Source organism: Spermophilus citellus, assembly GCF_964194105.1.
Source record: "Spermophilus citellus genome assembly, chromosome: 9".
NCBI lineage: Eukaryota > Metazoa > Chordata > Mammalia > Rodentia > Sciuridae > Spermophilus > Spermophilus citellus.
This window is the reverse complement of record NC_138191.1, coordinates 122,964,857-123,029,204: the sequence shown is the minus strand read 5'-3', so window position 1 is coordinate 123,029,204 and position 64,348 is coordinate 122,964,857. Positions and strand designations below refer to the sequence as shown.

Genomic DNA, 64,348 nt, shown 5'->3' with positions numbered 1-64,348 from the left:
AGCTAGGCATCACAGCTTGTGTGGGGGAACAGGGAGATAGGCAAAGAGGAATGGAGGCTGATGCTTGTATGCCAATATTCTCTTAAACTCCTATGAGCAGCCTTTGCTCCCCTAACTACTGAAACTGCTCTGCTAAGGCCATGAATGACCTCCCCATTGCTGACTCATGGTCAAGGCTCTTGCTTTGCCTTCCAGCAGCTTCTCCACACTATACTTCCATCACCTGGCCTCCAGGACATCATATGGTCTTGATCTGCTTGCTGATCTCTTTTGTTGGTTTTCCTGTGTCTTTCTGATTTCTTAATACTTAAGTCCTTGGCCATCTCTGCTCCACTCTCTTTTCCCCCCATTTCTTTTAGGGTGTTGGCATTTGAACCCTGGGACTTAAGTTTGCTAGGTAAGCTCTGTATCACTGAGCTACTTCACAGATTTCCACTCCACTCTCTAAACTCATACCCTTGATAAACTTATTCAGCCCCATGACTTTATTTTTTTTTCATTGAGGCATTTTATCATATGTATGTTTTACATTCCTAGAAAAAGAACCCCAGGACTTTTCCTCCTGTGTCTTTTCGTCTCGCTTTCATGGTCCACGATGCCATCTGAGGTTGTCAATACAATGAAACCAAACTGATGGGGATGGCAGCAGATTATTCTGCCACTTTTCTAGGTCTTTGATGTACATCAAATCTCGGGCTGATCACTCCACACTTGTTTAACCTTTCTGTGAGGTTGACAACAATTTTTCTAACTCCGCGATCAGCAAGTTTTTCAAATTCACAGTAAGAAACTGGACGATGACTTTGGAGTACAGACTAATAAAGACCTGGCATTTGCCTCTCTTTTTGACATCATTGATGCTCTTTTTTATATATTTATTCTTAAGCTTTAGGTGGATTCAATATCTTTATTTTACATTTATGTGGTGCTGAGGATCGAACCTAGTGCCTTGTGCATGCTAGGCGAGCGCTCCATCACTGAGCCACAACCCCAACCCCGTTGATGCTCTTGAGAGCACCAGCCAGGACATTCATGCGCACCATTATGGAGGCATGAAAAGATGACCGAAAGAGCAGTCCTGTGACTTTAAATACCACTGAAATCCTGATGATCCCCAAACTTATAGCTCTAGCCTAAACCCTCTCCTTGAACTCCAGACTCCTATATCCAACTGCCTCCTTGACATTTTCCAATAGGCATCTGAAACTTAATGTATCCAAGTATGAACTCCTGATTTCTCTCCCTGAACCACGTAAACCACACCTGCATACCCATATGCACACACCCATGTCTTTCTCATCTCTAACCACTTTCCAGTGTTCAGGACAGCATTCTTGATCTTTTTCTTTCCCCACATCAGGAAATCTGCTGGCTGTACTTGCAGAGTCTATCTCAAATACATCACACTCCTCATCATTCCACTGCTACCATCCTGATCCAAGCCACTATCATCTCCTGCCTGGATTACTACAGTAGGTCTTAGCTTATAAGTGTTATTGTTCTCACATCTGGTATGTAGTAGGCATATAAAAACATCTACTGGGTCAAATAGGTGTTAGTAATTCTGTTTACTGACACCTAAGATTATGTGACCACTGTGTGACAAGGACTGATTAGAATCCAGGTTTATCATCCATGCACACAGCACAGACCCATAATACCAGCTAATTGGAAACTGAGGCAGGAGGATGGAGAGTTTGAGCCCAATCTGGGCAATTCAGTGAAACTCTGTCTCACACACACACAAAAAAATTTAAACAGGGCCAGGTGTAGCATGTGGAAGACCCTGGGTTTAATCTCCAATACTGTAAAAAAAAAAATAATAATCTAGGTTTTCATGATATCAAAGTCCCTGCTTCTACCATCTGTAATCTACTTTCTGGAGGTGGGTCTTAGGCTCACCTCCAGAGAGGTGGAGAATTTCCGTTCCTAGTGCAAATGAGGATTCATTGCCAAGGGGAAATGAAGGCAGACAGGACCCTTACCCCAAGGATCAAGTCTCTGCTTTTCTGCAGGGCACAAACTCCTTCCCGATCTAGCCCATCTTGCCCTCCGACCCAATGACAAATGTCCTATCTTATTATTTATTGTGGTTCTGGGGAATGAACCCAGGGGGAGCTCTACCACTGAGCTACCCCAGCCTCTGCGCAGCTCCTGAGGGCACAAGACTTCCACCTGTCTGCTCTGTCGCCTGTCTACTCCGGCACAGGCTGTTCCTTCTGTCTGTATTCTTCCTCCATCTTCTTTGCTGTCTTCTATTCAGCGTCATGATTCAGACGCCATTGATGTCATTGATGGTTAGTGCTCTTCCCAGAGGTCCCTATGCTTCCATGAACCCTTAGAAGATTGAAATTTTTTTCCCATTTTTAATTGGTGCTTTATAATTATGTATGGGTTCATTGTTACACATCCATACATTCATATATAACAACATGGGTCGGTATCATTCCCCAGGGTCTCCCTTATTTCTTCCCTCTTCCCTCCCCTTGTCCCTTACCTCTGCTCTACTGATCTCCCTTCTGTTTTTTTTTTTTTTTTTAATATTTATTTTTTCTTAGTTCTCGGCGGACACAACATCTTTGTTGGTATGTGGTGCTGAGGATCGAACCCGGGCTGCACGCATGCCAGGAGAGCACGCTACTGCTTGAGCCACATCCTCAGCCCCTCCCTTCTGTTTTTATGAGACACACACCACCAACAACCAGACCTCACCCTCCTCACCTCTCCTCTCCTCTTTTGTTTCTGTCTCTCTTTTATCTCTAGCTTCCATATATAAGAAAACAGACAACACTTAGACTTTCTGAGTTTGGTTTATTTTCTTTAATATTATGCTCTCAAGTTCCATTCATTTCCCTGCAAATTACATAATTTTATTCTTCTCTGTGGCTGAATAAAACTCCATTGTGTGTATATACACCACATTTTCTTTATCCATTCATCCGTTGATGGACACCTGGGCTGGTTCCAAATTTTGGCTATTGTGAATTGTGCTGCTAGAAACATAGGAGTGCACGTGTTGCTCTAGTATGCTGACTTCAATTCTTCAGGATAAATACCATCCAGAAGTGGTGTCACTGGGTCAAATGGTGGTTCCATTCCTAGTCTTGAGGAACTTCCATTTTGATTTCCACAGTGGTTTGTACTAATTCACAATCACACCAACAGTATAAAAGGGTTCCTTTTCTCTCATGTTCTCACCAGCATTTACTATTGTTTGTATTCTTGATAGCTGCCATTCTAACCAACGGGAGATGAAATCTCAGGGGAGTTTTGATTGGCATTTCCTTAATTGCTAAAGATGTTTAACATTTTTTCCTATATTTTTTGGCCACTAGTATTTCTTTCCAGAAGGTTTGTTTATTTCATTTGCCCATTTGTTGATTGTGTTATTTGGTTTTTTGGTGATACGTTTTTCATTTCTTCATATATTCTGAATATTAATTGACTGTGAAAGGAGTAGCTACCAAAGATTTTTTTTCCATTATCTAAGTTCTCTCTTCATGTTTTTAATTGTTTCCTTTGCCATGCAGAAGCCCTAAAAAAAAATTAAAAAAATTTTTTTTTTTTTTTTTTTAGTTGGGCCTGGGGTTGTGGCTCAGTGGTAGAGTGCTCACTTAGCATGCATAAGGCACTGGGTTCAATCCTTAGCACCACATAAATATAAAATAAAGATACTGTGTCCACCTACAACTAAAAAATAAATAAATAAATATATATATATATATAAAGTTGTAGATGGACACTACCTTTATTTTATTATTTTTACGTGGTGCTGATAATCAAACCCAGTGCCTCACACGTGCTAGGCAAGTGCTCTGTCACTGAGCTACAACTCCAGCCCCCAGAAGCTCTTTAATTTAATACATTCCTATTTATGAAATCTTGGTATTATTTCCTGAGCTTAGGAGTCCCTCTGATAAAGTTGTCCCTGTGTCTGTATTTTGGAGAGTTCACCCTACATTTTCTACTCACAGTTGCAAAGTTTCTTGCCTAATTCCTAGGTCTTTGATTCAGGTTCAGTTGACTTTTGTGCAGGGTGAGAGATAGGGATCTAGTCTCATTCTTCTGCAGACAATAACCAGTTTTCCCAGCACCATTTGTTTAAAAGTCTGACCTTTTTTACTGCCTTTGTCAAGGATCAGATGACTGCATCTATCTGGGTTTTGAGTTGATCTCTGTGTCCCCTGTTCCACTGGTCTTTGTGTCTGTTTTTATGCCAGTACCATGTAGGGTGTTTTTATTTTTATTTTTTCCATTTGTTTTGTTTTGTTGGTTCTGGGAATTGAACCTAGGGGCACTTAACCACTGAGTCACATCCCCAGACCTTTTTTATTTTTCATTTGAAACAGGATCTCACTAAGTTGTTTAGTGCCTTGCTAAGTTGCTGAGACTGGTTTAGAACTCTTCATACTCCTTCCTCAGCCTCCAGAGCCATGTAAATTACAGACATGGGCCACCATGCCTGGCTATCATTGAGTTGTGTTTTTTAAAATTTTTAAATTTATTTATTTATGTTTATGAATAGGCAAAATTAATATCATTATAATGATCATATTACCATAAGTGATATACAGATTCAATGTAATCCCCATCAAAATACCAATGAGAGGTACTGGGGTTGTGGCTCAGTGGTAGGGCACTTGCCTAGCACGTGTGAGGCACTGGGTTTGATTCTCAGCACCACGAAATAAATAAATAAACAAACAAATAAATAAATAAACAAATATCTGTAATTCCACGTGGCTCTGGGGTCTGAAGAAGGAGTATCAAGACTTCAAAATCTCAGCAACTCAGGGAGGCACTAAACAATTTAGTGAGACCTTGTCTCAAAATGAAAAATAAAAAGGGCTGGAGATGTAACTCAGTGGTTAAATGCCCCTGAGTTCAATTCCCAGAATCAAAAAAACAAAACAGTGTTCTCTTTCATATGTTTTTTTGTAGAGGTCTTTCCTCGGTTAGATTTATTCCTAGGTTTTTTGTTTGTTTGTTTGTTTTTGGAGGCTGTTGTAAATTGGATTGTTTTCCAATTTCTTTTTAGCAAATTCATTTTTGTGTAAAGGAAAACTTGATATTTTTTGCATGTTGATTTTGTAATCTGCTACTTGGCTGGATTTGTTCATCAGCTCTAGCAGTCTGGTAGAGCTTTTTGGATCTTCTAAGTATAGGTTCATATAATCTACAAACAGTGATAATTTACTACTTCCTTTCTTATTTGTGTCTCTTTTATTTCCTTCTGTTGCTTAATTGCTTTGGCTAGAATTTTAAGTGCTATGTTGAATAGCAGTGATGAGACTGGACATCCTTATCTTGTTTTGGATTTTAGAGGAAATTCTTTCAGTTTTCCCCATTTACTATGATGTTGACTTTGGGTTTGTCATATATATAGCCTTTTTATTTTTATTTTTATTTTTTTTTAAAGAGAGAGTGAGAGAGAGAGAGAGAGAGAGAGAGAGAATTTTTAATATTTATTTTTTAGTTCTCGGCGGACACAACATCTTTGTTGGTATGTGGTGCTGAGGATCGAACCCGGGCCGCACACATGCCAGGCGAGCTCGCTACCGCTTGAGCCACATCCCCAGCCCTATAGCCTTTTTAATATTGAGGTAAGTTCCTTCTGTCTCTGCTTTCTTCAGTATTTTTATCATGAATTGGTGCTAAATTTTGTCAAAGGTTTTTTCTGCATCTTTTGAGAGAACCCAACAAGACTACAACAAGTTGTCTTAACAGTGAATTGCATTTATTGATTTGTGAACGTTAAACCATCCTTGCATCCCTGGAATGAAACCAACTTGGTAATGATGTACAATATTTTAAATATGTTGTTGAATACAGTTTGCTAATATTTTATTAAGGATTTTTGCATCTATGTTTATTAGGGATATTAGTAGTTTTCTCTTCTTGATGTGTCCTTATCTGGTTTTGGTATCAGGGTGATACTGGCTTCATAGAATGAATTTGAAAATGTTCCACCCCTTACTATTTCATAATCACTTGAGGAGTATTGGAAATAGTTCTTTAAAGATCTAGTAAGAATTTAGCCGAGAATCCATCCGATCCTGGGTTTTTCTTTGCTGGAAGGCTTTTTTATTACTACTTCAGTTTCCTTGTTTGTTATTGGTCTGTTTGGGTTTTTTCAATATCTCTTGGTTCAATTTGGAGGTCAGATGTGTCTAGAAATGAATTCATTTATTCTAGATTTTGCAGTTTATTGGAGTATCAGTTTTCAAAACAATCCCTAATGAACTTCTGAATTTCTGTGATGTTATCTCCTTTTTCATTTCTAATTTGGTTACTTTGGATCTTCTCTTTTTAATTTTTTAAAAAAATTTTTGGTTAGTTTGGATAAGAGTTTATCAATCTTGTATATCTTTTCAAAGAGCCAACTCTTCATCTCATTGATTCTTTGTATTTTTAAAATTCTCTATCTCATTGATTTCATCCCTGATCTTTTTTTTAATATTGTTTTATTTGTTGATAAACCTTTATTTATTTATCTATATGTGGTGCTGAGAATCAAACCCAGTGCCTCACACATGCCAGGTAAGTGCACTACTGCTGAGTGCCAGCCCCAGCCCTCAGCCCTGATCTTTTTTTTTTTTAATAACATGTTTATTTTATTTATTTATTTTTATGTGGTACTGAAGATCAAACCCATGGTCTCACGCATGCTAGACATGCACTCTACCACTGAGCCACAACCCCAGCCCCCTCAACCCTGATCTTAATAATTTCTTTCCTTTTACTGGTTTTATAGTTGGTTTGTTCTTGTTTTTTATAAAGTCTTGAGTTGCATCATTAGGTTGTTTATTTGGAATTGTTCTGATTTTTAAAAATCTGTTCTTTTCACATTTACATGATAGTAGAGTGTATTTTGATATATCATACATATATGGAGTATAATTTCCCATTCTACATACATGATGTAGGGTTATACTGGTTGTGTATTCATATATGATCATAGGAAAGTTATGTCCAGTTCATTCTACTGTCTTTCCTATTCCCATCTCCCCTCCCTTCTCTTCATTCCCTTTTGTCTAATCCAGTGAACTCTGATTTTCTTATGTAAGCATTCATAGCTACAACCTTTCTCTTAAAACTTCCTTGTGTGTATTGTATCACTATTTTGGTTTGATTATAAGATATTTAAAAATTCTCCCCTGATTTCTTCTCCTACCCAGTCATTGTTCAAAAGAATATTTAATTCAATCTTCATGTGTTTATATGGTCTCTGTAGGTTTTCTTGATTTAATTACTTTTTTAGATTTTCTTTATTAATCATCCCAACCATATTTCTTTAGACACAGGAATTTTGAACTTAACTACTTAGGAGAAAACAAGTTAAGATTGCATTATCCTGCAACTCATTATTGCAAAGTGTTGCAACTTGCAATAGCTTGGAAAAGAGGGTGAGAGGGAAGGGGAATAAGGCAGGAAAAATAAAAGAAAAAAAATTAGGTTGATTAAGTGGAATTTTTTTTTAATTCTCTGGGATCTTGAAGTCCTTTCAAGTACAGTTCATTTCTGCAGATTATTTTTTTAAGTGCATACAAAATGGAACCCAAATGGAGAATCCCTTAAGAACCTGCAGAGATGCAACATGATTATCCAGTAGCAAGCAGTCCAGCCTTTGGTCACGGGCACTTCCTCCTCCATTCCCAAGAGTTAGCGGGATGAAAACATCTTCTCAGTGATTGTTTTCATTTATTTTTTCTCATCATCTGGGTGTGCACAGTTCAGCACCTTGAGGAAATAGGACGGTTTTGCCCAAATATGAGGAGAATGTGACTCTAGGTCTTAGAGCACTTGCTGTTGCAATGCAGGTAGTCCTGGGACTGGAGGATCAGGTTGATGGAGTTATCTCAAGCACAAAGGTGATGTAGCCAGTGTGGTCACTCACAGCAGCATCTGTAACTTTCAGTTCCAGAGGAGGTTCTCTGTGGCTAAAGAAGACCTGGGTGGCTGTGTGGCTGGCTCTGCATTCTTGTTTTAACTCCTGAATGAACACCTTTCCATTGACCACATTGTCATCATCCTCAAACACTGTGCTGAAAACTACCCATGATTGTCCTTTTTAGATACAACATACATGTTCTTGTCATCTCTCTCATGGATATCGGTCCTATTCTCTCCTTCCTTGCACTCTTCTTGGAATTGGAAGTATTTCTCAAAGACAGAGGCAAAGCAATTTTCACTTCAACATGCCAGCCTGAAGCACAAGAGAATTCTTGTATAACAAGAGACATAAATCCTGATTCTCGATTTATCAAGAAATTCCTGTAGCCAGGTATGGTGGTGCATTCCTATAATCCGAGTGGCTCGGGAGACTGAAGCAGGAGGATCATGAGTTCAACTAAGCAAGATCCTAAGCAACTCAGTGAGATGCTGTTTCAAAATAAAAGATTTAAAATAGGGCTAGGGGCTGGGGATGTTGCTCAGTGGTTAAACACTCCTGGGTTCAATCCTTAGTATCAAAAAGGAGGAGGAGGAGGAGGAGGAGGAGGAGGAGGAGGAGGAGGAGGAGGAGGAGGAGGAGGAGGAACTCCTGTACATTCTCTTTAATAACTTATCAGCACTATGTGCCTGAAGTTCCTTGTAGAATTTCAAATAAACATTAACCATCACTTTTGCTTAGTCTCCATTAGGATTTGAATATGATAAAGGACCCCATCAAAATCTACAAGTGCCACTCTGTTGCTTCTGGTTTGTTTCTGGAAGCTGTATTCTCAAACTTAAGCCTGAACACCTCTTTAATGATGCCGTTGTTCACCTGCAGCAGGATCATGGTGGAGGCTGCCTTAGGTTGAAGAAGGAGAAACAAGGGTAGGTGAGAGTGGGAAGAGAGGGAAGGATGGAGGGAGTGGCCTACTGCCCCCTGAGGAGGGAGGCTGGGGTAGGCAGTAGGTTAGGCAGAAAGGGAGAGGAACTGGGGAGAAGGGGAAGACTTGAAAGCTAGTGTATATATACACTGACTGCTTGATATTAAATTCTTATTTCATTTCATGATGATCTGATAAGATGCAAGGAATTCATCATTTTTTTTATTTGCTAAGAGTTGCTTTGTGGGCCTAAAATATAGTCTATTTTGGAGAAAGTTCTATGAGTAGCTGAGAAGAAAGTGAATTTGCCTGTTGTTGGATAACTTATTCTACCAATATCTGTAAGGTTTTATAATATTTTAAGGTATGAAGAATATTTATTGAATTTATGTCTAGATGACAATTTACTGGTAAGAGAGGTGTGTTGAAATCACCCAGGACTATTGCAATTGGGCTGAGTCTTTAATCAAATAGTGTCTGTTTTATGTAAATAGATGTACCAAAGTATTCACTATCATTTCATATTTTCATTGGATTTTTCCCTTTACCAGTATGAAGTGACCTTCTTTGTCTCTTCTGATTATTTTTTGCTTGATGTCTTTGTTGGATATGAGAGAATAGCTACTTCTGCTTGTTTTTGAGCTCCATTTACATGGAATATTGTTTCCTTCCTTTTACTTTCAAACTGTGGCCATCTTTGCCTGTAAGATGAGTCTCTTGCAAACAACATATAGTTGATCTTGTTTTTAATCTATTCTGCCAGTCTATGTTTCTAACTGGAGATTTGAGACCATTTATATTGTGTTATTATACATATAGATATAATAATTCCTGCCATTTTGATTTATTTCTAATATCTAATTTGGTCCAATTTCTTATTTGCTTAGCTAGTCTTCAAATGAGATTTGTCCATTTGTGAACTCTATTTTTTTTAAACAGGTTTTTAACATTTTTTTTTAAAGAGAGAGTGAGAGAGGAGAGAGAGAGAGAGAGAGAGAGAGAATTTTTAATATTTATTTTTTAGTTCTCAGCGGACACAACATTTTTGTTGGTATGTGGTGCTGAGGATCGAACCCGGGCCACAAGCATGCCAGGCGAGCGCACTACCACTTGAGCCACATCCCCAGCCCGTGAACTCTATTTTTTTAATACCTTTATTTTATTTCTTTATTTTTATGTGGTGCTGAGGATTGAACCCAGCGCCTCACATGTGCTAGGCAAGCTCTTTACTGCTGAGCCACCACTCAGTCCCAACTCTGTTTTTTTTTTTTAATTGATTCTATGTTTAGTATTTCCTTATCCATTTTTTAAACGTTTTTTAGTTGTTGATAGACATTTATTTTATTTCTGTATTTTTATGTGGTGCTGAGGATCAAATCCAGTGCCTCAACCTGCTAGGCAAGTGCTCTACCACTGAGCCACAACCCCAGCCCTCCTTATGTATTTTTTATAGTGCCAGCTTAATGGCCATGAATTCATTTAGTTTCTCCTTATTGAGAAAGGTTTTATTTCTTCTTTGATTTTGAAAGATAGCTTGGCTGGATAAAGCAATTTTGATTGACAGCTATTCTCCAAGATCCTCCTGGATTTTAGAGTTTGTGCTGAGAAAGCATTAGTAGTTTTTATTGGCTTGCCTATAAATGTGACCTAATGTTTTTCTCTTGAGGCTTTTAAAATTATATCCTTGTTAGGCATTTTAATTATAATGTATTTTTCTTTCTTTCTTTTTTTCTTTCTTTCTTGTCTATTTGAAGTTCTGAATGCCTCCCATATCTGGATGTCCATCTCATTCCTGAGGTTTGGCAATTTTTCTGTCATTATTTCCCTAAAGAGGTTATTCATGCCATTAGCATGCGTGTCACAACCTTCTTGGATTCCAATGATTCTTATATTTGGTCTTTTAATTTTGTCCCAGAGTTCTTATCTTTTCTGATCATGGTTACTTCTTTTCTTTTCTTTATTACTGTCTGAATGTTTTCAGCTGGCCACTCTGTCCTCTATATGGTCTACTTTGTTAAGAGATTTTCAACTGATTTTTTTTTAATGGTACAAAGGATTCAACCCAGAGGCACTTAACCACTGAGCCCTTTTTTATATTTTATTTAGATATAGGGTTCCACTGAATTACTTGGGGCATTGATATGTTGCTGAGGGTGGCTTTGAACTCATAATCCTCCTGCCTCAACCTCCTGAGTCACTGGAATTACAAGTGTGCACCACCATGCCCAGCTCAACTGAATTTTTTATTTGATTTATTGTGGCTTTCATGTCCAAAATTTTTATTGGGCTCCTTTTTAATATCTCTACCTCTTTATTAAATTTGTTATTCATTTCTTGTACTGACTTCCTTGATTCATTGTTTTTCTGTGTTCTCTTGGAATTCATCAATCATTTTTTTAAACATTTTTTTTTAAAGAGAGAGAGAGGAGAGAGAGAATTTTTAATATTTATTTTTTAGTTCTCGGCAGACACAACATCTTTGTTGGTATGTGGTGCTGAGGATCGAACCTGGGCCGCACGCATCCCAGGCGAGCGCGCTACCGCTTGAGCCACATCCCCAGCCCTCATTGATCATTTTTATAATCATTCTTTTTAGCTGTTTATCTAGTATTTCATCCACTTCAATATTTTTGGAGGCTGTTGCTGGTGAATTATGAACCTTAGGAGGTGTTATGTTACCTTGCTTATTCATATTTCTTGTGTTCCTGTGTTGGGATTTGTGCATTTGTTGGGATGGATTTCTCCTTTTTTTTCTTCCTTCTGCATCAGTTGGGGTTTTATTTTTTTAATACATGTTTTTTAGTTGTCAATGGACCTTTATTTAATTTATTTATATGTGGTGCTAGAATTGAACCCAGTGCCTCACACATGCTAGGCAAGTGCTCTACCACTGAGCCACAACCCCAGCCCCTGGATTTCTCTTTCACTTTTATATGTGGGCCTTTTTAGGGCACAGTTTATATGTGGTGAAGTGTTCTGGGAGCTGGGTGTGGTGGTCCATGCTCAGAATCCCAGCAGCTTGGGAGAATGAAGCAGGAGGACTGCAGATTCAAAGCATAAGCAACTTAGCAGTACTATGTCAAAATGAAAAATAAAAAAGAGCTGAGATGTGACTCAGTGGCTAAGCGCCCCCAGGTTCAATCCCTGATAACCCCACCCCCAAAAAGAAGTGTTCTGGGATATCAGGTTGTTGTAAATTTTTTAATATATTTCCAAGTGGGTTTTGTAACATGGTTTTTCTGCTAATTCTTTGGTGACAATTAGTGTTCTTTGATATGTATTATTTCAGAGCTTGAGGATTCCACTTTCTCTATAGGTTTCATAAGAGTGGGGTCCTTAACCAGGTGCAGTGGCCCATGCCTGTATTCCCAGCAGCTTGGGAGGCTGAGGCAGGAGGATTTCAAGTTCAAAGCCAGCCTTAGCAAAAGTGAGGCACTAAGGGGCTGGGGATGTGGCTCAAGCGGTAGCGCGCTCGCCTGGCGTGCGTGCGGCCTGGGTTCGATCCTCAGCACCACATACCAACAAAGATGTTGTGTCCGCCGAGAACTAAGGAAAAATAAATAAATATTAAAATTCTCTCTCTCTCTCTCTCTCTGTCCCCCTCTCTCTTAAAAAAAAAAAAAAAAGTGAGGCACTAAGCAACTCAGTGAGACCCTGTCTCTAAATAAATAAAATACAAAATAGGGCTGGGGATGTGGCTCAGTGTTCGAGTGTCTCTGAGTTTAATCTCCAGTACCTGCCCCCTTAAAAAAGGGTCCTTCTTGTAGATTAGGCAACTCTGGCATATACATTGGGGTATGTGGGGTCCACTGTCTATAGATTGCTCTTCTAGGCTTAACAACTCTATTTTTTCACATCAGACAGGTAATGTGCTGATGTTATAACAAGGTTTAGAGAGGGATATATCTCACACAACAGTGTAACCACCCAATCATCATGTTTATATACCAAAAAGACCACAACTCTGTACATTCTAAAGGGGTACGGAGTGATCTAGATTGCAACTCCTAGTAGGTGCAGTGTCTTTGCGTTAGGTCTCTCTGTTTTGGCTGTAGTGACTTCTAGCTCTGTTCCTACTTGGGGACTGTTAATCAGTTGGGGGTTTTCATCTCTCCTTTGTATTGTTGAGCATGGTTAGTGTGTGTGTGGAGCAAGGTGCACTGTCTCTCAGCTCAGTAGCACAGTCTCTAACCTGTCACCCTATAGTGCCCCCAGTAGATTCCGAGGACATCACAGAGAAGGGGAACAAACAAGAGCAATAGCAGCAGCAAACAATATACAGCATTAAAATGAATACCTGGTGCCGACCCTGACGTCCACAGCACGCCTTACCCCAGAATCAGGAATGGCAGGGTCAGCAATTAACACCAGCAGCAACAACAAATAGCTGTGAACTAGATCTAGCATTCAAGCAAATAGCAGGGTCACCTGTGCCACTTGCAGCCCTGATAACCTCAGCAATATGCGTGCCAGGGGCAGGAATTACACAGGCCCAACGGTTCTAAGAAATGTGGAGAGTATAGTTCATTAAGAGAAAAGAAGACATGATAGGAAGGTAAAAGAAAGCTTAGAACATTCAAAATGTGAACAGAGAGAAAGAGAAGAAAGGTAGGAAGCGATGGCTATAAAGAAGAAGGAGAAAAAACAAAAGAGAGAACAAGAGAATTTGGCTATTAGAGGGAGAAGAAGGAAGACAACTAGCAATGAGAAGAACAATTCAAAAATATCTAACCCTCAAAAGACAAAGCAAAATGACAAATGGATTTTAAAAAGACAAAAATAGATAAAAGGAAAATATGCACGAGTGTGTTTGGATCCACAAACTAATCAGCACAGCAAGAGCAGCCAAACCCAAAGGAGGGGTGGGGCTCAGCGGTGAAGCGACTGCCTAGCACGCCAGAGGCACTGGGTTCCATCCTCAGCACCACATTAAAATAAATAAAATAAAGATATTGTGTCCATCTACAACTAAAAAAATTAAAAGAAAAAGAAAAGAACTTCTTTTTTAAATTTCTTTAAGAGAGAGAGAATTTTTAATATTTATTTTTTAGTTCTCGGCGGACACAACATCTTTGTTGGTATGTGGTGCTGAGGATCGAACCCGGGCCACACGCATGCCAGGCGAGCGCGCTACCGCTTGAGCCACATCCCCAGCCCAAAAGAAGAACTTCTTAATGAAAAATGAAAGCACTGTCTCCAGGGAGGTGGTTGAGACAAGGTTGGATGCTGACCGCCTCTCTTCCCGTTTCTTCCTGGCTTATGTACACTTCAGAGAGAGCAAGGACCTTCCTCTGTCTGTGCTGCTCACTGAGCTGACAGCTGAAGTGACCTAAAACCTAGGCTAGTTGAAACAGCTCTCAGCCTCCCTTCTCACCTGGATGAGGTGGGACAGACAGACGGGGAGTACTGTCTTTGGAGTTTTGTTCCTACAGACGAGACCAAGGCTCTCCCAGAGAGGGGCTGACACAGAGTTCTAAAAGGAAAGTTTCAGCAGCTGGAGTTTCCCTCTGACCAACCCCTGGGACTCCTTCAGGTGGTACCTGCTCTGCAGAGGTTAGACCAACACACTCCCCAGGGGCAGGCAGATTCCCGAGCCTTGGATGTGTAGGAGAGGGTAGCAAACCCTCCACGGCGCTCTCACCCTCCACCACCCACAAACAGAGCCTTCTCAGGTGCAGAACCGAGTGTAATCATACCTCCTGTTCCTTCTCCTGACCCTCTTCAGCTGGCCGCAGGAGCCACCAGGCTCCAAGGGAAAGCCAGTTGCACTCCCCTCCATATCTCTGAGCTGAATCCCTCCAGTACCCTCTTCTCTGTGCCTGTTCCGGCGCACAGTAGGCATTTGCCGGGACATTTGCTATGACCTCTCAGGCTCCTGCCTCCTCAAGAGGGCTCCCGCCTCCCCTCTCTGCTTACCAGGTCACCGTGCAGCCTCTGGTTCAGCTGGGGACTGCTTCTCAGTTCTGCAGGGTTTTCTGTGCCAGATTTGTCCACGTGTCTCACGTCTCCCTTCTGTGGTGAGCTGGCCATTGCTATTGCCACTGGGTTGGCTCCAATGTACTCTTTCTTTCTTTTTAATGTTTTTATTTATTTATTATTTTTTAGTTTTCGGCAGACACAACATCTTTGTTGATATGTGGTGCTGAGGATCGAACCCGGGCTGCACGCATGCCAGGCGATCGCGCTACTGCTTGAGCCACATCCCCAGCCCAATGTACTCTTTCTTGTCTTCTGTTCAAAGCACCTGGTTTTCTGGTTCTCAATATTTAATTTCAGTGAATTTCCTCTGTCACCCCTCTCTGTGAGGTGCAGTACTCTTGCTACTTGACTCCCAAGCCACAGAGCCCCTGGAGCATGCAGCCCTCCTCTCTGCCATCTTGAATCTCAAAGGTTGAAAACTTCTGAGAGATATTTGGTGAGCACACAAAAATATCCATGTTGAGAGTGTACGTGTGAGAATGCATCTGCACGATTGGGCACCACCACAGTTCCTAACAGGGGAACTTGGAGTAAGGTGGATTTCCCAGGACATAAAATAATAACAAAAATGATAACAATTATTAACCTATTACATACAATCCTCTCAAAGTTAATTCCCATGTTTTACTTTGTTTCCTTGTTTTTTCTTTTCTTCTTGTATCTGCCAGTGTACATAAAAACACACTCTCTGCTAGACCATGAGCTCCATGATGATCTGGAATCATTTAAAAGTTGGTTTCCTACCTTAGGATCCCACAAAGAACTGAAAAGTACCCAAGAGCCAAATGCAGCTACTCTTCAGGGCCTGGTGGTCTTTATTTGCATATCCTGAGTTTAAGCCATTAGCAGACGCTAATCTTAGAATCTCAACTCTTAAATTCCCTTGAGAGAGAATTGGGTAGTCCCAGGCAGGATTGGGTGCTCGCAAGCCCCCATGTTGCTCAATTACAGGTTCGTGACTCCTAGGCTACATCTTGGAGCCTGAGTGTTGGGCACTACGCAACCTGCACAGCTGGAAGGCAGAAGCAGTAGCCCTGAGTGCCCACTAGGGTCCGCTAGGCTTCCAGGGACCTCTGGAGCTCATGCTCATGCCCAGAGCACAAGCATATCTCTAGAACTACTCTCAGGCACGCAAGGGCAATTTCCAGAGAAGAAGGTGTGGACAGACTTGATATTATAAAAGTTGATACTTATCATCAGATTCCCAAAGAGTCTGTGAACTCATAAAAGATTAGAACCTTCTAAACAGATCCATGCTAACAGCATGTATGAGAATCCATCTGCACTACTGGGCACCACCATATTTACCAAGAAGTGGGCTTGAAGTGAGGTTGGTGTCCCAGCATATGAAATAATAATGAAAATGATAATATTTGTCAAAGATTTACTTTGTACAGATACTCTTCTAAGTCCATGACATGTGATAATTGTTAGTTTTTCATTGCTATGACCACAACACCTGACAAGAACAACTTAGAGGAGGAAAAGTTTATTTTGGCTCATGGTTTCAGAGGTTCAGTCCCCAGTGGGGTGATCCATAGGTGGAGGCCCAAGATGAGGCAGAATATCATGGCAGAAGGGCTTGGAGGAGGAGTGCTGCTCCACTGTTCATGGTGGCCAGGAAGCAGAGAAAACAGAGAGGGGGCTGCAGGAAAGATGGACCCTTCTCAGACCTGCCCCAGCGGCCCACCTTCTCCAGCCATGCCCCGCCTTCCTACGTTACCACCCAATTAGTCCATTCAGAGTTGGATGAACTGATTAGGTTATAGCTCTCATAATCCGATTGTTCCACCTCTGAATATCCTGTATCAACACAGGAGCATTGGGGATTGAACCCAGGTGTGCTCTACCACTGAGCTACATACCCAGGCTTTTTTCTTTGAGACAAGGTCTCCCTAAATTTGCCAGGCTGGCCTTGAACTTGTGATCCTCCTGAGAGCCTCCAGAGTACCTGAGATTACAAGGCACGTGCCACCACACCTGGTTTATTATCTCCATTTTACTGATAAGGTAACTAAGACTGCGAGTAGTAAAGAACTTGCCCAAGGTCAACAGCAAGCAAGTAATTGTTCAGGGTCTGTGCTTTTAGCTCCCTTGGCCTAATTAAAATAAACCCAAGGCAAGGTAGAACGTGGAGAAGTCCAAGTTTGTCTTCCTCATTAGAAGGGCAAGGAGGGCCAAGGTCTTCTAACTTCTGTCTCTGCAAGAACCAGGAAAAGTCCTCCAACACCTCTGACCAAAGCCCACCCAGGAAGGCTCAAGTGGAGGCTACAGTGGGTTATCTAAAGTCTTTTGTTTTTCTTTTTTTTTTTTTTTCCAGTGCTGCTGGTGGAACCTAGGGCTTAGTGCTTGCTAGAAAAGTGCTTCTTCTATTGAGTTACATCCCCCACCCCTGAAGTCTTTTCTTGAGACTGGTAAGACAGATTTTGAATCTCTTTGTGTTTCTTACTAACTTGGGCAAGTCTCAGTTTCTCCATATAGACAAGGGAAATAACAATGCCTGTCAAGGGTTAAAGGAGAGCATGTTCGTAAAACACCAAAAAGTCAGGTGCTGTGGCCCACACTTGTGATCCTAGAAACTCAGGGAGCTGAGGCAGGAGGATTGCAAGTTCAAGGCCAGACTTGGCAATTTAGTGAGATCCTGTCTCAAAATAAAAGGAATTAAAAGGGCTAGGGATGTAGCTCAGTAGTACAGCACTGCTAAGTTCAATCCCCAATACCACTAAAACACACACACACACACACACACACACACACACCCCATAAGCACTCAGAAGATGTTGACTTTTTTTTTTTTTTAATGGTACTGGGGACTGAACACAGGAGAGGGCTTTACCACTAAGCCACATCCCCAGCCCTTTTTTTTTTTTTGTATTTTATTTAGAGATAGGGTCTCACTGGGTTGCTTAGGGCCTGCTAAATTGCTGAGGTTGGTTTTGAGCTTTCAATCCACCCAACCATCTTGACTGTGGTTTTTGTCTGTCTCCAACATGAGGAGTTGAAGAGAAGAAAATTCAATACAGTTTTCTGGAGACCTAGTTCTGTAGGTCAGAAGTTTGAGATAGGTCTTACTGGGCTAAAATCAAGGTGTGGGTAGGGCTATGCTCCTCTGGGGGCTTTGCCTTTTCCAACTTCTAGAGGCTGCCCGCATTCCTTGGCTCATGACCCCTTCCTCCCTCTTCAAGTCTGGTACTGAGATATGCATACAAATTCAGATAATCAGGATAGTTTCCCTATGTCAAGGTCAGCCAATTAGCATGCTTAAATCCAATTATGATCTTAATTTTTCTCTCACCATGGAGCATAATATATGTAGGTTCTGGGGATCGGGACACAGGCATCTTTGGGGAGGGGCATTTTGTGGTAAATAAGAAAGCTCTGTTGTTGGGCAGTGATGTGCAGGGATTTGAGTCATGAGCATCCTGTGCCCAGCAACCCACAGGGCCCCTTACTGCCTGCAGAACAAGAGTCCATCCTCTCATCCTGACAGGCAAGTCCTTTCATGAACTGGCCTCTGTCCCCGTTTTATAAACAGGTCCTTTCTGGCCTCCTTACCTCTGCTCTACCTGGCAGGTATTTTAATGATCTTTTTGATCTTTAAAGTCCTGCCAGGGTCACAGAGCTAGAGAGAGGGTGCCGGTCCTCTCAGACTGCGGGGGAGGATTCTTGCCAGCAGAGAAAATAAGAGACCAGGCTCCGCTTCAGGGCCTGGGAGTGCAGCTCTCGGTGGGAGTTTGGGAGGGATTGCTGCAGGGGACACGTTGCTAGCAAGAAGATTCCTTGTGATTTTGGACACCACCTGCAGCTCTCCTGAGAACCCATTCCTGGAGGACGTCACATGCACACACAGCATGCGCCCTGTGCTCCTCCGGAAGCCGGGTGTCATCTCACAACTTATTTTTGAGGGGACACCATCTCATTCTTACAGGCAAAGCTCTTTTTTTTTTCCCTTAAGCTTCCATCATTGTACACACACAGGAAATGTCTAAGATCAGAACGGAGCCCCCGTAATGTCAATCAGGAGGCTGGGCCACAGCGTCTGGGGTTTAAATGACCAGACTGTAGCCTGGTTCCCTGGACTAGGGGAGAGAGACGAAGAGTCCTGCTTACCTGTCTTTGCCCTAGCCCGGTTCACCAGCTCCCTGCTGTGTGACAAGTAATTTTACCTCCATGACGATAATAATACCGATTCTGTAAGGTTTGGGGAAGGATTAAAATGGAATAAAATCTAGTCCTTACTGAGGTCTCCGTGAAGAACGGCTCTTTTCCCTATTTCTGCATTTGACAGAGTAGCCAGCAGAGGGCAGTGGTGCTCACTTTGGGAAAAATAACCGCTGGAGCCCGGCCAGAGTTGGCCAGGCACACATCCCACGGTGGTGGGTGACCTCTTGGATTGAGGAACCACACATTCCAGGAAGGGTAGTGCTGCCTTGTTTGGGTCAACACAGGCACCAGCCAACACGGGGCATCTTGCTGGTCACTCTCCCCTGTGGTTGCTCGAGGACTGGCGCAAGCCTAGGAACCAGGGAATTGGATTCACTGGATGCACGAGGCTGTATATTTAACCACGAAGTCACCTAACTCTTCCCAGAATGGCTCCTGCTGCCCGCTGTGCAGCCCTCTCCTCTTTACCCTTTGGCAAAACTCTCCTTCAGGTCCTGTCCCCAATGTGACCACCCAGAGTCTGCTCTTCCATGGGGGAGTCCTCTGGACTGCTGTGCACCCCATTCCTCCCTCCTGGTGACATTTATAACCCTTCATTCAATGGCATATTTATAAGAGGTTTGACAAGAGGTCAAGAGCGAAGAGTCTTGCCTGGTGTGGTGGTACATACGTGTAATCCCAGTGACTTGGGAGGCTGAGGCAGGAGGATCACAAGTTCAAGGTCAGCTTTGGTGATTTAGTGAGACCCTGTCTTAAAATTGAAAAAGAAAAAAAAAAAAAAGGGCTGGGGAAGCAGGTTCCTGGTAGAGCATACCTGGATTCAATCCCCAGTACCACAAAAAAAAAAAAAAAAAAAGTGTAGGAAGAGTTGGGGATCCTCAACCTGGGTTCCTTTACTTACTGAGGGATCTTTTGTACATTCTGTGACCTCTCTGTTTCTTCATAGTAAACAGAGCCAAAAGCAATACCCATAAAAACCCACTTCAAAAATTTTCCTGGAGCCTGGTACGGTGGTGTACACCTGTAATCCCAGCAGCTCAGGAGGCTAAGTCAGGAGGATTGCAAGTTCAAAGCCAGCCTCAGCAACAGTGAGACGCTTAGCAACTCAGTGAGACCCTGTCTCTAAATAAAATACAAAAGAGGGCTGGGATGTGGCTCAGGGGTTGAGTGCCCCTGAGTTCAATCCCCGGTACCGCTTCCCCCAAAATTCCTAGAAACAAAATGTTTTCCTGAAAACTAGGGCATGCAAGACCTCAGTTTGCTTAATGAAAGTCTATCAAAACCTACTGGGCTGTGGGCTGGGGACATAGCTCAGTTGGGAAAGTGCTTGCCTCCCATGCATGAGGCCCTGGGTTCAATCCCAGCACCACACCCCCAAAATTTTACCAGGCCGCAAGCTCCTCAGGAGCTTACATTGTGCCCATGTTGTCTGATTCAGTGCTTCTCAAAGTGGTGTCCTCAGCGATTAATACCTTGTAGTTTATTGGGAAATGCTTATTTTCAGGTCCCACCCCTGATTTCCTGAATCAGAAGCTCTGATGAGGGGCTGAGGGTGTGTAACTCAATGGCAGAAAGCTTGTCTAGCACTTGAGAGTTCCATCCCCAGCACTGCACACAAATCAAGACAAAAGTATCTGGGGCCAGAGCTCAGAAATCTGTACTTTAACACGACTTCCAGGTGATTCTCTAGTACACAGAGGCTCAAAGCTATTTGTGTAGGTGTGCAAATCTGTCAACTTTGGAGTTTACATCAGAATAGGCTGTAAACTCACCAGAAGATGCAAAAATATAGTCAGTTCTCAAAAAATGTTTGTGGAACAAATACATGAAGACTCTCAGTTTTTCTAAGGTTCTTAGAAAAGTATCTTATATTTTCTAAATTTCAGCTTTATTCTCTCTCCCAGGATTGATGGAAGGATCAACAGGCAAACTAAATATCTGAATATACATAACAAAAAAGTAATGTCCCACTGTTGAGTCCTGTGAGAAACTCTCCTGTAGGACTCCAGAAAGGCCTGCTCTTTTATCCCTGATGTCACTCAGAATTTCAGGTCCCTCAAGGGTTCTGCTAGAGACCTGCACCGACCTGCCAGGCCTTGGCCAGCCACAGGAGCAGGAAGCAAACTCTTCCATCAGGTACACACCCTTGACAAGGGAGGAGTGGTAGTTATGACCCTACCCTGACACGGGATAGACATTCAATAAAAGTCTGATAAATAAATGACCCTTGTTCAAGAAAGCAAAGTAATTTCATAGATTTGGGGTAGACAGGCATGTTGTCTTGTGTGTGTGTGTGTGTGTGGGGAAGTCCTGGGGATTGAATCCAGAAGCCCTCTACCACTGAGTCACAACCCCTTGTCCTTTGTATTTTTATTCTGAGACAGGGTCTTGCTAAATTTCCTAGGTTGACTTCCAATTTGCAATCCTCCTGACTTCTGCCTGGGATTACAGGTGTGCCCCAACATTCCAGACTCCTTCTTATCTATTTTTGTCGGGGGAGGGGGTTGGCAGTTGAGCCCAAGGCCTCCTGTATGCTGAGCACAGGCTCCACCCCCAGGCCCCAAACATTGTCCTTCTATCTCACACTCAGCCCATGGAAAAGCTGAGAGTTTTGCAGCCAATGTGCTTGCTGGTAATGTCCTGGCCTTCCCAGGTCAATATGATTTGGCTGTGATTTTTCTTTTTTCTTCTTTTGCAAGGTTATATTTATTTATTTGTCATATTTTTTTTTAGTTGTAGATGGACACAATACCTTTATTTTATTTATTTATTTTTATGTGGTGCTGAGGGTCCAACCCAGTGCCTCACACGTGCAAGGCAAGCGCTCTACCACTGAGCCACAAACCCAGTCCCTGTAAGGTTATATTTAATTGGTTAATTGTTATTTCTGATTTGTGCCTCTATGTTTAAAAGAATTAAACTGCTATTTTCTTTTTTTGCCTTGTCCTTGACTGGCTGTATGCCTTGTGCACCTACTTAAAGTGTACAATTCAGTGGTTTTCAAAATATTCACTGAGTCGTGAAACCATCACCCCATCAATTTTAGAACAGGCTCATCATCCCCTTAAGACCTGTGCCTCTAGCAGTTGCTCTCCTTTCTTCTCCCCCCAGACTTCAGCAACCACGAATCTACTTTGTTTCTCCAGATTTGCTTACTCCGTCCATAGAACTGAGACCATGTAATTTGCATGGAGCTTCTTTTGCTTAGCACGTGTTCAACATTCATCTCTATTTTAGCATGTGTCAGAACTTCATGTCTTTTCATTGCTGAGTAATATTCCACTGGATAGACACATTTTATTTACCCATTCGCCAGTTGATAGACGTTTGAGCCATTTCAATTTTGGACTCTTGTGAATGATGCTGCTATGAATATTTAGGTATTTTAGGTAGACATAAGTTTCCAGTTTTCTCAGGTATATACGTAGGGGTGCAATTAGGGGGTCACATGGTGCTTCTGTTTAAACTTTTGAGGAATGAACAAACTTTCTTTTCCTGAGTGTCTGCAATTTTAGTCTCACTAGCATTTTTTAATATTTATTTTTTTAGTTTTAGGTGGACACAATATTTTTTTAAATATTTATTTATTTATTTTTTAGTTCTCAGCGGACACAACATCTTTGTTTGTATGTGGTGCTGAGGATCGAACCTGGGCCGCACGCATGCCAGGCGAGCGCACTACCGCTTGAGCCACATCCCCAGCCCCAATATCTTTATTTTTCATTTACGTGGTGCTGAGGATTGAACCCAGTGCCTCGTGCATGCTGGGTGAGCATTCTACCACTGAGCCACAACCCCAGCCTCTCACTAGCAGTTTTTGAGGCTTCCAATGTCTCCACATCCATGCCATGGCTTGTTATTTACTCTTTTCTCATTACTAGTGGGTGTGAGGTGGTATCTTTACTTCTGATTTATGTTTCCCTGATGGTAATGATATTAGAAATTATTTTACTCACTTATTGTCCATTTTTATATCTTCTTTGGAAAAACGTCTATTCTAATCCTTTGTTTTTTGGCACTGGGGATTGAACACAGGAGTGCTGCTCTACCACGGAGCTATATCCCCAGTCCCTTTTATTTCTGATCTGAGGCTGGCCTCAAACTTGCAGTCCTTCTGCCTCAGTTTCGGGAACCACTGGGATGATGGACGTGTGCCACTGTACCCAGCCATTGGTTCTGATTTTTTGAAAAATAGATTCCTTAGGCCGGGCACAGTGGCCCACACTTGTAACCTCAGTGACTTAGGAGGCTGAGGCGGAGGATCACAAGTTCAAACCCAGTCTCAGCAACTTAGCGAGGCCCAGAGCACTCAGCAAGTCTCTGTCTCTAATACAATATAAAAAAGGGCTGAGGATGTGACTCAGTGGTTGAGTGTCCCTGGATTCAACCCCTGGTACAAAAAAAAAAAAAAAAAAAAAAAAAAAAAAAGATTCTTAAGGATTCTATGAAAGATTTTGCTATCTGCACTTATTTCTTACTATCAACCTGGATGCCTCCTCCTATCTCCCATTTTCTTGCCTAATTGTCCTAGCTAGAATTTTCAGTACAAGTTGAATAGAAATGAAAGGAGCGGACATCCTCGTCTGGCTTCTGATCTTAGAAGGAAACACCATTGACCAGGTGTGGTGGCACATGCCTGTAATCCCAGCTGCTGGGGAGGATGGCAAGCTCAAGGTTTGTGTCTATCAAGGTGACATGACTTTGTCCTTTATTCTTTTGATATGGTGTATTAATTGAATTTTGGATATTAAACCAAACTTGCATTCCTGGGACAAATTTCATGAGGTATAATTCTTATTTATGTTGCTGCATTTGGTTTCCTAGGATTTTGTTGAGGATTTTTGCGTATCTATTCTTTCTAAAATATATGTGTATCTATATGTATGTGTGTGTGTGTGTGTGTGTGTGTGTGTGTGTGTGTGTATATATATATATATATATATATATATATATACATACATATTTGCAGTTGAACACAATGCTTTTGTTTTGTTTATTTTTATGTGGTGCTGAGGATCGAACCCAGTACCTCACACATGCTAGGTGAGTGCTCTACCACTGAGCCACAACCCCAGCCCTGCATATCTATTCTTAGGAGCTCTCATGCATATTTACAGTTTTCCCCACCCTGAACATTTCACATAAATGTCATTATATAATGTGATTTGTGTGATTGGCTCCTTTCACTTAGTCTGATATTTTGGGGGCCATATTGTAGTCTGTATCAGTTCTTCATTCCTTTTTTGACTAAATAGTGTTCCACTTTATGGACCTAATAATTTTGTCTGTTCCCAGTTGATGCATATTTTGTTCTTTCCAATTTGGGTCTATTTTGAATAATGTTGCCGTGAACACTATGTACAATCTTGTTTTTATTTCTCTTAGGTAGACCCCCTAGAATTATTAAATCCTGTGATTATTTTGTGCATCTTTTCATTTTTTTCCCTTCTTTTTGCAGTGCTAGGGTACCTCCCACATGCTAGGCAAGAACTCCACTACTAAGCCAGTTCCCAACCCCAGCCCTTGTCTGTGGGTGTGTGTGTGGGAGGGGGTGTAACCAGGGATACTTTACCACTGAGCTACATCCCCAGCCTTTGAGACAGGGTCTCAAATAAGTCGCCAGGCTGGCCTCAAACTTGCAGTTCTCCTGCCTTATTTTCCCAAGTCACTGGGATTCCAGGTGGGCACCACTGTGCCCAGCCTATCTTCTTGAGGAGCAGTCAAACTGTTTCCAAAGTGGCTGGCACTGTCTCATATCCCCACCAATGACGTATCAGGGTTACCTGGGTTCAGATTCTCTTTATCCACCAAGTGGCAATGACTTCATAGTTGTTGTGGGTGTTAAATGAGATGATGTTGTGTGAAGGACCGCGCTGAGCCCAGACATAACGCAAAGGCTTAATCTCTACACAGCCCCTGTCCTGTGAGTGCCCCAACCTCAGGCCCTGCTGCACTGGCCTGGACGGGTTCACCCTCAAGCCTTCTGTGCGAACTGACTTCTTGGTGTCAAACTCCAGGCCCTCCTCGTTAGTCGGCTAGTCTTTGTGGTCTGACAGAACCCCCAGACTTGGTCCCCTGACCCCAATGCCCTCCGGGTCTGTGTCAACCTTTTGGGGGCTTTCTGGGTCATTCTTTTTGGCTCTTAGCTGTCAGTGTCCCAGGGGCAGCAGGCAATGTCCTGTGATATCTGCCCTTGTCTGCGGAGACAGGACAGAAAGTATTGATTGCTCTGCCAGGAACTGGGGTCCCCTCTAAGATGTTGCTCAGGCCAGGTGCAGTGGCGCATGCCTGTAATCCCAGCGGCTTGGGAGACAGACGGGAGGAGGATCGCGTATTCAGAGAGTCTCAGCAATGGCGAGACGCTAAGCAACGCAGTGAGACCCTGCCTCTAAACAAAATACAAATAGGGCTGTGGATGTGGCTCAGTGGTCAAGTGCCCCTGAGTTCAATCCCCAGTACCAAAAAAAAAAAAAAAAAAGACATTGCTCAGCTGTTACTTTCTTTTAGGAGGCCTTCCCTAATGACCCCTCCCCACTGTCTCATTAGTAATCACACTTCTGTCTTGAAGCCGGCTGAGGGGGCCGGGTCTCACCTCCATCTCCCCACTGCCTAACACGTAATAGACAATAACCCACAGATAACCAATCTGTACATGAAGCACTAATGAGGACGTGTTAGTGATGAGACCCCGAAAGGCTCCTGAACCTGCCCTTGGGGATAAGCAGGCACCTGCTTGGTGGAAATGGAGCACAGGGCATCCTGGGTACAGTGAAGAGCGTGTGTACAGGCCCAGAAGAGGGGACATGGATATTGAGGGCCGTGTGGCTGTGCATGGTGGGAAGGAGCGGCCAAGGGAGCTGGAGTGGTAGGGTAGGTGGACTGTGAGGTCAAGGATGGAGCGAAGGTCTTCCTGAGGGAACAGAGGAGCATTAAGTAGAGGGGCCTGCTGAGGACACTTTGGAAAGCTCTCTGGGTAGAGGAGGGCATATGCCCTCAAACTTCTGGTCCTGCCCCTAAGTTGTCTCCAGGTGACCCCAGGTCTGCTGGTCTGGGGACTCCACTCAGAACCACTGGTGCAGAGGACAATATGGAAGAGAGCATCAAACCAAAGAGAAGATTAGGGAAATCATTGGCATAGCCCAGGGGAGGGTGACGGAGGCAGGGTGGTCACATTTCCGGTCTGGGTGCTGCTAACCTCTTGATGTCCTGATGCTGAGATTTCAGGTATGGAGATAAGCCAGGGTGGGGTGGGGGGAGGCTGCCTCTGGGTAAACACATGCTCCTGGCATGGTACCCCACCCCCACCTGCAGGGGACCAGACCCACAGTTGATAATGAGTGTAACTCAGAAAGCAGGACAAGGACAAGCATCCAGAGTTCCCAGGCTGCCATGCTTTAATGCCCAAACATCTCAACACAAGGAGGCCCCGCTGGTACTCAAAAAGGAGGACCCAAGGAGCGTGGCCCAGAGGTGAATGACCCGCATGGAGTCCCAGGCACAGGGACCAAGTTCCCTCTGGCCAGTTCACCCTCAAGACAAATGACAGTTGCAAGGCTTTTTCATGTCGCCCAGCAGCCAGTAGGCTAGCTGGGCCTGTGGCCATCCTGGTCACTGAGGGCCCTCATGGGAGAACACGGTCCCAGGATGAGGCAGGACCTCAGGATACAATGACAAGAACCGGGAAGACATTTCCAAACAACCCCAAAGGCTTTCTCTTCAAATGCGCTAAGCCACACAACACTGGGGTACCTGGTGCACCCAGATTCACTCTAACCCTAAACACTGTGTAGAACAAAGCAGAGAACACCACAGGCTGGGAAAGGGACAAAGTCAAGCCACCCCACGGCCAGCTCCCTCTTCCCTGCAGCCATAGCTGACCACCTACCGTGGAGAAGGGAATCCTGACACCTTCATTGGTGTTGGTTAGGAAAGCTCTTTGAATCTTCAAGTCTACTAACAATTTAATGCTACTCAGTCCCCTGAGTCCCCAAGCCTTTGATATCCCTGGGGACATGAGTGACTTAGGGGCTGCTGGTGGGGCTGAGAAATTTCCTGGCAGAAATCATTTACTTCAGGGCTTTTCTCTCGCCCTAGTTTTAAAGTTCACGTGGCCCTGGAAGGAAATGAACACTCAAAATGGCGTTCTCAAAGCCCTCTACAGAATTTAGGAGGTTTCAAGGGTTACTGGCAAGAAAGAGGCTTAAACCCTCGACCTTCAGGCAGGGTGTGAAGGGGACAGCCCAGGAGTGGGCAGAGGCCGCCGCTCAGGAAGGCCCTCTGTCCAGCCCCGTGGATGGGCCTGGGGGACATGAGCTTAAACTCTGGCCACACTTCAGCATTCGACTCATTCCAAATGGGTCCTGCAGGCCTCTTCTCCCTTTCCTGCAGTTTGATTCTAGAAGGCATGGAGGTCAAGCGTCTCTGTCCTCAGAGCTTGTGCCTGGTTCAGTGGCAGCCTAGCAGAGACCTTGGGACAGGAACATTCCCTCCAGCCCCACTTGCCCCAAAGCAGACCTCACCCCCCAGGAAGGGGCCAAAGCCACACCCAGCCCGGGCTTCCAGTGGGCTTCTAATGAGCCCCCTGTGAGGTTTTGGGGAGTGGAGACTGAATCCATGTACATAAAGCATACAAAATAAGAGAAGGGCGTCTGTGAGCCGCTGTCTACTCCTGGGAGGGCTAACTTGGGGGCCCAGGAAGTTGAGCCAACCACAAAGCATAGCTGCCTCCAACTGGGCATTAGCTCACATTAGGCCCCACTCTCAAGCTCACACCCCAAACTTCAACTCAACAAAGTCAACTTCATATTTTAAATCAACTTAATGCTACAAACATTTAAAAAAAAAAAAAAAAAGTGCTGCCCAGCTGAGCTCCTGAGGAACCCTAGCTCCCTGAGGTGGGTGGAAGGTCTTTCAGACCACCACCCCTGGGTGCCTCTCTCCAGAAGGCACAGCCTTGGCTCAGCCCAGGTGGGCTGGGTGAGACGGCTGCAGGGCCACGGTGGGATGGTCAGGCCCCTGGGGGACAGGGCGCGTAAAGCCAAAAGAGCTTCTCAAGTCCCCACGTCTGAAAGGGTGACACAAACCTATTTTGTTAACTGCCAAGGCCTGGTCTGCCGTGAAGACCCCTTCAGCATTACAGTGACAAAAAGGAGCAAACGTGCCACCAAGCCCTGGCCACCTTTGTCCTTAGAGATCTGTGAGAACTGGAGGGAAGGGGATGTCCTTAAAACATTATCCCCTTTGGGCTGGGGATGTGGCTCAAGCGGTAGCGCGCTCGCCTGGCATGCGTGCGGCCCGGGTTCGATCCTCAGCACCACATACCAACAAAGATGTTGTGTCCGCCGAGAACTAAAAAATAAATATTAAAAATTCTCTCTCTCTCTCTCTTAAAAAAAAAACAAAAAACATCCCCTTCAACAACGGGGCACACACGTGCGTGCTCCCAGGGACAGTGGGGAGGGCACCAGCAGCCCCGGGGCCATGCTTCCTGCAGGTCCCTGCTCCCGCCTCTTCCTCTTCTCTGGTGGACCTGCCTCTGCCTCCCCGGGCTCAGGTGTCCACGGCAGCCAGAGTGGCCACTACACACTCCTGTCTGTCCTCAGAGTCTTCTCTGCCGCCTCCCTGGGAGATCACTTTTACATTCTAAGGTGAGGAAGAGGTAAGGAATTCCTAGGAAAGGAGTCTCCTGGATCAGCTGCTCCTATTTCCACAGGAACCACAAAGCTGCCTGCCCCAAGATGGCCGCTGGAACCTTCTGTGAGATGAAGACCAGGAGTCCCAGGCTGACACCTCGGCTGGAGAGGTCAAGGGCCTGGCACTTGCGATAATCATGAGGCCTAAGTGCAATGAGCTTTCTGGTAAACTGGACAACTCCTCAGAGACCAGTGTCTGGTCCCCTGGAAGGCCTGCCCTTGGACAGTGGGCGGGAATGGACCCAGCTGAGGAGAAGCCTTGCCAGAAACTAGAACAATCTCCCTGCTAAAACTCAGGAAGAATGACAAACACAACTTAACCTGAAATAAATACAAGGGCATTAAGTGCTTCTCGGAAAATCAAGGGTCCTAATAACCCCCCAAAAGGAGGTGGCGGGGCCTTTCCCTGAACCTCATAACCTGCACCCGTGGTCCTTCACATGAGAGGTCAGAGGTCAGAGAGGAAGGACCGACCCAACCCCTCATTTGCCCCTCCCCCACATCCTCCACCTGTCCCCAGACAGCTTCTGCTGGCAGGGAGGTCAGAAAGGAGAGGCGACTCTCATGCCCTGAGGGTGGCACCTTGTGTCCACTGTCCCTGTGCAGGCAGAGGACCTGTCAGTCTGTCTGCGAGGAGGTAGAGATGGGGGTGGGCTGCTGCGGCCCCTCAATTAATCAACAGGTCACCAAGGTCGTAGGAGTCGAAGAGATCGCTAATGCCCTCACCCCCATCCAAGCCCCACAGGTAGTCATCCTGGTCCAGGGGCGGAGAGAAGTTGATCAGGGGGCTGCACGCCAGGGTTGGGGACAGGAGCTGGTCCTCTGTCTGCTGCAGAAGTGGGTGTGGCAGCTCCAGCATGCTGTCGGTGGCCTCCAAGGGGACAAGGGATGGTGACGGTGGCAGTGGCACCTGTGGTGGAGTCAGCGCTGGTTCTGGAGACAAAGAGACAGAGGTCATGCCTGGACCCGAGCAGGCAGGACAGCCTTCCTGCCTTTCCCACTCCAGAAACCTCCAGCATTCCCCCACGCTCTCTCCCTCACCTTTGGTGGGTGGAGTTTCCACTCTCAAAACCCACCCCCAGCTTTGACACCCAGCCCACCGCCTCTCACTTGGAGGCCCTGTTCCTGAGATCATTCCCTCTTCCAGCATCACCTAGATCCTGCCCATCAGTACACAGATATACTCCACTGACTCATAACTTTCAAAAGCATGTTCCCCTAAGGGACAGTCTTTTTGATAAACGATGCTGAGAAAATGGATGCCCACATGCAGAAGAATCAGGCTGGACCCTTATCTAACATCAATGAACTCAAAATGGATCAAAGGCCTAAACATAAGGCCTAAGACTTAAAACTCTTAGAAGAAAATACAGAACAGAAGCTTTATAATGTTGGATCTGGCAATGGTTTCTTGGATATGATACCAAAAGCACAAGCACTAGAAGAAAAAATAGACAAACTGAACTTCGTATATATTTTTAGAAATTTTTTGCAGTACCTAGGATTGAACCCGGGCCTCACACATGCTAGGCAAGTGCTCTACCACTGACCTACACCCTCAGCCCTTTTTATTTATTTAATTTTGAGACAAGGTCTGGCCTCAAACTTGGGATCCTGCTTCAGCCTCCTGGAGATGCTGGGATTACAGGCGTGCACCACCACACCCAGCTCAAAAAATTAAAAATATTTTGCACCAAAGATAGAATCAACAGAGTGAAAAAAGCAACCCATAGAAGGGGAGAAAATATCTGCAAATCATGATCTGGTAAGAGATTACTATCCAGAAATTACACAGAGCGCTCCTATAACTCAACAGGCAAAAAACCTGATTAAAGATGGACAAGCATGGTGGCGCACGCCTGTAATCCCAGCAACCCAAGAGCCTGAGGCAGGAGGACTGCCAAGTTCAAGGGCAGCCTCAGCAACTTAGTGAGATGCTGTCTTAAAATAAAAAGGGCTAGGGACGTGACTCCTAGAACAGCCCTGGGTTCAACCCCTGGTACTGTTTAAAACAAAGCAAAAAAAAAAAAAAAAAAAAAAAATCTACAATGATACACCTCCTTACACTTGTTAGGATGCTACTATCAAAAAAAAAAAAAAAAAAATACCAAGTGCCAGCAAGGATGCAGATGGAGAAACCAGAACCTTTGTGCTTCACTGTGGGAATGTAAGACGGTCCAGTTGCTATGGAAAACAGCATGGTGACGGGGTAGGAGGGGGAGCATGGGAGGAAGAGATGAATTTTAGATAGGGAAGAGGGGAGAGAGGGAAAGGGAGGGGGCAGGGGATTAGAAAGGATGGTGGAATTGATGGACATCATTACCCAAAGTATGTGTATGAAGACACGAATTTGGTGTCCACCTACTTTATATACAGAGATATGAAAAATTGTGGTATAAATGTGTAATAAGAATTGTAATGCTGGGCTGGGGATGTGGCTCAAGCGGTAGCGCGCTCGCCTGGCATGCGTGTGGCTTGGGTTCGATCCTCAGCACCACATACAAAAAAACAAAGATGTTTTGTCTGTGTCCGCCAAAAACTAAAAAATAAATATTAAAAAAATTATCTCTCTCTCTCTTTAAAAAAATAAAGGTACCTTGTTCCTGCTGATGGGCAGAATCACAGCCTCTGGGGCAGGAGTCCCCTGTGTTTCTCCTTTGCTAGCAAAACAATAAATCTTCTTTAAAAAAAAAAAAAAAAAGAATTGTAATGCAAGAAAAAAGTTACATGTATAAAGACACGAATTGGTGTGAACATATTTTATACAAAGATATGAAAAATTGTGCTCTATATGTGTAATAAGAATCATAATACATTCCGTTGTTGTGTATTTAAAAAAATAAAGTCAGTAAAAAAAACAATAAAACAAAAAAACAGTATGGTGAGTTCTCAAAAAATTAAAAATATAGTCGGAGGTGGAGCTCAGTGGTAGACCACTTGCTTGAGACCCTGGGTCTGAGACTCGGTACCATAAAAAAAGAAAGAAAAAAAAAACCCAGAGAGGCTAGGAATGTAGCTCAGTGGCAAAGCATATGCTTAGCATGCACAAGGCCCTGGGTTTGATCCCCAGCACCACAAAAAAATAAATAAAAATATAATTGAGGGGCTGGGGATGTGGCTCAAGAGGTAGCGCGCTCGCCTGGCATGCGTGCGGCCCCGGTTCGATCCTCCAGCACCACATACAAACAAAGATGTTGTGTCCGCCAATAACTAATAAATAAATAAATAAATAAAAAATATATATAATTGATATAGGACTTGGTAATTCCACTTCCAGATATGTACCCCCCCAAAATGAAAAAGAGCAAGAGCCAGGTGCGGTGGTTCAGGCCTGTAATCCCAGCAGCCTGGGAGCCTGAGGCAGGAGGATCAAGAGTTCAAAGCCAGGCTCAGCAATTTAACAAGGCCCTAAGCAACTCAGTGAGACCCTGTCTCTAAAAAAAAAGGGACAGGGGCTCAAGGACACATTCCTACTCATGCTTATGGAAACATATTCACAATAGTTAAAACGTAGAAGCAGCCTAAGGGTCTGTTGACAGATGGATGGAGGGCAAAATGTGTCATCTATACAGACAATGGAATGTTATCCTGCCTTCAAAAGGAAAGAAATTTTTGTTTTTCAAATGGAAGGAAATTTTGACATATGCTGTAACATGGAAGAATCTTGAGGGTGCTATATTAAGTGAGTGAAATAAGCCAGTCACAAAAAGATAAATACCGCATGATCCCATGGAACAGTCAAAATCACAGACTGTGAATGGTGGGGGGGAGGGGCGAGCGGGAGTTCTTGTGGATGGATTAGTTTCGAGCAGGTGCAGCGAGGGGTGCCCAGGGGCAAGAATGTGCTAGTAAACACTGAACTGCACTTGAAGATGGTTAAGATGGCCAATTTGAAGAAGAAGAAAAAAAAGTATACCTGGCCTCAGGACCCCACCTAATTCCCAGCCCATTGTATCGCTCCCCATCATCGTAAACTCCATCTGGTATTTGAGAAGCCTGTTCGCTTTCTACTTCTCCATCACTATTCCTACTCCTCACCGCGTCACTGAATCCATGGCCTCCATGTTGCTGAATCCTCTGCTCTGTTCTCTGGCCTCCTCTCCTCGTCCCTCCAGGACTGGGGACAGTACCCAGGGCCTCACTGGGCCTTGCTCTCCACCCCGAGCCGCATCCCAAGCCCTCTCTGGCCTCCACTTATTTGGAGGCACCCGATGCTCTGTTCTGGACTTGGCTCCCAGGAAGATTCCGCTGGTTTTCCTTTCCTTTTCTGGCCACTTCCTCTGGGTCTCCTTGGCTGGATCCTCCACTTCCCCCTTCCAACCCTCAAAGGCCCCGGGCTCCACACGGGACTCACTCTCCTCAGGTGGCACTCTCCTCCCCAGCTGATCTCAGTGGCCCTGTGGCTGCCAAGAAGCCTCCAGGATCCTGCCATCCCCCAGCCTGCGGTCCTGGAGCGAGACTGGTCATGGCCACACCGACCACAGTCCCCACCCTGCCCTTCTCTTCCGTCCCCCTGCTGTGGTCTTGGCCCCTGACGGCCCCCTGCACCTGCATCACGGCAGGAGCCTCCCCAGAAGTCTGTGTTCCTACTTAAAACCTTAATGGCTCCCCTCTGGCTTGGAATAAAACCCAGATTCTGGTCAGGGCTGAAATGACCCTGTGCCATCCTGCCCTGCCTCCCACTCCATCCCCCACCCCACCCCGCCCTCCAGCCACACTGGCCATCTTCCTGGCACACCACCTCTGTGTCCTCTCAGGGAGGACGGTGATTTCCTACACAGGGATGTGGAATGGGGCCCCAGAAACTGCCTGTCAAATAGAGTCTAATCTCAGAACCGCGCCATCGCGGTCATCCCTTAATGTCCGACCAAGTCAGCTTTGGAAATAACAGAGCACCGTGGGCAGACCGTGACCCACCTCTAAGTGGCTGGGTGATCTGGGCAAGTGACTCCATGGTTCTGAGCCTCCAATTTCTCACCTCTAAAGTGAAGGACAGTGACTACATATCCACCGTGAAATGAGGGGGAGACGTGGAATGGCAGGGCGCAACGGCCGGCAGAAAGCCCAGGCGGTGGCCTGCTCCGCTCTCCAGGTGAGGCATGGTGCAGTCCCACCTCCTCCGACACCCACGCATCCCTGAAGGAGGCAATGCTGTCACCTCTACTTCAGATGAGGAAACCAGGCCCAGAGAAGTCAATAAAATTTGAATTAAAAAAATTGACAGGGGGTGCTGGGGATGTGGCTCAAGTGGTAGTGTGCTCGCCTGGCATGTGTGCGGCCCAGGTTCGATCCTCAGCACCACATACAAACAATGATGTTGTGTCCGCCGAAAACTAAAAAATAAATATTAAAATTCTCTCTCTCTCAAAAAAAAATATTAAAAACCAATTGACAGGGTGCACACCTGTAATCCCAGCTACATGGAGGCTGAGGAAGGAGGACCAGCTTTGGCTCAGTGGAAGGGCTCCCCTGGGTTCAATCCCCAGGATGGAAGGAAAGAAAGAAGAAAGACCTACAGACAAACCCCAACCTCTGTTCAGCCCACTGGGGCTCTTACAGGAAGAAGCCTGGCTTGGGAACAAGCACGACATGGGCTCAGACTCCAGCCATACCTCTTATTAGAAGCAGTAACTGAGATAAGACGTGGGGACACCTGTGCCACAGGTGGGACCTGGCTCCTTCCTAGGTGATTGTGTCCTGGGATTACAGGCGTGCCCCACCATGCCAGGCCTTGCTTCTTCTTTTTTGTGAAGAGTTGGTCTGTGTTGCCCAGGCTGGCCCAAACTACCAGGCTCAAGCAGTCCTCCCACCTCAGCCTCCCAAGAAGCTGGGGCCACAGGTGCATGCCACCAGAGCTGGCCCTGAGGGAATTTTAAGCGTCCTTATTTCAGAGATTGGAAACCGAGGCTTGGAGAAGTTAAGGTGACTCTCCTACAGGAACCAAGTCACTCAGAGGTGAGGTACCGTCTCAAACCCAAATCTCCCAGCCTCCGACCCTGTGTCCTCAGCTACCTTTAGGTTTTCCTCAGAGCGTCAGAGCCTGGGGGGGCCTTAGGAGCAACTCTTGTCCCATCCCTTCTAAGATGAGGGACACGGAGGCCGCAGAGGGTTGGCAATTCCCCCTGGGGATGACAGAACAGGGACAGGACCCAAGAGCCAACATTGTTGTGGCCTCCACTTTGGTTCTGGCCTCTGATGCTGAGCCCTCAAAATGACTCCACTTCAGAACAGAACACGGACTGTGTGTGTTCCTCCTCCAAACTTCACAGGGACAGGACTATGAGGCCAGATGACAAGGTGAGGGGCAGCCATCGCACGCCACCCGGAGTAGGGCTGGCTCCCCGCTGTGCTCCGTGAGCCTTGACTCCTGAGATCTTGACCTGTGAACTGAGGCCAAAGCTTTGCCCTTCCTTACACTGTGGGGTCAGCCTCCACGCAGGGTCTCGGGGGACACTGCTGTACCACTCAGGTGGTTCTCCCTTTGGGGAACTGTGCCCATGCCAACAAACAAGTGAGAAGGCAGAACAGGAGGAGGGAAGACAGGGTGGGGCACGAGCCTGGGGTAGGAGATAGGCACTGGGGAGGTGCCCAGAGGAACAGATGGCCGGCATGCGGAGAAGCCTGGCTCCCGGACAAGGCCAACAAACAGAAAGGAGATCATTAGAGAAGAGGTGAGAGTATGGCTCTTGTCTCATTTCTACCATCAACTTGCTGTGTGACTTTAGGGAAACCACTTGCTCTCTCTGGTTTACTCACGACTAAAATGAAGGGTTGATAGATCAGGGTCAGTAAACTTTCTATAGGACTGAATAGCATTTTAGGCTTTTCAGGACACTTGTGTCTCTGTAACGCAGTTGTACCTCCTCAACTCTAAAAATGTTAAAACCAGACTGGGAATATAGCTAGGTGGTACAGCATTTGCCTAGTTTGCACAGGGCCCTGGGGTTGATCCCCAGCATCACAAGAAAAAAATAAATAAATAAATAAAAACCATTCTCAGCTCATGGGTCATATATCAGCAGGCCAGATTTGACCTGCAGGCAATAGTCTGTCAAGCTCCGAGTTAGAGAAATGGAATCCAACCTGCGTTCTGCAGAACACCCCACCAGACGCCCATCAGACCAGTTCTAGCTCTGCCTTTATTGAAACACCAGGGTTCTACCTGAAGGAATTCTCCTGAAAAAACAAACAGTAGACCGCTGGCTCACGTGGCCCTGAGGAATCCTGGCGGTCCAGCCGGCTGTGTGCGCCAGTAACACCTGGGCCATCCTGCAACAGGGCCCTTTTCTGGCTCTGCATCTGAGGCCTTCCACCCTCCCGGGGATTTCCCCTCCCTCTCTGCTCCCTGGAAACGTCCCATCAGTGTCACCAGCTGCACCTCTCACCTCCCAGTCAAGGGTGAGCCCCTCTGCCTGCGGAGAGAGCCTGGGCTGGCCCCAGGAACTAGCTGTCATTAATTCTTGTGCCCAACTTCTTACAGATGATGAAGTCAAGGCCAACAGGGCTTCAAGAACTTGCCCAATGCATACAGCTGGAAAGCAGCAGAGCTGGGTTCAGATCCAAGCCCTCCTGGGCCTGGGAACAGCACTGGCTCCCCAATGAGTGGTGCCCCGGTGCTTCCACAGCACAAAGTGCAGTGCACCTATGTTGGGGAGGCGACCGAACCCCCAGCTGCTGGAGAGAATGGGCATCCAACAAAGGCAGACGCGGAAGACACCAAGGCCAGCTGCTCCCCCACCTCCATCTCTCTGTGCAGAGGTCCCTACCTGAGGATGGCTCAAGCTCCAGGACGGCAGGGTCGGTGCTGCTGCTGGGCTGGGCACAGTCAGGGCTGGGGCTGAGGGTGGAGGTGCAGGGGAGGGGCTCCTTGGCAGGACTCTCCGGCTCCTGCACCTCCTCCGGGCACAGGTAGACTTCAATGGGCCCTTGGGTGCTCTTCAGGTATATCTGCAGGTTCTCCTGGAAGAGGAAGAAAAGGCAGCTCATGGCCCTGGGCAGCTGGACACTGATGTATGGGTTGGTGTGACTGCAGGGACACATGTGGCTGCCACTGTCCACGTGAGGAAGCTCAAACTCCGGGCTCCACGTGCACCCTGCCTGGCCTGCGGCAGACGGTGCGTTCTGGCTGTCAGACCCCAGCTCTGTTTTCAGGAAGAGTACCTTGGCTTTGAGCCTGTGATGCAGCGCAGAGAGGCAGAGTGACACAGTCCTGCCACGAGGCCTCAGCCCTTCCCCACCACACACCTGCTACAAAACCTCTGAGTGTCAGGCTGGGGTTGTGGCTCAGTGGCTGAGCACTTGCCCAGCATGTGTGGGGCACAGGGTTTGATTCTCAGCACCACATTAAAAATAAATACATACCTATATACATACATACAAAGGTATTGTGTCCATCTATAACTAAAAAATATAATAAAAACCAACAAAAACAAAACCTGCAAGTGTCTACACACACTCCATTCAGGCACACGGTCAGTCTCCAAAACCTGCTTAGTCTTTAAGACCTAGTTCAACTGTCACCCCCCAGGATGCTTCTTCTGAACATTCTGCCCTTGAAGCCCATCTTCAGTTACAAATGACAGCACCACTGTTTGCTTGGGTCTCTTCCCCACGAGGTCCTGAGCTCCTCCAAGGGAGGAATGAGGCCTTAATCAACCCTGTAGCCTCCATTTCTTCCTTCAATCAAATCCCTTCTAGAGCCCTTCCTATGTGCCAGACCCTGGGCTGCAGACACAAGGCACGCAGACTGTTCTCTCATGAAGCCTACACTCTAACAGACAAGAGGCTATCATGCCATCATGCCAGACACGTCCCAGGGAATGGAGAGTGAGTGTGTGAGGAAAGCACAGGCGGCTATGAGGTCAGAGGGTGACCAGGGAACACTTCCTCAAGGAAGTGACTCATGTTCAAGCTGAGACTTGAGGATAAGTAGCAGAAAACCAGGCAGAGGGAAAGGAGCATTGCAGCTGCAGGGAATGGCACGTGTGAAGGTCTTGCATAAAGATGTGCTTAGTGTGGTAGGAGACTGCTCATAGGTCACCGTGGCCAAAGCAAAGGCAGATGGGGCAGGCATGGAAGTGGAGATTGGCAGGTCAGCTGGGGTCAGGGCACCAGATGCCTCATGGGGAGAGTTAAGAATTTTGATCTTGCCAGGCACCATGGTGCACATCTGTAATCCCAGCTACTCAGGAGGCTGAGGCAGGAAGAATGCAAGTTCAAGGCCAGTCTCAGCAAACTAGTGAGGCCCTCAGCAACTAAGTGAGACCCTGTCTCAAAATTTTAAAAAGTGCTGGGAACGTGGCTCAGTGGTAAAGCACCCCTGGGTTCAATCTCCAAGACACACACACACACACACACACACACATACACACACACAAAGAAATTTTGATCTTGAACCTGGGAGCACACAGTCCGCAGGAAAGAATTTTTGTGAGTACTAACATGGTGGCGTGTGGGCCCACACATGCATATGAGGAGGAACCCAGGGCAGGTGGGATGCAGACAGAACAGAGCCTCTGGAGGGACAGATTTCCTCAGGCTAGAACTCTGTCTCCGTTGCCCTTTCCAGCTTCTGCCATTTCTGCCCCAGCTTGGAGGCCACCAATACTGCCATGGGCACCAGCATGGAACAGCATAACTTGGGGCCGGGCAGTGCCAGGGACAGAGTCCAGAGAGCCGCCTAGCCGGTCCGACTTGGCTCTTCATCGCATGCTCGCCCTCTCACCTCAGCCTTGTCGGGCACTTCCAGTCGCGTCTGTGGAGGGGCCTTGACAGCGATCACTGTCTGCTCCTTAAAGTTGCCCATGGCGCGGATGTCCTGGTAGGTCACATAGGCCAGTGTAGGGGCAGGGAGAGTCAAGAAAAGTAACTGCCTGGTCAGAAGTCACACCTCCAGTCCTCCAGGGCCTCCACTCACTGCTCCAAAGCCTCTACACATCACCTTCTCAAAATTCTTTAAACATCTCAGAAATACCTCAAAAGTATCCTCTGTTCTTCAATATCACAAGCCACCCTGAATCCCATTAGAAAGCAAATGGAGAGAAAAAAAATCATCTTAAAATGCTACTTTATGCCAGGTGCTTCCAGGTTGAGGCAGGAGGATCACAAGTTCAAGGCCAGCCTCAGCAACTTAGTGAGGCCCTAAACCACTTAACAAGACTCCATCTCAAAACAAAAAACTAAGGGGCTGGGGATATAGCCCAGTTGGTAGAGTGCTTGCCTTGCATGTGCAAGGCCCTGGGTGGGTTCAATCCCCAGTACTCACACCAAAACAAATCAAAACAAAAAATTAAAAAGAACTGGGGATATAGTTCAGAGGTAGAGTACCTCTGGGTTCAATTCCCAGGACCTCAATAAATAAGAAGTTGAACAATATGAAATTTCTTTCACAAAGATTAAAAAGTGGTCAAATACCAAAGGTTTCACATGGGTCAACCAAACAGTTTAGGAAGGATATGAAATAGAAAGATATCTACGGTAATACACCAAGTGGAGAAAACCTGGATAACACGTACAACGTACAGGGGCACACGACTGTTGAAATAACACACACAGGGCTGGGGATGTGGCTCAAGCGGTAGCGCGCTCGCCTGGCATGCGTGCGGCCCGGGTTCGATCCTCAGCACCGCATACCAACAAAGATGTTGTGTCCGCCGAGAACTAAAAAATAAATATTAAAAAAAAAAAAAGATACTCTCTCTCTTTAAAAAAAAAAAAAAAAAATTTAAAAAAAAAAAAAAAAAGAAATAACACACACAGCTGAAGAGTGAAGGAACAATGGCTACATGAAGGTGGAAGCTCACTTCTCTCTGTTTTCTAGACTTAAAGGAAAGTACTAGTTGATATAGTGGTTCCTGCCTGTGGCCCCATCTACTTGGGAGACTGAGGCAGAAGGCTCACTGAGTTCCAGGCCAGGATCAGCAACTTAGAAATGTACTTGGCTTATTTTTTTAAAGTTGGACACAATATCTTTATGTATCTTTATGTGGTGAGCGCTCTACCGCTGAGCCACAACCCCAGCCCCACTTGGCATATTTTTAATGAGAAAGTAATTTTAATAGGATTGAGAAGAAAGCCTAAGAAAGGAGGAAACAGATCTATCGAACCCCTAGGACAACAGAATCCCTGCAGGGAGGTGCTGCAACACCTGAACAGCTGTCAACAGGCCGCCCGACCCCTTCCCACAGCAAACAGGATATCTCTTGTTGGCTTTATCCTCGGTCAGGTGCTTGAAGCTCTGGGAGCAGCTCTGGATGAGCTGGTCCAACGCCTGCTCCTTGCTCATCAGCTCCTTCAGCTCCTGCCCAAGCTGCTGCTGCTTTGCAGGTCGAGTGGGGTCTTCAAACAGTCCCCTGCCTCTGGGAACAGAGCAGTCTCCAGTGTCAGTATCAACCCCATCCAGGGAGCCCCAACCCGAGCTGCACGGAGCCGCACCAGCGGAGTGGGCAAAACTCCAGGACAAGGCTGGTCACATAGCCAGCAAGGGTGTCCCCCTGGGCTGTGCACATTAGTGGTCATGCCACTCCCAGGGAACGGCTGTGAATTGGAACTCGAGGCTTGAGGATGGGCGAGGGAGAACAAGTGAAGGCCTGATTGCCAGTTTTGGAGAGCGCTCCAGCCTTTCCCAAATGAACCAGAGTGGCCTCAGTCCTGCCGCCCCTGCTAGGGCTTTCTTAGGGTTCACGCCAGGGGCTGCAGGTCTGTCCTTTAAGACCTTATAGAATGGGAAGAACAACGTGGGTTACGCCTACTCAGCGCCCAGGGAACTTTCCTGAACTAAGAGGTGGGGATCTTGATATCCCTGACACAAGGAAGGGTCTGGGGTCCTTGCAGGCCTTTACACCTCCTAGCAATCTTTCTCCACTGTCCCCACCCTTATTCTATCACTCCAGCAAGCACTAGGGCTCTTCCATCCTACGCTCATACATTTTGGCTCCGCCCCTAGCAAGTAAACCTGCCCTTGCACCCATTGGATGTTCCTTTCAGCCCGCCCCTGACAATCACACCCATTGGCTATTGCCCCTGGCTCCGCCCACTGCAGTGTACCCACTGGACGGTGCTGACCGCCCGGCCCAGGCACTCACACCCACTGGATGTTGTTCTTGGCCTTCTTGCGGATGAGCTGGATGCCCTCCAGCACGTTGGTGATGTCGTAGATGCGCCGCTTCTGCACATCCAGCACCTCAGCAGCCCAGTTCAGGTCCAGGACCCCATCCTCAGACTCGCTCAGGAGGTAAATGAACTTCTTCGTGAGGAGCCCCAGCGATGTGTCATACCGAGTCTTCTCCCCGGGGGATTTGGGGGCTGAGAAGGAGAGAGGCTCATTTACAGCTCCGGGAGGACCAGCCTGGGGACTCTCCACCGATCTGCACCCACTAAGTACCACCCTCTGTCCCCACTTTCCAGTCCACAGCACACTGTGAGGTAGGGACTTGTTCACCGCTCTTGTTCAGGCAGGGAAATTGATACCTAGCAAAATAGTAGGTATCAGGGGGAACTGTCCAGACTGGAAGACAGTTGTCCTGACTCCTGGTTGGGAGCCCCTTTCCACCACAGCTCAGAGCAGCTGTATCAATTACGGCAGCTTGCTATGTGCAGGTCACTGTTGCCAGCACCTTCCATACGTGAATACAGGTAATCCTTAGGACACATCACGTTGGTGTGCACGGATCCCCATGATGTAGACGAGAAAACAAAGACACCAACAGGTTAAGTCACCAGCTTCCTGAGCTAGAGTGGAGAAGCTGGAATTCTAATCCAGGCAGTTTGGCTCCAACCTTCCTTCCTAACCATTACCCTATCCTACCAGTTAAGCCAAGAATTTAAATTTACTGTAGGGAGAGAATGGCAAACCTGAGTTTGTTGGGGTTCTTTTTCTTTTCCTTCTCAGTACTGGGGAGTAAAGCTGGAGTGCTTTACCACTAAGCAACACCCCCAGTCCTTCTTTTTTTCTTTCCCCCCTATTTTGTATTTTATTTAGAGACAGAGTCTCACTGAGTTGCTTAGCGCCTCACTGTTGCTGAGGCTGACTTTGAACTTGCGATCCTCCTATCTCAGCCTCCCGAGCTGTTGAGATTACAGCATGCCTGGCACCAGTCCTTCTTGTATTTTGAAACAGAGTCTCCCTAATTTGCTGAGGCTGGCCTCAAACTTGCAATCCTCTTGCCTCAGTCTTCAAAATCACTGGGATTACGGGCAAGTGTCACTGTGCCTGGAGACAAAATTGACTTTGAGAACATTTTTTAAAAATATTTTCTTAGTTGTCAATGGACCTTTATTTTATTTATTTATATGCAGTGCTGAGAATCGAACCCAGTGCCTCACACATACTAGGCAAGTGCTCTATCACTGAGCCACAACCCCAGCCCTTTGAGATCATTTTTATAGACACACATTGGCCTTCTCTTTCCATGGGTAGCCCAGTGGTTATCTGAGGGAATCAGTCGTATAACACCAAATAGGGCAATTCATGGGAAAAAAAAAAATCCCTTTCTCAATGAAGTAGATGTCACAAGACCATATCTCAGCCGCAGCATCTTAAACCATAAGGGGCCTTTTGCAATCAAGTGACTTACAAGTCACATAGCAAGAGAGTGGTCAAACTAGTTCTGGAACCTGAATTTTAGAGAGCCTCAGATTCCTGGGGAAGGGGACTACAGTATTCTTTAATGCACAGGTAGCACGTGTTTGGCATACAGACTGTTTTAGTGGGTTTTGTGCTCATGGCAGACATCGCTAATTGATCAGCACAGTTTTTCACTAATCCTGCTGAATTTAGAATCCTTCAATACAGTGCTCTGGGCAGCCTCTACCAATCAATTGAAGAGGAACCTTTCACATCATTCCTGATCTAGTAATATCTCTTTTTACATATAAGATGACTAAGGTTCACAGAAGAAGAGGGACCAGTCAAGTTAGAGCCCTGCCTGGATGCCCAGATTCCTCACATGTCCCACCTTATGATGGTATGGATATGAGGTGTCCCCCCAAAGCTCCTATGTTAATGCAGGAATATTTACATGTGAAATGATTAGCTCGTGAGACCGGTAACCCAATCGGTCCATCCCAGTGTGAAGGGACTAACTGGGTGGTAACTGTAGGTAGGCAGGGTGTGGCTGAAGGAGGTGGGGCCCGGGGAGCACAAACTAGAAGGGTTCACCTTCCCTGTGGCCACTTCCCCTTTCTCTCTAGTTGCTTTCTGGTTGTCATGAGCCAGGCAGTGCCCTTCCACCACACCCTTCTGCCCTGATGTTCTGCCTGACCTCGGGTTCAGAGCAATGGAGTGGGCTGACCAGAGACTGAACCTCTGAAACCATGAGCCCAGAATAAATTTTTCCTCCCTTAAATTGTTTTTGTTGGGTATTTTGGTCACAGTGACAAAAAGCTGACTAACACACACCTAGTTACATACCTTTTTCATTATTTCTCTGGAAAAACTAGTATTTCTCACAGACACTTGCTTAAAATGCCAATTTAATAAGACTATGCACTGAAATCTCAAGAGACAGAAATCCCCTCTAATTTAGCTTTTGGAAGTCTCCATCTGGGCACTCTCAGGATCTTAAAAACTTTACCGGTGGCCAGGCACAGTGGTGTATGCCTGTAATCCCAGAAACTCGGGAGGCTCAGGAAGGAGGATTACAGGTTCGAGGCCAGCCTCAGAATTAAACGAGACCCTAAACAACTTAACAAGACCTGTCTCAAAATAAAAAATATTTTTAAAAAAATGGCTGGGTATGCAGCTCAGTAGTAAAGTGTCCCTGGGTTCAATCCCCAGTACCAAAACAAAAAACCCAAGCCAGGTGCAGTGATGCACACCTATAATCCAGGCGGTTTGGGAGGTTGAGGCAGGAGGATTGCAAGTTCAAAGCCAGCCTCAGCAAAAGTGAGGTGCTAAGCATCTCAGTGAGACCCTGTCTCTTAAATCAAATACAAAATAGGGCTGGGGATGTGGTGGAGTGCCGCTAAATTCAATCCCCAGTACCTAAAAACAAACACAAAAGAAACCTCATAGGTGGCAGAGGCTAGATTGATCCAAGCTTCATGTCCCCTTGAATCATATTTAGCCCTCCTGCCTTCAGCCTCCAGTGCCACTTTACAGGCATGCATCACCACACCAGGCTAAATACAAAAACTTTTTTAAAAAATAGCAGTCTCTCAAAGCATCGGGCATCCCATTTAGCACAAGGGAACAGTATGTGGTGTGGAAGCAGTGCCAGGACTTCCATTGACTTTAGTCCTGATTCCGCTTACTAGCTGTGTAACCCTGGGCAAGTCACTTGAGCTCTCTGAATCTCAAGTTGCCTTAGGCAGGATCAAGTGGAGAACACACAGGAAACCTTGATAAACCGGAAAATGCAAATATTGCTCCTGATGATTTGGGGAGGGTAGCTGCCCTCTGCCCCCCCACCCCACCCTGAGATGCCCATCGGGAGCTCTTACTTTTGGGGCTGGGGAGGCCATCCACTCGAATGCACTTCCCCTTCGGAGTTCGGAATTCTGGAACCACTGGCCTCCCGATTCCCTCCAGGTCCAACTTCCTTTTGGCCTTGGAGAGACAGGGAGAGAGGTGCAGTAAGAATCAGTCTTTCTTTAGACTTTCCCTGACCTGGGGCTAAGGTGCAGAGGCGACTAGCAGCTACCTCCAGTTTGCCACGAGTCCTGGTGCGGCATGGCCACACTCACTGGTAAGGAAATATCAATAACCTGAAAGGTAATCGTTCCGAAGGGGGATGTCCTGTTTCCTGAGGGGCAAATAAAAACCCCACTCTTGAGCTGGGCATGGTGGCAGACACCTGTAATCCCAGCAGTTCGGGAGGCTGAGGCAGGAAGATCACAAGTTCAAAGCCAGCCTCCGAAATTTAGCAAGTCCCCAAGCAAGTTAGTAAAACCCTGTCTCAAAATAAAAAATAAAAAGGACCCAATGATTAAGTGCTCCTGGGTTCAATTTCATACCCCCCCCCAAAAAAAGAAAACAAAATCCCATCTCTGAGGCCCAGGCATTGGAGGCCCTACCAAATCCAGTGTGGCCAGAGGCTCAGGGTTCCTAACCACAGGCCCCAGGCTGCCTCTACCCGCAACCCCAGGCCCAGAAGACATAAAAGGAGGAAGTAGTAGGTGAGGCCTAAACCACATCAGGTTGGGGACCAGCCCCTCTGCAAAAAAACAGCTGACCCAGCCAGCTGGTGCCCATCACAGCCCCACAGCTGGTCCTTATCGGGGTGTAGCCTAGCATCCGCCCAGACCCTAGGGACTTCCTGGCTTGGTGCCCCACCCCAGGGAGGCACCCACACTGGGAAACGGTGCAAACACACCCCACCCTCATGATCAGTCTCTGGCTTGAGGGATCCAGGGTCCCCTCAAGAGACATTCAGCTATTCTTTCTTTGCTGAGAAGCAGACAATAAGCCTTCCCCAGTGTCTTAAGGACAGGCAGCTGAGGCCCTGCTGCCCCTCCCCATCCCCCCACCAAGCTTGGGAAACACCTGCTGGGGAAATCAAACCGCAGACCCATCTGCTCCTCACAACTGGCCCCAACCGGGCCCAGAGCCTCACAGCCCGGAAAAGGCCTCCTTTCTGGTTAGGGCTGGGCAGGGGCAGGGCAGGGGCAGGGATAGGGCACTGGGGCACTGGGACACAGGTCAGAGAGCCAGCTGGAGTCTCCAGCTCCTCTCCGGCTCACTGTGTGACCTGGGAAAATGCTCTGCTTCTAGGAGCTTTGGTTTCTTCCTCTGCAAAATGCGGCAGAAAATATCTGCAGGGTTATTGTAAAGACTGAGAAGGAATCATCTGTAAAATTCTCAGTCTGTGGCTCAGCACACAGTAGGCATTCAGGAAATACACAGTCCCACAGCTAAAATTCAAGCTCACCATCTTCCTTGACAAAAGTTCAGGGGGCCATTGGGCCCATTTCCTTCCTCCCCTGTCCCGAGTCACCCCGACTTGACTTAAGGGCTTAATTTAACACTTGGTGGTGAGGTCATGCTCAGCAGGGCTGACTGAGTCTTCTAACCGCTGCTGAGCACAGCTGGGCTGACAGGTGTGTGGGGGGTGGGGTAGGGTGACAGCTCCTCCTGCTGTCAGCTCCCCTCCCCGACTCCTGCCTCCTCCATTAGACTCCTGCCTCCTCCATTAGACCGCCACTCCAGGAAGTCCTCCTGGACTGAGTGGGGGAACTCTGCTCCTTGGTTGGAGGAGCCTGGATATGACCCTTCTCTCACCCACCCCTGCCCAGGCCCGGACATAACCCAGACACCTCCCTGCTCATTCCTCTCAAAGCCTCTCTTGAATATTCCTTATCTGCCTCTCAACTGGTAAATTCCTAGAGTGTAGGAACCTAGCCCCATCCTGTCTTAGAGAAAGACCCAAGCATTGCCCATTCCCCGAGCCAAGCCTCCACATCCACTTCACTAGACCTTCCCAACACCACTGGACCCCACTTCGTGGCTGAAGGACTTGAGGCTGGTGAGCTCTGAGGCCTTTGTCCAGCCGGTCAAGGTTGTCCACCCCAGGACCTTCATCTATCCCTCGTAAGGAATACGAAGGTCAGGGAGAGAGGCGGAGCTGGGCCAGCCCAGAGCCTCCCCCACCAGAAGCTCAACCCCTGCACAGCCAGAGGTGGCAGAGAGGACCCTGAACAGGAGACCTGCAGGGGACAGGGCACATGCTCCCGAACCTCTGCAACACTGGGACTGGCACTTGGGCAGACAGTGGGCTCAGGGGTTAAGGCACGTGCCCACGCTCACACAGACAAAGGCAGAGTCAGGGTTCAAACCAGGTCTGTCTGACCCTAGGGCCGTGCAAGGCTGCGTCAGCTCAATGCCACATACATTCTCCCGGGTTTGCTGGAATGGGGCCAAGGCCAGCATAGCTGGCCTCCGCGTTTCTCTCTCTTACACACACACACACACACACACACACACACACGGGCCCCCTCCCTTCTCTTAATCCCCCTGGCCATAATCCTTACTCCCAGGGTCCTTAAGCAGCCATGCCCCCCACCCTGGGACACCTCCCTGACACCTATAGGCACTGCCCAGAAGTCAGCATGTGACTGGGCTGAGCCTGCAGAACTGAGATGACAGAGGATAATCCCAAAGAGAGGCTGGTCACAGGCCTGGGGCACACCAACCTGGTGCACAGCCCGGCCTCCCCCTTATTAGCTGGGTGAGCTGCAGGGTCACTTGGCCTCTTGGGCCACCTGTAAAATGGAGACAGTCCACTCCACCTCTACTGAGAAGTGAGCAAGAGGGTGCAGCAAAAGTGCTCTGCCTGCCCAGGCCAGTGCTCACGCAGGGCAGCTGCCAGCACTAAGGTACCAGCAAGGGCCAAGTTCAAGGGTGAGCTGAAAGAGATAGCTGTGAGGGGCCAAGGAAAGCAAAGGTCTGTGAGCACACCCAGAGGCCAGCAAGATTCCTATTTCAACGTCTTTGACAGCCCCTTTAACCTGGTTAGAATTCAAATACATCCTGCCAAACCTCAGAGAGAAGACATAGTGACCTATAGGAAGCAACACAACGACCTACCGGAAGCCCCAGGCCAAGCCTCTTACTGGCATCAAGGAAAGGAAACTCAGGCTCAGAAGGGGAAGTGACTTGCCCAAGGTCACACAGAGTGGAGCCAAGTCTCTCCCAAGCTCTCAGTTAGACAGTGAGGCGCAGAAGCACATGTAAGGGGCTGAGCCTCACTTTCAGCCCCCATCGGTGCCACCTGGTAGCTAGACAGATGGGGACTTAGGGTATCATGGCCTCACCCCTCTGAGCCTAACCCTCCCCTTCTGATCTGCCTTGTGCAGCTCAATAAAAGGTTTGTTTTCAGCCTTTGCAGCATGGCACAGTTGTCCCAGCTAGTCAGGAGGCTGAGGCAGGAGGATTGCCTGGGCCTAAGAGTTCAAGGCCAGCCTAGGCAACATAGCCAGACCCCAGATCACCTCAAAAAGTAAATAAATAAAAAGTTTATTTTCTTTTACGGCTCTCAGAGGAAATTTGAAAAATATAGACACAACGACAAGAGAACCATTGCAGAATCTTGCAGAATCCCACTGTCTTCCTAGGTCCCTGAAGAGCAGAAACAGAATATCACGTGCCTGGCCAGAGGAGGGACTCCATGAAGGACTATCTCCTGAGTCTTCTCCAAGTGGTGGCAAGAACACTGGACAGGGAACAGGCAGACCTGGGGTCTAGCCTTCATCCTGCCCTCCATCTTGGTTGCCAACCCTTTAAAGGACAGCTCCCCAACAAATCCTGCTCACCCTGCACTTTGCAGCCTGGCCACAAAGCAGGCAGCCACACCCAGGGTTGGGTTTGGAGCTGCTTCGGGTTACACCCTTGTAAAATGAGTAAGCAGGGGGCAGGCCTGCCTATGGGGCTGAGGCCCTGGGCATCTGGGAACCCACAGGAGAGGGGGCTCTGGACCTGGCAGGCCTCTAGAGGTATCTATGTAAGCAGACTCCCTGACTCCTTGACTCGTAACTTGGGCAAGTGACTTCACTACTCTGCTCAATTTCCTTACCTTCAAGGTACCTCATCCTGGGTATCTTGACCAAGATGATGATTTTGAAGAGTGCTAAGCAGTATCTGGCATATGAGAGGCATTGAATAAAAGAGAGCTGTCCTTGCCAAGATCACTGAGCCCCTCCTGGAGGGAGTTTCAGACAGATGCAGTCTGGAATCCTCTGGGAGCATTCAAAGTAGTTCAAAACCACAGCTGTTACTGAAACTGTGAGTTTGAAAGCAGCTGGCCAGAGGAGAGACTGGCCCTTCTATCTAATTCGGGTAGTACTGGAGAAAGTCAAGGCTATATAGGAAGATGACTTGTGGGTCAGGTCACTCTACCCAATCTCCCTCTATGACCTTGGACAGGTCACATCCCCTCTCTGACCCTCAGTTTCCCCTGTAGCATGGAGCTACTAATCCTACTTACTTAATAGGCTACAAGAATATTTTAAAGTATAAAATACTGAACACAAGACACTGAAAGATAATGGTTATTCTCAGGTGCTTGACCTATAAAGTGAGGATGATAGCATACCTGCCTCCTGCCCTCCTAGTTGGAACTAATGGGCAGGAAGGGGTTTGGGGGAGGCAAAGCCAAGCCTGATTCCAGTAGCAGGAATTGGGACTCTTCCTACAGCAAGAGATGGCCAGGGATCCATGCTTGCTGATTGGCACAGCTCTCACCAGAGGCCTGGGAGTGGGGGACACCCAAACTTATTACAACCACAACTAAGCCAACTACAACACCCCCACTTTCCCTCCCTGGAGCAAGCTTCTAAAACCAAGGACTTGGAGCTAGAAGGTGACCCAAGGTGAGCTGGCCCCAGAGCTACCACAGACACACGTGCATTTTCAAGAAGAGGAAACTGAGGCCCAGACTCAAATACACACAGTGAATTAGTGGCAGTCAGGACTGAAAAAACAGGCTCCCCTAACCCCGCCCTGTCACCAGGCCCCCAGGCCCTTTCCCACTCCACCCCCAGACTAAGGTTGTTTCAGCTCCAGGAATTCCACTCCCACAAAACACACCCCGTGCTGCTGGATGCCACCATACTTTGGACCCTCCCTGGTCACAGCAGGGGCATGAGGGCATAGCCCGGCTGAACAGGAACCCCGGGGGTTCCTGCATTTGCATCTGCCACTGCCTATCTGGGAGCGAAAACTGGGGAAAGACCTAGGGCATATACCTGGGAAGGAGTTGGCTGGAGCGACAGTCTGCAGTCTGTCCAAGCCAGACTGGGTCTGAGAGAGCCACCAGACTTATACTCCTGCCTTAAGTCCCCAAGGTATCCCCAGGCCAAGCCCTGAGGACAAGTAGCAGGTGCCCAGTACAATAAAGAAATGAATGAACAGTGGCAATGATGGTGCCTTGTGGAGTTACTTCTCCAGTCACCCAGTGCACTAGGGACATTGGATTGGGTCTCCAGATTCCCGATTTAGTGCTCAGCACACCCCACGACAGTGGATAAGACGATTTCATCCGAACTCCGAAAATGATGGGGTTGTTTTTTTCCCCCTCAGTTATTAGGGGCAAAAAAAGTTCTGGAAACTGAAAGTTCATCTTCTCCGTTTCCCAAATTCAACCTGCTTCGCTCAAACTGAATCTCAGGAGCTCCTCCCTCCTTTTCCCCACCCAGAAAGCACAGGGAGAAGCAGTGGGGGTCCCCAGCATTACCGGCAGCCGGCCTGCCGGCACGCATCGCACAACTTGGCCCTCGGGTCCGTGGGGAGTGGCGTCGAGGCAGGTGTTAGGTGCCGCGGCAGGAGGCACCGTCTGCGGGTACAGCGAGGTGTGGTAGGTAGTGGTGGCCCGGCAGAGCTGGGGGCTGCTGAGGCCGGGCGGCCACAGCTCCGTGGGGCTCAAAGAGGTCACCCCCTTTGCGGGCTGCGCAGCGGCCGGAGCCAGGGCCCGGGGCCCGCGCAGCATGGCGAGTGCGGCGCCCCCTACCCAACGGCCCTGGCGCGCCCGCGGGCACCTGGGGGCTCTGGAGCCCGCAGCGGCTCACACAGCCGGCGGCATGGCGCGGAGGCCGGGGGAAGCCGCCAATGGACGTCTACCGGGCAAGGCCGGACCCTCCCCTCCTGGCCCAAGGCCGAGCAGCGCTTGGAGATCGCCGCTTGGAGACCGCCTGGCGGCGGTGGCACTACCAGGAGCTGTCCCGCCCCGAGGGCGGCCGCCTCCCGGGACTGCCCCGCGACCCGAAGGCCTTGGGGCGCCTGGGGTCTGGCCCGCTCCGGGGAGAAGCCTCGGGTGCCTACGGGCTCGGCAGAGACGCGGTGTGCTCGGACACGGCAGGGGCCCTGAGACTCGCTCTCGGCTCGCTCTCTGGTCCCCAAGCCTTTCTCGGTCTCTTTTTTCTTCTCTCTCTTTTTTTAGCGCCAATCTGCGTGCCGCGAAATTCAGATCTCCCGCGGAAAATGCGGCGCTTTGGTTGGCTGCTGCAACACGCACAGGCTCCGCCCCCCGGAAAGGACCGGCCTTAGAAGCCGCGATTGCAACACGAGCTTTACAGCTTAAAGGGGCCACAGCACCTGCTCCTATCCCTGTAGGCCCGCTCCAGCAGCCCACGAAACTGAAACCGAGGGCAGTTACCAGACACACAGCACAGTACTGAGCAGCTCATAGTGCATTGAGAAATGGGTCCGGGTTCCCTGGGGATGGGGAGAAATGTTTTTTGGCTTGGAGTCCAGATCTGAGCCTAGATCCTGCAGTGCATTTCCCAGGACACAGGGCTCTTTGTTAGTTTGTGTGGTTGGACTGTATTATATACATTTATATCCCCCTTTCTGCTAAAATGAAAGCCAGGAACCAGTAACTTTAATTGGCAGAATGGGCGGGGGGGAGGGGGCAGGGAGGGAGGGCAAGACATGGATCCCAACATTTATGCCTCTTCATAGGGAAAACTCACATCTACTGAGTGTCTACTGTATGCCAAGCACCATGCTAGACCGTTAAATGTGTTGTTTTATTTAATTTACACCAACAATCCTGGGAAGAGCAATGCTTATCTTTGTGGTAAAGGTGGAGAGGCTGAGAAGCTAGGTAACATGCCCAAGGTCATACAGAGAGATTCACTGATTTGAGAACTGACAGTGGAATCAGACAATCCAGCTCCGGAGTCCTGTTTATTCCACCATAGGCACAGCTGGAGTGAGGGTCCAGAGTACAGATTGTGTCTTGTTCACAATTGTTTTCTGAGGCTGGGCACAGTGGTAATCCCAGCAACTCAGGAGGCTGAGGCAGGATGATCATGAGTTCAAAGCCAGCCTCAGCAATGATGAGGCCCTAAGCAACTCAGTGAGACTCTGTCTCTAAATCAAATACAAAATAGGGCTAGGAATGTGGCTCAGTGGTTGAGTGCCTCTGAGTTCAATCCCTAGTACCCCCCCCCAAAAAAAAAGCTCAATTGTATTCTGAGGACCCAGCACTTGGCAGATACTTGCACATCTCTAAGATTCTCCTAAACAATCCTTTTGTCACTAGAGCCTCCCTCCCTCATTCTAAACCCTTCATTGTTGATCATCTATTTCCAGTCCTCAGCTCTCCAGTTCAGAGAGGCTCAGAAGTGACCTTGGTAGTGAGTGCCAGAGCTGCCATTCATTCCAGATCTGCAGATTCCTGCCTGTCTACTGTGTGGTTTGTAGGAAAGTCTGAGCCTTGACATTCAAAACCTTCCAGTCTGTTCCCAGCTCCAGACCTCATCGGATCACTGATGATGAGGTGGCCCAGGCTTTGTTGCTAGCTTGTCTGGATTGAAACTAAAGCCCTGCTGCTTTACTAGCTGTGTGACACCAAGCAAGATTTGTTTGTTTTCTGGTACTGCAGAAAACCCAGGGGCATTTTACCACTGAGCCACATCCCCAGCCCTTTTAACTTTTCATTTTGAGACAGGGTCTTGCTAAATTTCCCAGGCTGGCCTTGAATTTGTAATCCTCCTGCCTCAGCCTCCTGAGTTGCTGGGATTACAGACAAGAGCCACATGCCTGGCCCCAGGCAGGTTTTAAAAATTCTCCAAACCTTGGTTTTTCTCATCTCTATTCCCACTTACCTTATGGGAGTATGGGGAAATCTCATGAGGTAATGCATGTAAAGCTTTTGGCCCAGGACTGGTTCATAAGGGGCTTCAAGAATCAGTAGCTGTTGCTCTAGCTCTGACCTTATCTACCCTGTACAGACCCTTTTAGTCTGTGTATCTCACTGGTACTTGGTGGCCAGGCTTAAACCCCACTTCCTCCAGGAAGCCTTCCTTGCCTGCTTTTTCTCTCTCAGCTAGAGTGCCTCTTGTCCTCTTTGGACCCTTAGTGTGTTCTGTCTCAACAAACAAGGCTTTGGTTCCATGCCTGGTTTGTCGTGTTCTAAGCTCCTTTAAGGGTCTAGGTCAGATCTCTGAATGCTCCTCAGCACCCAGGGCCTGGCTTGGCACACTTTAGGTAAATAATAAATATTGATTATGGTTCACTCATCTTCCCAGCGGAGAGTAGCAGAAGTTAACGAGATCTGAAATCAGAAAATCAGGAGGCCCCAATAAAATCCTGCTCTCTTTCCTAGTTGAGCACGTGGACAGCTGTTGCTCTACCCTCTCAACCTCAGTTTCCTCAACCATCAACTGTAGGTAATGCTTATCCGGAGCCTCTTTCCCAGGACCTCTGAGACAGTATGAAAACAATGATCACTTGTATTCATTGAGAATCTGCCATGTGCCAGGCTCCAAGCACTGTACTTCAAGCATCTCTTCTGATCTTTACAACATACCTCTGAGACAGGTACTGTTATTATCCCCATTTTACAGATGAGGGAACCTGGAAGGAATTGTGGTAGAGCAGGTTTGGGGAAGAAGCAGAGCCCTAGGGCCAGGGAGGGAAATGGGGGTGGCAGGGCGAGGCTGAGAGGAAAGAAGAGAGCCAGCAAGGGGGCCAAGAGCCAGCTCCCTGTGGTTGAGTTTCGGGCAGCTGGGGCTGACTTTAGAGTTTCACCTTCTGGGAACTGACAAATTCCTGCAAGAGGTGTGGGGCACAGATCTGAAGCCTGTCTCCCTGGGCTTGAATTTTTTTTTTTTTTTTAATACTGGGGATTAAAACCAGGGGTGCTTAGCCCCTAAGCCACATCCCCAGCCCTTTTTCTTTTTTTTATTTTGAGACAGCTTCTCACTAGGTTGCTCACGTCCTCCCTAAGTTGCTGAGGCTTGCTTTGAACTTGTGATCCTCCTGCCTCAGCCTCTTGAGTCGCTGGTATTACAGGTATATGCCACCATGCCAGGCTGGACTCCAATTCTTTTTTTTTTTTTTTTTTAAGAGAGAGAGAGAGAGAGAGAGAGAGAGAGAGGAGAATTTTATTTTTAATATTTATTTTTTAGTTCTCGGCGGACACAACATCTTTGTTGGTATGTGGTGCTGAGGATCGAACCCAACCCGGGCCGCACGCACTCCAGGCAAGCGCGCTACCAGTTGAGCCACATCCCCAGCCCTGGACTCCAATTCTTGCTCCATCTATTCCAAACATTATGATCTTGGTCAGGTCACTGGACGTCTCGGAGCTGAATTTCTTCATCTTTGAAATGGGGATGGCAAAAGTGATCTCTCCATTTCTAGTGAGGATTCAATAAAGTGTTGGATATGAAGTCTTTAGGAGGGTGCCAGGCAGCCACATGCTTGGTGTGGGTAGCAGGTTTGGGGAAGACACAGAGCCCTAGAGCCAGGGAGGGAGCACATGTTACACACATTATTTTGTTGAAATCTCCTGACTACCTTACAACACAGAGTCAACTTGGATTGAGGAGGAAACTGAGGCTGAAACATGCCAAGGGATTTGGCTAAGGGCTGGTTAAAGATGAGAAATCAGGGGGTCTGGGGATGTGGCTCAAGGGTCCAGCACTTGCCTACCATATGTGAGACCCTGACTTTGATCCTCAGCCCCAAAAAAAGAAAAAGAAAAAAAAATGGAATCAGGATCTGAGCTTAGATCTGTCTCCTTTGATCTTTTGAACAAAGAACTAGCTCCAGAACACCTGTGAAGGCGGATATGTTCCCCCCTGAGCCGGACTGTTGAAGATGGAGAGTGTGTCCTACGACTAGGTGAGTCAGGGATGCTTAGGACTATCTTTCCATGGAGGAAACTGAGGCAAAAAGGCATTAAGTGCCTTGCCTGCAGCTTCAGAGCTGATGGATGAGGAAGCCCCTCGCCCAGTCAGGCCCAAATAGCCCTGGAAAAGTCCCCAAACCAATGCAAACTTCCACTTTTCTTTTCTTTCTTTCTTTCTTTTTTTCCGGAGAGTAAAAGGTCTCGAAGTTGCTGAGGCTGACCTCAAACTTGTGATCCTCCTGCCTCAGCCTCCCAAGTAGCTGGGATTGCAGGAATGCTCTCCTGCGCCCAGCTGCAAACTTGCATTCCTGCTGGTGTAGCTTATCCTTGGTATATCTTCTCCCGGAAAAGTCTCAGATCCCTGCACTTATCCCTGCGCGACAATCCCTGTTTATCAGAATACAACACACCTGCCACAGGCCTCCTGAAGGCACAGCCCTCCTGTTCCAGGCACCTCAGCGTGGTACCTATTCAGATGAATCCAAAGCCAGAGGGAAACCAGATCAGGAGTGTAGGAAAGAAGGGAGAAGGATCTCTGTCCCATTTTTGTGATTCTCCTGTTCTACCACAAACACATTATTCTGTGGTCACTGGAGAAAAACAAAGTTGTTTCAAGGGCTGGGGATATAGATTTGTGATAGAGCACTTGCCTAGCATATGCAGGATCCTGAGTTCCTTCCCTAGTACTGCAGATAGTAAGAGAGAATGGGAGAAAGAAGGGAGGGGGGGAGGGAGGGTAGGAAGGAGCCATTGCTTCCAGGAAGTTTAGCTAATGATAACACTTTACAGAAAAATTGTCATGGTGGGGCTCACAGCTTCTAACAGTGACTGGCTGGTACAATCTGAGTGCTTCTTAAATGCATAAAGCCCCAACCTTGGCCCTCCTTATGCTGTGTTTCATTATACTAGTCTGAGCCTCAGTCCCCTCACCTGGAAAATGGGGCTAGCCGTGGCTCTCTCCTAGGGTGACTGTGTTGAAGGGAATCTGAGATGGGACATGAATGCGCTCTGTGTGTGTGTGAAAATTTATTGAAAATACAAAAGATCTGGACAGACAGTTCTCCAGAGAAGATGGACAGAGGGCAAGAGGCACCGGAAGGATGCTCAGCATCGGTCATTAAGAAAATGATCCAGACAATGCAATCCAGCTCCATGCTCCCTGAAATGGCCGATCTAAGAAATGGGCAATCACGTCCTTTGGGCCAGGATGTGGAGAAATCGGAACTTTCATCCCTTGCTGGTTGGAAGGTATATTGGTGCAGCTGCTTTGGCAGTTTCTCAGAAAGTCACGGCAGAGATACTATATAAACCAGAAATTTTGTTCCTAGGGACAAAACCAAGAGAACTGAAAACACATGTCCACATAAAAATGTGTATAAGAGCTAGACAAGAGGGCACACTCTGTAGTCCCAATTGAGGTAGGAGGATCACAAGTTCAAGGCCAGCCTCAGCAACTTCATGAGACCCTCTCTCAGAATTAAAAATAAAAATTGGCGGGGAGGTAGCTCAGTGGCAGAGCACTTGCCTAGCACATGTGAGGCCCTGGCTCCAATGTCTAGTGCCAAAAAAAAAATTTTTAAATATACACAAATTCATAGCATTATTATTATCATTTTGGGGTACTGGAAATTGAACTCAGGGATATTCAACCACTGAGCCACATCCCAGCCCTGTTTTGTATTTGATTTAGAGACAGGGTCTCAATGAGCCTTGCCCTTGCTGAGGCTGTGCTTTGAACTCACGATCCTCCTGGCTGCTAGGATTACAGGTGTGGGCCATCGAGCCCAGTAGTATCTCTGAATATTAGGAGTCCTGGGTGTCTTTCTTTCCCCTCTCCTGCCTTTGGGTGGAGGCTGTCCAAGTGTAAGGGTTAAGGCTGCCATCTACAGGTAGCCACGGTACCTGCCAAAGCCCCTGTGATTAGCTGGGTAGGAGACAAAGATACAAGGAAGCAGCCCTGCTGGGAAGGCCAGGGCCACCAGTTTGACCAGATTCTTTCCAGATGTTTCCAGACCCTGGAGGTGTTTTTCCCAGATGTTGAGTCCTGTGGAGGTGCCCACTTAAAAGGAGGGTCATAAGATTCAAGTCCCAGTAGAGGTGCCCAGAGCACCTACAATTTGCAGAATTATCAGTTTATTCTCTTGAGGGGCTTCTCTAAATCCTACACCTGAGCTGGGATTTAAAGACCTGGTGGCACAGGTCTGTAATCCCAGGGACTTGTGAAGCTGAGGCTGGAGGAAGTCCCTGTCTCAAAATCAAAAATAAAAAGGGCTGGGAATGTAGCTCAGTGGGAGAGCACTCCTGGGTTCAATCCTCAATACTGAGAAAAAGAAGAGAAAAGAAAGAAAAGGCAAACAGAATCGAAAATCAGAAAAGCAAAATCAAGAACCTAGATCAAACAGGAAGTGGTGGAAGTCATCCCAGCTACTGGACAGGCTAAAGTGGGAGGTTCACTAGAGCCCAGGAAATCAAGGCCAGCCTGGGCAACATAGCAAGGCCTCTTTCCCAGAAGGAAGGAAGGAAAAGAAAGAAGGAAAGAAGGTGGGGGAGAGGGAGAGGGGAAGTGAGGAAGGGAACAGGAAAAGACAGAAAAAAGAAAAAAAAAATCCGGATCAGGGCTGGGTGTCTTGCCTACCATGTGCTCTTACCTCCCAGGTACCCCCCCCCCCACATCATTTGATCCCCAGCACCAGATCAATCGCTAACATTGAAAAACAAAACTCGGGGCTGGGGATGTGGCTCAAGCGGTAGCGCGCTCGCCTGGCATGCGTGCGGCCCGGGTTCGATCCTCAGCACCACATACCAACAAAGATGTTGTGTCCGCCAAGAACTAAAAAATAATAAATATTAAAAAATTCTCTCTCTCTCTCTCTCTCTCTCTCTCTCTCTCTCTCTCTCTCTCCCCTCTTTCACTCTCTCTTTAAAAAAAAAAAAAAAAAAAAAAAAAAAGAAAAACAAAACTCATAACTCTCTGGAAATAAACAAGACATTCAGCCTTTGGAATCCTGGGGTGTTGGCCACAAGACGGGTGGTGATCACTCATACCATCCACCTTTCCGAAGCTGTCCCTGATCTCTGCTGCCCACCTCCTTTAGCAATCCTAACCCGTCATCAGTTCACCTGGCAATGGCGATCCTTCTGAAGTTCTGGGTTCCCCCTGGGATTGAAGCTGCTCCTTGTCTTCATCTTCCCACCCCAGCGCCTCCCACAGCCTGGACACACAGAATTGAACTGATTGTACTGATCTCCATGAGTGGTTTTTGGAACAGTTGAAAGGTCACTCACAGTGTCCCTTCCCAGAAGGGACTAACCACGCAGAAGGCCTGTGACTCTGTATGGAGGGAAATGCTGAGCTGGAGATCCTGGAGGCTCTCATGGGGACTCGAATTCCCAGGAACCCCCTTCTCCAGACCTGTACACCCCAAGAAAGAACAAAACTTTTCTTCTCCTTCTATTTGTAGCGCTGGGGATTGAAAGCAGAGACTCACACATGCTAGGCAAGTGCTCCACCACCAAGCCATACTGAGGTAGGCAGAAAATGAGGATAGGTAGAAAGGAGATTAACGGGAAAGGGGAAGAAACTATAGTTTTAACTCTGTGAAGTTCCCATAACACCGTCAACACCCCCTCCAAGCCTGGTTTCCTCCATGCTTAAATTCTTTCTTTCTTTCTTTTCTTTCTTTCTTTTTTTTTTTTTTTTGGTATACCTTTATTTATTTATTTAATTTCAGAGTACCAGGGACTGAACTCAGGAGCACTTGACCACTGAGCCACATCCCCAACCTTCTTTTGTATTTTATTTAGAGACAGGGTCTCACTGAGTTGTTTAGCACCTCACTTTTGCTGAGGCTGGTTTTGAACTTGTGATCCTCCTGCCTCAACCTCCCAAGTCACTGGGATTACAGGTGTGCACCACCCCATCTGGTTTCTATTTATCTTTATACATTGGTGAGTATCCATCCCAGTGCCTCACACGTGCTAAGCAGGCACTCTACCACTGAGCAACAACCCAGCGCCATTCGCTTCTAAATTCTTAAAAAGCCCTTGAATGTTACTGAGAGTCTAGGTACTTAATGCCTACAGACATTGCTAGCTTACATATTTTATTTAGACAAAATAAAGCCAAGGGAAAATATGATCTGAGCATATTCCAATTGTTATCTATTGACCGGACGACACCCACCTAAAGATCCTATAATTCCCCCTGTACACCAGAAGTAAGAACAAAACTCACGGGTTGGCTATGGTGCCCCGGAGCTTCTTACAAAGATTGTATTTACAAAGATTCCTTTGAGAAGAAGAACTCTTGCCAGGCAGAGGCTAAAGCAGAAGGATCATGAGTTCAAGGCCAATCTAAGCAACTTAGTATGACCCAGTCTCAATTAAAAAAAAAAAAAAAATAGAACATAAGTTGGTGGTAAAGCACTCCTGGGTTTGATTCCCAGTACAAGAAGAAGAAGAAAGAGGAGGAGGAGGAGGAACAGGAGAATCCAGGATCTCAAAAGCACATCTCACACTTGAGTGCTGGTATCTCTTCCTCGGAGAACATGGCCTGCTCTGTTGCTCTTTTCCTGAATACATCTCCCTGCTTTCTATCTTTGTGCCCCTTTGACATATCCTGAAATTCCTTTCTGTGGCCTAATTCAAGAATTTGCCAGTGTGGGGTTGAGATCCCCTTCTCCCTTCTGGGAGACCACCTGGGGTCCCTATCCAGTAACAATTCTACCAGCAAAATGGAAAATCTCACACCTGACCTCGTGTTGCAGGTCACGGCCAAACTGCAGGCACGCTAAAAAATATATAAAATCACCTTCACCTTCAGATTATGCTCATGAGGTATATATATGAAACACAAATGAGTTCTGCATTTAGACCTGGGTCCCGTCCTCAAGACGTATCAGTAGGTATGTGCAAACATGCCAAAACCTGAAATCCAAAACTCTTCTATTCCTAAGCATTTTAGATAAAGGATACTGAGTGCATTCACACCCCAGAGCCATTCCAGTTATCACAGGAGCCCTGAGTTATGCCCGAGCCAGGAGTATTTCAGTGTACACCTACAGGCAAACCACGCAGGAATGTCAGAGCCCTGGACTGTATGTATTTGCTATGAGAGGGTCACCTTTCTGAAGGCTCACAGAGCTTCATACCTATGGTCCCCAGAATATCCAAGGAGGTATGCACTGTCATTTTACAGGTGAAGAAACTGAGACTTAAAGCCAAGGGCAGGTGATGCTGGTTGAGGCTGGTTTTGAGCCATGATAGACTGGGTTCACCATCTCAGTACTCCCTTCCTCCGGACACTTTGGCTTCAGCATGTGCAAGTAGGATAAGTGCACCCACTTCACAGGTGGCTGCAGGGAAAAGACCTAAGGCCTGTGAACATCTGCAGCATCGTAGGTCAAAGAAGTATTACTTTTTGTGGGGGAGGGGTACTAGGGATTGGACCCAGGGATGCTCAGTCATATCCCCTGCCATTTTTAATTATTATTTTGAGATTAAACTGCATAGGGTCTTGCTAAATTGCCCAGGCTGGCCCCGAACCTGTGATCCTCCTGCCCCAGCCTCCCCAGTGGTGAGGATTACAGACAGGCGGGCGCCACCAAGCCTGATTCTGAAGTCACTACTTTTGTTCTTCTCCACAATTGCAGCAACTCGCCACCAGAGGGAAGTCATGCGCCAGAAACCTACATCTTTCCCAAGCACCTGGCTGACGGGTCCAAGGTTGAGAATTCGCCTGAGCTGTTATGCCCGGTGACCAACTCTGGGATCAAGGACGGTTTCTCACCAGTGTGGAGTTCTAGAAGCTGACCCATAAGGCTTAGACCTTAGACCCATCCAAAGCCCCTTTACCAACACCAGTTCTGGGTTGGAGAGAGTGGGGGATGGATGTTGAGGGAGACCCAGCTGTGTCCCATTTGGTGGTGGCAGTGGTGGGGGATGGCAATTATCAGCAATTCCCCCCCTGCTGGAGGCTTGATTCCTGGAGCCACAGCTGCAGGATGGGGGTGGGGGTGCAGGGAGGGCTTCGAATTGTCTCCCTAGGGGTTTCCATGGTTACAGATTGATGCAGGCAGCCCACTAGGCTGGGTCCTTTATCTGTATTGTCTCCTCTGGAAACAATGGGCTTTGGAGATGGGGGACACTATGTAAATCACTTCTGCACAGGGGCCTTGAGTCCCCTGCTCTGTGAACCCCTGACCCCAGCTACTGGGGTCCAGGGAGTTGGGTGCAGGGGTCAGCCTTGGTGATCATTCCTTGCTTTGGGGTACCAGAGTACTGCTCCAGGGACTCAGAGAGGATGGTGCGAGACCACTTTAGCAGACCTGAGGCTCCCAGATGGCAGAGCTGCAGGGGTGTCCGGGCCCTATGCAAAAAGCACACTTTGGGTGAAGGCTGGCTGGCTGGAGTTATTTTACCTGCACAAGCCTCAGTTTCCTCCTCTGGAAAAGTGGGGACAACACCCATTTTATAATTTGCTGTGGAGAGGCACCAGGCCCAAAGCTGAGTGCCAACATAGGTCCTCAGAGAGTTGCCTGAGCTCAGAGGGTTCCTGGTGGCGGGTTGTAGGACTGGCTCTGCAACCCAGGCCTTTGCCAAGGCCCCTTCTCTCTGGGCTTCAGAAGCTCCATCGATGACTCTGAGACTTGAAAAGTTCACAAAGGAAGAAGTGAGATGATAATACGGGAGGGCTTGGAAAAATAAAAACTCAGTCCCTAGCACACAACCCTGCCTTCTAGGACTTCCATCGAGTTAGAATGTGTGCCCTGTGATCATAGGGCTCTGGCACATTTCTGCAGGATCCATCTTCGAATAAGGCCAGCCGATCTTAGAGACAAGGAGACTAAGGATGGCTTTTATTGTTATCCAGGTGACTTGGCCCCCAAATGCATAAGGCCCAATAATAAAATTATTTTGTCTGCAATATGGAATACAGAACTTGTCTAAGGGAAAAAAATAAAACAACTCCTTCATGTTTAAGTAAGCAGCAAAGTTAAAACTTCTAAATGTCTATTACTCATCCTTCCATTATGAGGCACACAACACAGAGCCTCGCACACTGTAAATGTTCAATAAGTGAAAGTTCTCGTCCTCATCACCATTATTAATGAATTTTTTAGGCATACCATATTTCACCATATATCAAAATAGATTTTATGCCCATTTTTTTTTAAAATGTGGGGTGAAACCATCATGTGAACTTTAAAAAAAAAATTATGCTGATAATAAGAATCATACATTACTAAACTGGTGAAAAATTAGGATACACAGAATACTCAGGAGTATACTTATGAATGTTAAAATTGAATAGACTCAGGAGGCTGAGGCAGGAGGACAGCAAGTTTAAGGTCAGCCTTAGCAACTTAGCAAGGCCTTAAGCAACTTAGCAAGACCCTTTCAAAAAAAAAAAAATCAATAAAAAGGGCTGAGGATGTAGCTCGGGGGTAAAGTGCTCCTGAATTCAATCCCTAGTACCAGGAAAAAAGAAAAAAGCTGTGTTTACCCTTGGTACCTCAGCACTCTCAACAAACCACAAGATTCAACTTTCAGAAACATACTGACAATGAGCGCGAGCTGAGGATTTTGGGCTGGGACCAGCAGTGCGCAGGAAGACAAATGCACATTGACACACGGGGAACATATCGCTGCTCTGTTTAGCTTTTTAAGTGACACAGGAACAAAATGATATCATGCCATGATTATCAAAAGTTATAAGCCAATTTGGGGATTGAAAAAAAAAACAGGATGTAATACATACACAGTGGCAATAGTTAAGCAGAAAAAAAAATGGTATTCAACATTGAGGGCACAGAGGCAATGAAAATTCCTTCCCGACTTTGAGAAATTCAGCCTAGGGAGAGGGGAGAGCAAAAAACCAATCCCTCTCTGGTTCAATATACACCACCTCATAGAATTCTCAAAATTGCCTTGGGAGGTTTTTTCTTCCCATTTTAGAGATGAAAGAACTGAGGTTCCAGGGGGCTTCAGTGAGTGGCCCAGATATTGTAAAATATGAATAAAATATGGAATACAACAATTTTAGGGAGAAAATCATTTTACTGGCTTAAAAGACATGTTTGAAAGCGATGACGTATATAAATTATATAAGGTACATAGCTCACAGCTTCATTTTATTAAAAAAATATATAAAATGCTGATGCCTACAACCCCTGTTACTTGGGAGGCTGAGGCGGGAGGATCTCAAGTTCGTGGCCTGTCTGATCAACCTTAGCAAGACCCTGTTTCGAAATTTTAAAATCTCTAAGAAGGGTTGACAACGCAGCTCAGTGGCAGAGCCCTTGCCTAGCATGCCAAAGGCTGTGCATTCAATCCCCAACACTGAAAGAAACGTGTCTTTCACCGAGTTATAATACAAGCCAGGGGGTGGGGATGTAGCTCAGTTGATAGAGTGCTTGCTTCACCTGCACAAGGCCCTGGGTTCATGCAGCATGTTTCTCTAATCCTCACAAGAACCCTGAAAGGTAGAAATGGTTAGCTCCCTTTCACAAATGAAAAAGTCTCAGAGAGGTAAAGTTATATGCCCAGGGTTGCACAGCAAGGCAGGGATAGAGCCAGGGCTGGGACCTGGGCCAGGACTCACCTTGCAGAGGAGTTTTGTCAAGGAAGACGCTGCTGAGGTCCTCAGCTCCCTTGCCAGGGAGCGCACTGAGTGGGCTTCAGAGCAGCTCTTCACAGCGAGAGGGTTTGTTTCGGCCCATTTGGGAAGCAGCGGGCGTAGCACGGCCTTCTCGAAGTGTGTGCATCTGCGGGCACATGGGCTCGGGTAGGCACATATGTGACTCTGTGTGAAGGTGGCCCCGTGCCGGGTCTCTCAAAGCCATGTGATAAAAATCGGGTACATCTTCCTGAATTGTCAATTTTGCTCAAAAAAAAAATAATAATAGAGAGGCATCAAGGTTTTCTATAAGACACAGATGGCTACAGAGTGTCTGAGAACGGCCATGGTAGGCTGAGGTCACGAAGGGACAAGCTTTTGCAGGTGTGTTCCATGTGCTAATCTAAGGGGCCTCTACGGGAACCCGTCCTCAACCACGACTGTGTGTGGTAGAGAGTCTACTGTCCCCATTGGACTGGTGCAGAGACTGAGGACCAAAGAAGTGAAGTCACACGTCCAAGTTTACACAGCTGGTAAGTGGAAGACGGCAGGAATCTGGATACTTCTGTATTGACCATTGCTTGTTCCATGCAAAGTGAACAAGATTAACTCATTCGGGGACAACAGTGAAGCAGAGGCACCCCACACACACCTTGGCCTCCTCCTGGTAAAATGACACAGGCTGCCCACTATAAGCAGCTCAGCTGTGCCATGTGCTCTCTCTGTCATTTGATTTAATTCTATCCTATGAGAGAGGTACCACTGAGAGTTTTATAGGTGAAAAAACAGAGAAGGGTGTCATCTAGCCAATCAAACAGCCAAGAAGTGGCAGAGACAGATTTTTTTTCATTTCCAGGGCCTTAAACATGTGCTCTACCACTGCGCCATGTCCCCAGCCCCAGAGAGGCTTCGAAGGCAGGTCTCTCTGATGGCAAATCGGCTGCTCTCACCATCGCTGGCCACCAGGTCCTCTGCCCTCTGGTCTTTTGTCCCCTTCCCCTAACTCCTGTGCTCCCTTAGAGAAGGGAGTTTCACCAGCGAGCTGGTTCTGGGTCAGGCTGAGCCTGCCCAGGTTCACAGGGTCTAAAGCTCTGTTCCTCCACCAGCTGAAATCACACTTGTCATGAAATTTTCCGAATGAGAAGGTAGTAGCTGGGTGTGATCTGGTCCACCCCCCTCCACACACACACTTTTGTTTTTTTCAGTACTGGATTGAAACCCAGGGTTGCTCTACCACTGGGTTATACCTCCAGATCCCCAATCTGTTTTAATTTTTTATTTTGAGACTGGGTCTCACTAAGTTACCGAGGCTGGCCTTTAATTTGGCAATCCTCCTGCATCAGCCTCCCATCACTGAGATTACCTGCATGCACCACCATGCCTGACTTTATTTTTTATTTTGAGACAGGGTCTCACTAAGTTGTGCAGGCTGGCCTGGAACCTGTGATTCTCCTGTCTTGGCTACAGGCATGAGCCACAGAGCCTGATTTATCTGTCATTTCTTTTCTT

At 47.0% G+C, this 64,348-nt stretch overlaps 1 protein-coding gene and 1 pseudogene across 3 annotated transcripts; both read right to left on the bottom strand.

The window, feature by feature from the left end:
• Positions 1-7,662: 7,662 nt before the first annotated feature.
• LOC308656812 (actin-related protein 2/3 complex subunit 2-like) lies at positions 7,663-14,846 on the bottom strand (annotated as a pseudogene). Its single transcript has 3 exons — positions 14,733-14,846; positions 8,744-8,794; positions 7,663-8,206 (listed from the first exon to the last, which is right to left on the bottom strand). The product of its transcript is annotated as an actin-related protein 2/3 complex subunit 2-like (transcript).
• Positions 14,847-27,529: 12,683 nt separating this feature from the next.
• E2F2 (E2F transcription factor 2) lies at positions 27,530-50,443 on the bottom strand. Of its 2 annotated transcripts, XR_014023730.1 has the most exons (8): positions 49,819-50,443; positions 44,093-44,198; positions 40,735-40,954; positions 39,850-40,008; positions 38,376-38,490; positions 36,418-36,610; positions 28,378-29,584; positions 27,530-28,204 (listed from the first exon to the last, which is right to left on the bottom strand). XR_014023730.1 is itself a non-coding variant. In XM_081307557.1 (7 exons), exons 1-7 carry the CDS (start codon positions 50,068-50,070, stop codon positions 29,319-29,321), a joined length of 1,311 nt encoding a protein of 436 aa, XP_081163683.1. In that variant the 5' UTR covers positions 50,071-50,443; the 3' UTR covers positions 28,372-29,318. The 2 variants fall into 2 exon arrangements, 1 of the variants encoding a protein (XP_081163683.1); XM_081307557.1 differs by lacking the exon at positions 27,530-28,204 and having other exon boundaries at positions 28,372-29,584.
• Between the last annotated feature and the right edge of the window lie 13,905 nt (positions 50,444-64,348).

Excerpts from the sequence above, each read along its gene's own strand:
- E2F2 (XM_081307557.1), bottom strand. The coding sequence starts at position 50,070 with ATGCTGCGCGGGCCCCGGGCCCTGGCTCCGGCCGCTGCGCAGCCCGCA. Across the intron at positions 44,199-49,818 it reads TGCCGGCAGGCCGGCTGCCG|GCCAAAAGGAAGTTGGACCT; the intron begins GTAATGCTGGGG and ends TGTCTCTCCAAG. Across the intron at positions 40,955-44,092 it reads TGGCCTCCCCAGCCCCAAAA|CCCCCAAATCCCCCGGGGAG; the intron begins GTAAGAGCTCCC and ends TCTCCTTCTCAG.